This window comes from Capricornis sumatraensis, chromosome 10 (genome assembly GCF_032405125.1).
Source record: "Capricornis sumatraensis isolate serow.1 chromosome 10, serow.2, whole genome shotgun sequence".
NCBI classification, from domain to species: domain Eukaryota; kingdom Metazoa; phylum Chordata; class Mammalia; order Artiodactyla; family Bovidae; genus Capricornis; species Capricornis sumatraensis.
Window position 1 is genome coordinate 104,597,758 of NC_091078.1, and position 70,099 is coordinate 104,667,856.

A 70,099-nucleotide genomic window follows, 5' to 3' on the forward strand; every position below is an offset into this window, starting at 1 on the left:
CTGGGAGCTGCTCTGTGTAGTCGGTCTTTCATCCCCTTAAACAGCTTTTCCAGAGAAAAAGCTTTGCATTCTGATGGAGTCCAATTTATTGATTTTTTCCTTATACAGAATCTGCTTTCGGAGCCACGTTTAAGAGTTCTTCACCAAGCCTTAGCTCTTGAGTATCTTTCCTGTGTTTTTCCCAAGTGTCCCAGTCGTACAGTTTCAGAGCTTTACAGGCTGTGATCCATCTGGAGTTCTGTTTTGCATCCCGTGCAAGGTTTAGCTGGTTTTCCCCCAGGTGACGTGCTGTGAGCTTCGGGCCGTCTGACTCAGCGTTGCCCATGCTGTGAAACGATCACCACCCTTCGTCACGCGCGCTGACGTTTTTGTGACGAGAATGTTAAGGTCTGCTCTCCCGGTGGCTCCACACATGCAGGTTTCTGAACCAGGCACCGGGCTGTGCGTGACCTCCCCAGGACTGACTTCGTAAAGGCCTTCCTGGCTTTCCGGCCCTCCACCCACGCTGCTCGCCACACGTGCTGGCCCTGGTTCCCAGTGTGCTCTCCGCATCTGCGGACTTGGGTTTTCACTGTTTCTTCTCTAGATTCCACACATTCAGGTCATGGGCAAAATCAGGGCAAGTCAGGTGGAACGCACGCTCCCTCACAGGGTGAGAGATGGGTCAGGGTCAGGCTCAAGGCCAGTTTCAAGGTAAAGACCTGGTCTGAGGTTAAGGACGAAGTCAACCTAAAGTTAGGACAAGACGTGGGCACAGTGAGTGAGTGACAGTCATTTCAAGGCCGAGGGCGTCAGGGGCAGCATCGGCGCAACAGATCTTGGCTGTTTCTCAAAGGAACCGCCTCTTTGTTGGAACTGAGATGAACGTAGACACACCACTGTCAGGAGCCGCCTTAGGCATTACTGGCGAAATAGAGGCACGGCCCTAAACCCCCTCCCTTTGTTCCATAGGCATGGACCCAGAATGAAGGAGTTAGGCTTTGTGATTCTGACTTGTGTTTTCCTTTCCTCAGCTGAGTTGACTGAAGAGAATATTAAGGTGCTTATTGTTTTTGAGAGGAGCAGAAGGCATAAAGCCTTCTGCAGCTGTGCTCAAAGAATAATTCATAAAGTTAATCACTGACATCTGTTCAAGGACTTTTACAAAACAGTGTTCCAGGGTGAGCACGCAGGCTGCAGCTTGAGGCCATGGGAGGGATTCTATCTGAAGCTTATTTGTGAGGAAAGTGTTTATGGGAAAGGAGTTTGCTGAATTTAGGGGTTAGGAATAATTAAAATAGTTAGAAACTAAAGATTTAAGGATTGCTGTAATGTTACAATATTCTACTATAGCTTATAGAAATTAGGGACTTTAGAGATATTATTAGCTAGAAGCCCTTTCTAAGAAATAGTGAGCTTAGGATACTAGGGGCAAACAGGACTTAGAAAGATAAGAAAGAAACTGAGGAATGTGGTACGCAGCCCAGACATTAGCATGAGTTACAGTGTATTCACAAGGACACATGAGAAAAAGTAGATAAGAGAATCTCTGAGGCAGAAACTCTTTTTGAGGGGCAACAATGATCTTTGGAGAAAAATAAATCGGGGTCAATGGGAACTAAAAATGTCAAACCTCTGACCTAATGCCTTTGTAAAAGTATAAAAGAGAATCCTATGCTTGAAATGAACAGGCAGTCCAAGAAGAATGAGAGGCTGCCTGAGTTTCTCGCCGACACTGCTCAGCCCGTCAGGTTGAATCCCCGGCTGCTGGAGCTGGACTCCGGCACACCCCCACACACGCGTCTCAGTTCACATTCTTCCTGGAAACAGAGCAAATTCAAAGGACCTAAGGAGGAGGACGGTAAGAATTTTCATCAGTGCAAACCCTGCAAACCCCATTCTCTTCAAAAGCACATCTTACTCCTTGTTGGAGCAAACTTGCGTGTCTAAAGAGCATGTGCAGTCTTGGTAGGAAGATGGGGAAGACACTGCGCCAGTGGAGTTCAGTCTCCACCCGCTTCTTACTGAGGAGAAACCAAGTCTAGGCAAGCGCAGCTGTGTGCACAGGACACAGGAAGACGATGCTGGGCGAACGTTGAGATGGATTAGCCCCAGGTTGGAGTTGTCACAGCGGGTAGGGGCTCAGTGTGATTTAAAGTCCGAATATAACAGGGTCAGGAGGAGAGCCAGATTCAAGGTCATCTCAAGGGGACCATGCTTAGATGACCTGTCAGTGAGGAGATGAAACTGAGATGCGAGTCAGGGTCAAAGTCAAATCTGACTGAAGATCGGCTGGCTGCGGTTGGGTTCAGGGCCACGAAGTTACGTCTGTGCTCATTCCAGAGTACGGCTGGCCTGTGTAGGAGCGTGCGGCGTGAGCCGTACTGTAAGCGCGGTCTACCACCAAACGTGATCTGAATAAAGAGACTTTCTCTATGGTTCTTCAAACTTATTTTCCAAAGATAATTTTAACAACTTCATTGAAGAGACTTTGCACCCAATACATTTTTGTTATTTAAAATAAGTTGGTAGGTTTATAGAGCTATGCCGTCACCATGGCCCAGTCTGACAATGCCTTCATCACTCCAGACATCTCCCCTGAGCCTGTCTGAAGCCAGGCCCCCGCCCCACCCCATGCAGCGCCAGGTCACGGCAGGTCTGACTTCTGTTTGGACGTTTCTGAACACTGCGCGTGCAGTCGCACGGCGTCACTCTGCGCCGGCCTCTGCTGCCCACCCGCCTCTTGGCTCTGTGGCCACTGCACGGGCTCACCAGACCCGTGTGTCCGTCTGCCAGCCGAGTTGCTCCCATCAGGTCAGTCGCTCAGTTGCGTCCAACTCTTTGCTTCCATGTTTCAGCTGTTATGAACGATGCTGCCAAGAGCGCTGACAGGAGGGTTTGGGCAGGTATGATTTTAGTTCTCTTGGATTCGCAGGAGTGAAGTTGTTGGGTCATATGCTAAGCTTATGTGTAGCTTCTTAAGAAACTGGCAGGTTTTTCCAGCCGGGATTGTACTATTTTCGTTCCCACCAGCACTGTGGGGAGGTTCCGTTTTCTTGAAGTCCTCGTAAGGCTTGGCATTGTCTTTTTTGCATTATAGTGACTGGTCCACAGGTAGTGAAATTCCTCTGTGTGTTTATAATTTATTGGGCTACATCGGGTCTGCTTGGTGGCGTGCGGGCTCAGCAGCCGCAGCACGTGGGTACTTCCCTGGATGCACTTAGGGTCTCAACTCCCAGAAGAGGCACTGAGCCCGAGTCCCCGATACTGGATGGCAGATTGCTCAACCAGGGAAGTCAGGTCCCCCCATCGTGGTTTCAATTGGCATTTTCCTAGTGACTAACAATTTTGAGAATGTTTCCTTCTAATTCTTAGAAGACAGTTTGAATGTCTCCTTTGATAAACTGTTTAATTCTAGTCTTTTGCCCATTTCGTTTGTTTTCTGATTCTAAGTTATTACTTTTCATGTTGTAGACGCAAGGTCTCCGAAAGATACATGATCTGCAAATAGCTTCTCCTACTTTTGGCTTACTTTTTCACTCTGTCTAAAGGTGACTTTAATACTTGCATGGTGATAGCACTATTAAATATTTAAAAAACAAGGTGGGTCACTGTAACGATAGTCACTGGTTTCAGGAAGTGGTTGAGGTCAGAGGTCCAAGTCCATGTCCCCACCTTGTTCACGGTCAGGACCAGAGGGCAACACCCTGGTCTGTGGATCACGCGCCACTTGGGGTCCACTAACCACCGCCCAGCACCAGGGGAGGCCGCCGGGCCCCCCACGCCCAGCCCACGAGGCAGGGCCGGAGCGCGGGGAGCCATGTGGCCCTGACGGGGGAGCTGTGGTGGTCCTGAGCGTCCAGGGGGTGAGCCCAGAGCGGCCGGAGGAAGCAACCCGCCGGAGACCTGAGGAGTGGGGCGTGTAGAGCCCCAGGCGCAGTCTGCCAGCCTCCACCCTCCCACCGGCCAACACGTGGCCATTTCCTAACACTGATCCTCACGGTGCCTGCCGTCCCAGCGTGGCTCATCCGTGCGGAACGCGGGCCATGCTGCCAAACCCTCCTGTCAAGAGTCAGAAACCCAGAACCACGCAAGGGCCACATGTCAGCGACCACGTGGGTTAAACCACCGCAAACCCAAAGGCCGCTCACGCTCGCTGCTCACAGCCCCGCCTCTGCAGGGACAGCGCTTTCCAGCCGGGGTCCCCTCCTCCCCCCTCAACTGTGATCAGAAACACAGACGGCATACACCAGGGGCCGGTGCTGAGCGGCTGGACGGAGGAGGCCCGTGGACAGTGCTTGCGGCTGCTGCTCGAGAGAAAGCGCTGTGAGGGCGACCAGCTACACAGCTGCCCCTGAGCCCAGGCCTGGAGGAAAAGATGGGGCGAAGACAGATGGTCTTTGTTCTTGGTACATTTTATTGGCATCACGTTCGTCTCTTTACAGAAGAACTTGGCCCACACCCGGGGACACGGGCCCTCAGAGGGGAGCTCTGTGAAGCAGGCTACAGTGTGTGGGGGGGCCGCCAGGAAGCGGGGGCTCTGGGGCTACACTGAGGAGTTGGGGCCGGGGAAGGTGTGCTCACTGAGGACGCCACACCCCAAGAGGAGCGCCGTCTAGAACAAAGGTACCGTCGCTAGCACAGGTCTGGGAGGGCCTCCTCTCCCTCTTGGACGTGGATGCGAATCTAACAGGGGAGTTTTAAAAGTGTGGAGCAGGAAAGAAAAAAAGGGAAAATGAGAGTTTTAACTTGTGAAACAGCTGTTTCTCCATTGCACACACCAAAGTATTACGCAAATCGCCTCTTGGAAAATTTAGATGCAGAGGGAACTGGACAGTCTCCCCCTGGAGAGATGCAAAGCTTTTTGGCTCTGAAGTCTTTGATGAAAGGCGCGCATGATTCTCGTGTCTACTGTGCAGAACACTGCCTCCTGCCGGGCTTCCCACCTCTTGAGACGCTGAACGCGCTGCGGTCCAGCCCGGGCCCAGCCGTCTGCCTCTAGGCCTGCATCACAGGACTTAAGCACATAACCCGAGAATTTCTTACGCTGATTTACACACTTTAATTGGTTGCATATATTAACATGTACTATAAGATTCTTTTCTACGAAGCATTACATAATAAATGGATACTGTAAAAAGATCTGATTAGTTAAAAGTAACAAGCATTAACAGATACATACAAAACTCAGCCTGATCAGACTGGGTGTGAGCCTGTGATGGAGCGCAGGGCACCAGCCTTCCCCCGTGGTGGCCTTCACAGGAGGGGGTGGGTAAAAAGACCACAAGACGGTTAAAAAAATCAGAACTAATTAGACACAGATTAACTGTAAACAGTTCTCTCTCCAGTGGACAAAAGGAAGAAGCTTCCAGCGCAGACTCCACCCAGGCGGGTGTGCGCCTCCGGCCTTGCTGCTGCCGTGGAGCCCACGGGGCGGGCGGTGGGTCTGTGGGGCGTGTGCGGGGGTCGGCGGTGTGCTGGGCTCTCTGGGCAGCTGGGCGAGAGATGACTGTCTGTGGGAGGAGGGGCTCGTGGAAGAAGGCCTGCACGTGTGTTCTCGGTCGCGGAGGACTGTGTGCTCTGCTCTCTGCCTCTTCAGCAGCTGCAGGTCTCGGCCGAGGCCTTGGGGCGGTCGTTCTTGTCCAGTTTGATGGGCTCAGGGAACTCGTTGTACAGCTCCACTTCCGTTTCCTGGGCAGGGAGAGAGGTGGTGACGGCGGGCCCGGGGTGGCTGCACGTCCTGCGGTGTAGGGGGGCGGGCCCCACAGCGGAGGGGCCAGGCGGGCAACGAGGGACGCTGCGGGGCAGGGGCAGGAGGGATAGGCCGGCGCCCTCCACCCGCACGTGCCCGCTCTGGGAGCTTCTGCCAGTGCCTGACAAAGACAGGGCCTGGGGCCCCAGCCCTCACAGACCCCGCGAGCTCGCCCTGCGCGCCCCTCTCTGGACCCAGGTCTGTTGTCTCTTCCAGGCCTTCAGGAGAGCTTGCCCCCAAGGCTGCACATGCCGGGCCTGCCCAGGACAACTCCCTCAGTGTGAGGCCCACAGGACAGGGCCTGGGGTCACTTCATGGGGACTTGGGCTGAATTAGCGGGTTTCCAGCGAGGGGCAGCTCCCTGCTTCCCAGGGAAGAGAATTCACCTGTGCCTTAGACGCGGAGCACCCGCGGGTCGAGGCCCTCTGGGGAAACCACTCCGGTCGCAAGAGCTATGCAAGCAGCCACGCCCAGGACTACCTGTAGTTTAAGGTGGTCTCGCTCCCTGAGGGCTGAGCATGTGCCCCCGTGGCCTGGTCTGCTCACAGGCCCGAGCCATCAGGCCCTTCCCGGCCCCGGAGGCAAGCCGGCTCCAGCAGCAACGGCCTGTCCCACCCGCTGCTCCAAGCCCTGACCAGCGCTCATCTGCTTTCTGTCTTAATGGAGGCCTCAGCGAGGTCGGACCTGTGGCCCCGAAACCGACAGGAAATAAGTGTGTCCTTGAACCACGCGGCCTGTGGGCGCTGTCCGGGGCCCGGTGCTGGCTGACACAGAATCTCAGGAAGGTTTATTTTTTGGGGGGGTAGGTGGTGGGGAGAGGACGGAGGAGGAAAAAGTTGCACCTGGAGTGAAAGTTGTAGTTCAAATGGATAATGAACCAAACAGCCAAGAAGAAAGCCACGACTAGCGAGGGGAGAGGCCGTGAGGTCGGGACGGCCGCGCAGGGGGCACGCAGGCTGCAGGCAGGGCCCGGCGCAGGGAGTGCGCGACGCGGGCGAGCGGGCTCCAGAGGGAACACACGCCCACCGGCAGCTTCTTCACTGTGGCCAGAGGGGCTGAGAAGGCGGCCCACCACACACAGCTCACCCCCACCTCTGCGCACGGCCGAGGCCCGGGCGAGGGCTGCGAGGGCCCCTCTGCAGAGCATGGGCGCTGCGGCAGCGACGCCACCACGGTGCCGGGACTGAGGGTCACCACTGTCCCCAGGGACAGCCAGGGGCCCCCTTACCAGTTGGACAGTCTTCCTCCCGCGACTCGAGCTCTAGGATCAGGAGTGTTCAGGGAGGAAAGCACTGCCCTGCCACTGTGGGGTCAGAGGAGCCCTCCCCCGGCACCGGCCAACAGGATGCCGCTGGTATGTGGTGGGGAGGGGGAGCATCTGAATAACCACCACAGAGAAAACGCAGGAGAACCTTACCCAAGGAAGACGACTCCTAGAGCCTTTTGGGTTAACCTCTATGAGGATCGTTTAGGATAATTCCAAAAGTTGGTGCACCTCACTGAATCGTCACAAACGCCCTGAAAGTGGGCAATCTCATTGTACAGCTCAGATAGGATTTAAAAACCAGACCAGATCCCAAGACGGGCAGCAGAGCTGGGCCTCAAACTTAAGGGTATCTTCCAACAGGAGGAGCACGCCGAGCAGGGCGGCCCCACACGAGGCGGCCTTGGTGTGTGCCCTCATGGAGCTGGCTTACAGACGGCCGGACAGGGCCGCTCTCAAAGGCCCACCACCACCTCTGGCTGCACAGAAAGCCCGCGGGGAGAGAAGGTGCGGGCCGAGGTGGCCAGGCCAGGGCTCCATCCCCGGAGGTGCCGATGGCGGCGGACACCCACCTGCTTGAGCGCATTCCGGGCGATCGTCTGGAAGGCCTGCTCCACGTTGATGGCCTCCTTGGCGCTGGTCTCGAAGTAGGGGATGTTGTTTTTGCTGTAGCACCAGGCCTGAGCCCGCTTGGTGGCCACCTGAAGGGGAGGCAGGGCGCAGGTGCCAGGAAGAGCAGGCATCCCAGCGGAAGAACCCCCGGGACCCCAGCCGGCCACCACCCACCAGCCCCGCGCCAGCTAAGCTCAGTACAGTGGGGGTTTCCCCTCTCAGCCCCCGACCCCGAGCTGCACCTGGAGGCAGCTTGTGAAGGGAGGCGGCAGCCAGCGCGGGAGGAAGTGCCTGCCCCCCCCCCCGGCTCAGGACAGGTCTCCAGCCCCTCCTGTGACCGCTCAGCGCACCTGCCTGGGCCCCTGGCCTGATCACACACCCAGGCCCCAGAGCCCCCAACCCAGCCACGTCCTGTTTCCTGACTCCCCACCCGAGCCTGTTTTCAGGAACAAGAGAAGAACCAATTCACTTAGGAAAGAGCTGACTGGTCAAAAATAAACTCAGCTATGAGTGAGTGAGTGAAGTCGGTCAGTCGTGTCCGACTCTGCAATCCCATAGACTGTAGCCTACCAGGCTCCTCCGTCCATCGGATTTTCCAAGCAAGAGTACTGGAGTGGGGTGCCATTTCCTTCTCCAGAGGACCTGCCCGACCCAGGGATTGAACCGGGGTCTCCCGCATTGTAAGCAGACGCTTTACCGTCTGAGCCACCAGGAAAACTCGGCTATACTGAACAATATCTCTGTCTACACTCCCCAGAGAGATGCTACTGGAAAGGAAGCCAGAGCAGTTTTACTCAAAGCCCAAAGCACCTTCTGACCCGCGGGATCTGGGGGGGCCCCACCGCGGAAGGACGACAGCTGACGGCAACCGGACCCTCCCCCAGGGTCAGAGGCGCCCACAAGCCCGATGTGGGGGGGTCTCAGAGGGCCTCCTGGGCCCTAGTCCCCAGGGGCAGCCGGCCTGAAGATGGCGCCCCTGTGCACCCCCAGAGCCACGAGGCGCTCAGCACAGACCCTCCATGTGCACAGGGTACCTCAGAACAGGCGGCCCAGGCGAGAGAGCAGGGCGCTAGGCAGGCCCTCTGGGGCCCCACGGCCAGGAGACAGAGGTCCCACGGGGCCCAGAGGTCAATCCCGGACTGGAGCCAGGAGGGCTGGCAGGGGGCCACTCCACGGGGCGCTCCGACCCCGCACACCCAGCCTGCTCTGCTCCCAGGGAGCCGGGCCCCACCCGAGGGCGGCCAGGCGCCCCCTTGTTAGTTGTACCCTTCCCTTGAAGGGGTCACAGGCAGACAGAAAGATGGGGTGATCCTCGGGGCACACGGTTCTTTACCAGTCAAAACTGAACACTGGCACTGCCCCCTTTGAAAGGCAGCCCCCCACCAAGGACCCCGCCATTGCCAGCACACACCTGTCTGTTTTCGAGGTCAATCTTGTTTCCCAGCACGACGAAGGGGAAGTTCTCGGGGTCCCGGGGACTGGCCTGGATGAGAAACTCGTCTCTCCAGCTGTCAAGGGTCTTGAACGTGTTGGGGGCGGTCACGTCGAACACCAGGACACAGCAGTCGGCGCCTCTGTAGAAGGCCACGCCCAGGGACTGGAACCGCTCCTGTCCCGCCGTGTCCCAGATCTGCCCAAGACACACCATCACTCCTGGGGGCGCAGCCCAGGACGGGGGGTGCGGGGGACGCCAGGGCCACCCCGAGACGAGCACCTCAGGACTCGGGGAGTGCGCGGAGCACGCTGACCGACAGCAGCTGGGTGCACACACCCGAAGCCCGGAGACGCTGAAAACTGTGGGTCCTGATCCAGAGGGAGGCCACACAGGGAGGTGTGTACGGAAAAGCTGCTTCGTGAACCTAGGCTCCGCGCTCGGGGGCTCCCCGCAGCAGGCGTCTGCTCAGGGCACGCTTACTTTTATTTGGCCACACCGTGAGGCTGGCAGGATTGGAGTTCCCCAGCCAGGGACCGAACCTGGGCCCTCAGCAGTGAGAGCACAGATCCTAACTGCCAGGCCAGCCCGGAGCTCCCAAACTGTACGTTTGTTTACGTGTATGTATCTTACTGTATATAACGTTTACTTTAAAAAAAAAAAACCTTTTTATCACATCTCAAGAGACAAAGAAAGCACTGTGTGAGGAGGGGAAGGGGAGGGCGAGAAATGAAGGGAAAAGCTGAGGAACTCAGCACGGAGGGCAGGTGCTGACCAACAACGCACAGCGGCACTCAGCTCTCAGAGCTTCCCATCATGCTCTGCCCCGCCGGGCAGGGACGCAGAGTGCACCTCCTGGATGCCCCAGACCCCGGCAGGGCCCGGGTCGCCGGGAGGGACAGCCAGTGTTCCCAGGATAGGCCCCAGGGCCGGCGCAGAAGGCACGCGGTTACCTCCAGCTGACAGCAGTCGCCACCTGCTGGACCCTCTGTCTGTCCGTCTGTCTGTCTGCAGGAAAGCACTCAGCCTCAGGAAGCATGAGACGCTGAACCATCCTCACAACCCAAGTAAATGCTACATCCACAGCACCGGCCGGGACTCCAGGGCTGGGCTTTAGATCAACATGGAGTGTAGGCTGAGCCACCCATCTCCTCTAATGAACCAGCCTCTGCAGGAAGCGGCCCAGACTCCATACAGCCGGCCTGGCCTCCTGAGACCCACAGCGCTTGCGGAGCACGCCAACCTACCGGGGCCACACGGACGCCCGGTAAGGGAGGACGGCCTCCTGCACAAACTGGACGAATGTCGGTTGGCCCGGAGGGAGTGAGCCCACACGGGGACAGCCCAGTGGCACAGGGCTGCGCCGAGGGGCTCCCGTTTCTGTCACTCCAGCGAGCTGCAACTGCATCGTGGACCTTTGCCACTGCCTACATGCGCCTCTGAGGGGCTCTGCACCGAGTCGAGGGAGGCGCGCCCTCCTCCTCACAGCCGGGCGCCTCGGGGGCAGAGCAGGCCGCCCGGAGAACAAGCTGCAGCCGCCAGGCCCGCTGCAGCCTCGAGCAGCCTCGCCGCCGCGCTTCCCGGCCGTTCTTGTTCCTCTCCCTGGTTCCAAGTTTATCTCGAAAAGGGTTTTCTTTCAAGATGGTTTTTCCAGTCTTCTTAATTTACCTCTCTTGGAATGTGGGCTTCCCTGAATCCGTGGATTGGTACCACATCTACCGTGAAAACTTCCTAGCAAATACGCACCTTGACCTTCCTGCTCTTCTGAGACGATGAAAAGCCTGAGCTGCTCACCGAGGCCTGCTTCCGACTTTCCCATCACTCCGCTTCCTTTCAGCCCGCATCTGCTGTATCCCACCTGCTAAACACTCTCTAACTTGTCATTCTGGGTTACCGTGTTCCATTTTCAGCAGCCCTACTGACCCACGCCACCTGCTTAGCTTCTCCACAGACAGACGAGATGGCTTGATGTCTTTCAATACAAAAACCACTCTGAACTGCCAGGGAGGTTTCCACTGGTCTTCACCGTGTTGCCTCCTGGGAATCATCTCTTTTTTTGGCATGCTGCTGAAGGCCCATAAAGATAGGGAAGGATTCCTCAAGACCTGGAATGAGGATGCCTTTGTCCGGAGATGGTGTTTCCATTTACTTCCGTCTTTTCAGCTGGCTGCAGGAGCCTGAGCACCAGCCTTCTGTTCCAGCCCGAGGACCACACACTTTCTCTCGCACAGTTTCCAGACTCTGCTCGGTGCCCTGGGTTCTCGGCGGGTGCACTGACTTCAGGAAACTCTTAAGATCTGAGCTTGTGGGGCTTCATCAGACTGGCACCCAGCCTGCAAGGGCTGGGCCTCCCTTCTGCAAGCCCTTGTGGTTATGAGAACCACCGCTGTCCGTCTGCTCCTGCTCCGGGACGCGGGGGTCTTCAGGCAGCATCTGAGCCCAGGACCTGGATGCAGCGCTCGGCCACAAGGCCGAGAGCTCACCTGTCCACCTGCTGTTCCTGCCCCCGCCTCCTCTCGCCAAGTGCTCTGCGGATCCTGGTCTCTGCGTTCCGGTTTTCTCTGAGGTGATCTGCTCAGCTCATCCTGAAGCTCACTGCTCCCTCTGCTGAGCTTAACCTGGGCTTTGCCTGTGCGACCCGTCTCCATTTTCTCGGCTTCCCACACCCCGCCTCCCAGGGGCCCTCTTCGCCACAGTCTCCACCCCTCGTGCAGAAGCCTCCAGTCTCTGTGAGCACTTTCTGTGGCTGCTTCCTCCAGGGCTCATCTTCTGTCCGCAAGTTGTGCGTCTCCTGACAGGTCTCATCTTTGTCCTCGCCGGGAGTGGCAGAGCGTTATGTCAGAGCAGACGGAGCTCTCCGTGCCAGGCGCAGCAGAGAGGCGCACAGTGGGACGGGGTGTCCCCCACGGGGGCAGGGAAGCAGAGCCCCAGCCTGCACTCCACGGGCCAGCTGCGCGCCTTCCAGGCACTGAGGCCTGGGGTCCCGTTCCCACAACCTCCAAGGCCCCAGGAGCCCTGTGTGTCTGTGCGCCCAACGGGGTCGGTTTTGGAGCCCACCCTGTGCAGGCCGCCTCTAGTGCTGATGGCGGGCGAGACGCCAGGCCCTGCTGTGCGTCCCCACACCGCCGCGGCAGGGCCCGAGCTCCCGCCAGCTCCTGCCAGCTCCCGCTCCTCCCCGCTGCCGTCCGAGGTCTTTCCTCTCCAGCGGGGCTCATTCAAGCTCTAGTTGTGCGCGGCCTGAGGCCTGCAGCGCCGCGTCTCTTTCGGCTGTGCCGCCTGCAATTTTATATGTTTGCACCCCCCGAGCTCAGCCACCAGCCAGTGCTTACAATTCTGTCACCTGGAGAGCACCCCACACCCCACCACCTGTTTACCATACAACTGGAGGTCTGCACCGTGGAACCTGCCCCCCCCCGCCCGCCGCTGTGTCTGACGCAGTGGGGTGGGAGCCACGTCGGCCTCACCTGGATGAGTGCATGGCCCCAGGAGCACGGGACACGCCCCCACCACAGCCCGAAACGCCCAGAAGTCTCAGCAAGCTGGGTGTCGGCCAGGACCACACAGCGTGGTCTCCCCAAGACAGCACTCAGGGCAGAGAACAAGGCTCAACTGCTGTGGAGGCAGGGCTTCCGAACACAACGCCTGGGCTGAAAGCTGGTGCTGCAGGATGCCAGAAGCTGGGGCGGAGGGCCTGGCCAGCAGGGCCCCGAGTGAGCGCACGCGAGGCTGGTGGGAGCTCAGCTCCTCCCCAGCGATCAAGCCCAGGCCCCCGCAGTGGATGTGTGGTCGGAACCATTGGACCTCCAGGGAAGCCCCAGAACGTGAAGCCTCTTAAGGAGCCAAGTGAAGGAACCATGTTTTTCCCAAGTGTTGAAAGGGAAGCCCCTGAAATCAGATTAAGCTGCTACATGAAGAAGCCAGACTGGCTGAACAGAAGCACAACTTACAGGGCCGTGAAGCGCACAAGACTAGAAGCCAAGAAGACACTAGAGTGGCTGCCGCGAGAGCCCAGGAGAGAGGCAAGGAGTCTTCAGCCTCAGCACAGGCAAGGGTGCTGGGAGAGGGGCGACTTGGACGTTTTGGAGACACAAGACAGGAACCGGAAGCTGCCAACTTTATAGCAAAAAACTGAACCACAGCAGCAAAACCCAGGGAGGCCAGTTAAATTCGAACTTTGGGAAAAAAAGGGAAACTGCTGGTGTGCCTCGCGGTGCTGAGGATGCCCCCCGGTGTCCCGTGCTGCGTCTGGCAGGCCGCTGGAGGCGAGCTGCCCGTGAGCATGGCCGTGAGGTCTGATAGGGAGGGCGGCGCCAGGACAGGGGCGGGGTGGCGCTCACCTGCATGGTCACGAGCCTGTCGTCCACCATCACCTCCTTCGTCAGGAAGTCCGCGCCTATCGTGGCTTTGTACTGGTTACTGAACTTCTTGTTCACGTACTGGTTCATGAGCGAGGTCTTCCCGACTCTGAAATGGGAGAAAACCACCAGTCAGGCCGGTCGGCACCGCACGCCGACTCTGACGCGAGCCGTCTGGAAGGACTGACCGTCTCGCAGAACAAGGCCCGCCCCTCCCAGTGCGGGGGAAGCCTCCAGTTCACCCAGTGGCGACGCGCGCCCACCAGGGACGGGCGTGGGCTACCGGCGGGGGTCAGGTCGGGAGAAGCACTCCTGAGCGCTGGTACCGCTGGTAGAGCCTAGCGTCTCCATTTCTCTCCTTCCTAAAGGGGGCTGGCAAATGCTCTCCTTCTAAAGGAAGCCCCAGCAGTAAGATCCCTGCACTTGTCCCGAAGCGTCTCTGCCGGCTTGGGTCTCTCCGTCTACTGGTGGTTACTCGGTCTGAGAGAGTAGTGGCCAGAGGCACCCACTGGCTCCCGGCAGACATTCACACCAGCCAGCCTGCGGCTGCTTTAGTCGCTAAGTTGTGCCCGACTCTTGCAACCCCGTGGACTGCAGCCCGACAAGCTCCTCTGTCCGTGGCATTTTCCAGGCAAGAATTACTAGAGTGGATAGCCATTTCCTTCTGCAGGGGATCTTCCCGACCCAGGAACTGAACCCAGGTCTCCTGCATTGCGGGCAGATTCTTTACCGACTGAGCTGAGTTTAAAATCTGAAGCAGAAAAAGCACCAATATTCCGCCAAATCGGAATCCACCAAAGCAGGCTCCCCAGAGGGGTGTTTCATTAAGAGAACTCAGCAAGAGACCGGGGTGACTCTTCGGGTGACGAGGCAGCAGGACAGGCCGGTAACCCCTTCCTTTCCACAAAGGCAAACACTCGCTTCACCCACAGAGGACCTGGGAGGACAGCCCAGGGCAGTGCTCCCCACTCGGCCATCTGCGCCCGAATCTCCAGCGGAAGACGACAGCAAGTCTGTCTCCAGGCAAGTCCAGGAAACGGGCCGAAAAGCAGCACTTTCAATCCTGACAGTGGAGCAGAGGAACCGAGAGGGTGAGCGCGGGAGGCGGGCCAGGGAGAGCAGAGATGGACGGAGCGTGTGTGTGATGTGCGGATGCGGCCAGCGCGGGCCCGAGGCTTGGGGTGGACGCGCGCTTTTAAAAGGCTTCTCAGCGGATTACGGAAGCCAGCCAGGGTAGGAAAACCACTGCCTTTTAAAAAACCTTTGGACAGGAGGCACACTTGCATTATTACATGATTTTGAAAAGCACGTCGCCTCTGGTCTGAGCTTTCAAGGGTCACTTCAGATGCCAAGTCTGAAAACCTCACCTGCACCCCCTGAGTCTTCCCAGTGACCACAGAGCTAGTCAGTTACCTGGTCATGGGAGACCCAGGCCCAGCCGGAGGCGGGTGCAGGCGCGCCTCCCTTGCAGGCGCTCCGCAGACTGCCTTCCGCTTCGTTTTCTCTCTTTGCAGACCGCACGTCTGTGGCGGCCCCGTGTCAAGCTAGTCACGGGCACCACTTTTCCAACGACGTCTGCTCCCTTCACATCTGTGTCACATTCTGATAAATCTTGCAGTAGTTACAACTCTCCCGTCATCACTCTGCTATGGTCTGTGACCAGTGATCTCTGATGTCACTACTGCAAAAACAAAGACTCACCGAAGGGTCAGTGGACGGGTAGCATTTTCCGGCAGTAAACTGTCTTTAAATTGCAGTATGTACGATGCTCTTTAGACAAACAGTCACTGCACACCAAGCGGCGACGGTACGGTGCGAACATGACTGTTCTGTGCCCACGGAAACCAGAAAGCTCCCGCGGCTCACCTCACTGCGATGCTGACGCCGTGGAGGTGGTCTGTAAGCGCCTGCAGTGTCTCGGAGCTCTGCCTGTGCCACCAAGTGTGCCCCAAACCTCCAGCGTGGGCACGGCATGCTGCCCACAGCAGCAAACCTCCATGAAAACTCTCCTCCCTCCTCTCACCAGGGAGGAAAGACGAGCCGAATGAAATTATCACTGAGTTCAAACAGCCACCATTTTCTCCAAACTGGGGACAAAGGGCCCCACGCCAGGGAGACCCAGCCCCACAGCAGGAGAGCTGGCCCCACGGAGCGCAGCGCTAGAGTGCCACCAGGGTGTCCGCTCACGTGCGGGGACACTTACCCAGAGTCTCCCAGGATGATCACCTTCAGCAGCACTTTCTTCCTCGAGGTCATCCTTCAACCTGGAAGGAAGGAGAAGGCACATGAGCGGCACGGAACTGCCGAGGGGAACCCCTCTCTCGGCACACGCACAGACGCGGCCCGGGAGCTCCACGCCCCAGCCTTCCGGCCGGCTCCCCGCTGCACCCAGGGCCTGGACGGAGCGCAGGCTCAGCACGGGACCCGGGCCAGGAGCACGCCAGGGGGCACCAGAGGAGCCTGCAGGAGGCGCAGCCGCCAGGACAGCATGGGTGAGCCTGAGCGCTGCTCACGCAGGCCTCCTCGGCGCAAGCCCTTTGTCCGGCGTGGAGCAGCCCGCCTCTCCCCACCACTGTCTACCCCTGATGCCGCCTGTCCGTCTTCAGAGCACGGACCCTGCATGCAGCTGGAGACGGCGGACAACCTCACAGCTGGCCCTCGGCACCCGCGCTCCTGCCTCTGCGGCTCAACCACGCAGGCTGTGCAGTCTGCGTTCTTCAAAAAACCCTCACAGGCGTCCCTGGTGGGCCAGGGATTAGGAATCCGCCGGCCAATGGTGGGGGCACAGTTTCCATCCCTGGCCCAGGAAGATTCCACGTGCGGTGGAGTAACTGAGCCCTGAGCCACAACCCGGGAGTCGCGACCACCGCGCCCAGAGCCGAGCTCCGCCCTGGGGAAGAGACTTGCGGCAACAGTGTTTGACTTTGCAGCTCGAGACCGTCTTTCCCCAGAAAGCCCTTCAGGAAGTCTTCTGCAGCCTGGACCAGACAGCATGAAGAGGCCCTGCTGGTGCTCAACCCCCTGCCTCAGCCTGACCCCGGATCACTTTCCTATGGGCACAGCCCTTGTGGTCCTCAGGAGTGCCTCAGAGGCCTTCAGGGGGAGAGTGGTGGCAGGAGGGCGGCAGTCCTGAGCCTGGGCCGGTGTCAGCACCGCACGTGAGGACCGCGAGGAGCACCCCTCGGCGCTGACCCCACGGGAGGGCTGGGGCTGCTGCCGCCTCCAGAGGCAGCAGCGTCCTCAGCAAGGACCCCACGCCTTCCGGGGACCCCCAGCCCTGGCCCCTCCTCAGGAGGCCGGGTGGAGACGACCAGGAACCAGCAGGGGTGGCGTCCGCCTCCCATAGTCAGCAGAGCGGGGACCTCGGGGCTTACACGGGACTGAGCGGGGAGGGCGTGGGCTCAGGAGAGCCTGGTGTTCTTCCAGTCTGGGCTGAAAGATGCTCCAGGTGGGGCCTGAGAAAAGCTGCCTCGAGTCTCTTCTCCACCTGCCTGGCTTCCTGAAGGCTGAGGCTGATGGCACTGCCGGCCACAGGGCCGTGACTCAAGAAGGGGATTCCTGGCCCACACTCCCCAGCGCTGTGACCTCGGATGCGCCGGCCAAGCCCTCTGCTGGGAGAAGGAGAACAGCTTTTAGGTCGGAGGAAGGGTGTCAGGCCTGGATGAGAAAAACACTCAGGACAGTGAAGAGAGCCCAGGCAGTGGTCAGTGAATGCCGGTGTGCTGGTTCCAAAGTGCGCCGAGTGCAGAGCCGAGCACACAGTGGAGTTTAGAAGGCAGCGCGCGCAGCGGAACTCAGAGCTGGCCACCGTGCACCGTTTCCAGATGCTGGCTGCCAGCTGTGCTCCACGAAAGGCAACGCCAAGGGCTAGAGCGGCTACTGCGCAGGGCAGGGTCAGAGGGAGGGCCCGTGCCCCTGAAAGCGGGGCTCTCCGAAGCTCTGCTCAGCGTGGGGATGGGAGGCAAACCAGAGGCGGTAAGCAGGCCCCACGGCCGAGCCCGGGGCAGGCTGGCTCAGCCCCCGGTGCCTTCTACGCAGCGCCCACTCGCACTAGTCAGGAGTGGGCCCAGACAAGCCGCGCCAGGCCTGCCTCCTGCAGCGTTTCTCCATCACGTCCGGGGCTGGCGTCGGCTTTTCCTCCCTGCAGTGAGAGGTTCAGCCCCAGCATCTCCAAGCACCCATGAGACCGCCAGCCCCACCGGCCTCCCGAGGGACTGCCTTAACCAAAGTCGAAGCGTCTCACCTCGAGGTCTCGGGCTGAATAGGGGCCGAGATCAGAGTGCGATGGCTGGGACACGCTTCAAATGCAAAGGGCAGGTTAAGAGAAGGGGTGAAAAGAAGATGCCTTTGCAAAGAAATACACCGATTCTCAGAGTTCAGTAAGTTTCACTTTGCACCGACCGCCCTTTCCTAACATCAGAAAGAAGACGTAAGAAGCACGCCCCACCCTCGCTGCCCCACGACAGCTTACGCCCACCTCCTCTGGGTGATGCTCAGAGGTGGCAGGCGGCCCCCGAGTGCCTTCCTCCCTGCACACCCCATCACAGGCCTGGGGACCCACCGGAGGCGTGTCCGGGAGGCCCCTCCGAGCTCGTGCGGCCCTGCACCCAGGCCGGAACCGTCTCCCCCGTGGCGCCAGTCAGCCACTGTCTCAGCGTCTGATATTTCTCTGGCTGCACTAAGCATTTAAACAGCCGCTCACCTTCCGCCTGACATATCGAAACTCTAGGGAAAACAGTGCCCGAGAGGACACCTCTGAGCTTCCACGCGTGGGGTCCTTTTCTGGGACACTGGAATGCTCGCTGGGTGGAGGTCTTGTAGGCGCTCAGACTCCTGATACCCGTGCCAGCCACATGGAGCTGAGGACCACTGGCCAGTCCACACAGCGGGCAGCCCAGGCACGGGGAGGCGGCCTGGCCGCAACACCCCGACTCTGAGAGCCCTCACTCCTGGGGGCTCCCCACAAGAGATACGCCCAGCACAGGAGCCGCTGTGCTCCCTGAAGCCCAAGGCTGGGGGCCCATCGGGTGCACCCAGCCCCTCCCCACCCATCAGATGCCATCACGAAGCCGGACACGTGACCGCAAGCAAGCTTCCCACAACAGAGGCGCCTGCACGTGCCTGCAACAGGGTTCCCAGGCAAAGGGGCAGAAGTCAGTGAGAGGTCAAATTCTCACTCAGGGGAAAGGTTTCTGTCCATCTTAACCCAAGATGTTTACGAACGGGATTACTGAGATTAAGAATGGGATTAACTGTTTAAGAATGGGATTATTGAGTCAAAAATATAAAAGCGCTTTTATGACTTTTGCTAATTCACTTTCCTGAAGGATTTCCCAAATATAACTGCAGCCACCGTTGCAACAGTTAACAGATACAGGATCTAAATGAGAAAATTTTTACTGAGACAAAGAAAATCAGGATAAATGAAGAGACATCTCCTGCAGGAAGCCTTAAAGTAAAGATAAAAGTTCTTCCCTGTTTAAATAATTGCAAGGATTTGGGGGGAATGGGATGAAGCCATTCTATCTTTCTTAGTAATAAATGAACAAGAATCCCTCGCAATCCTTTCAAAAGAGTAGTGACAGGGAACTGGCCTGACCGTCTTGGAAAGTATGCCACAGAAACAGTATCAGTACAGGCTGGAATTCCAGCGTTACAGAGCTCAGCAGCACAAGGCTGACCCCCCACTCAGTGGTGAGAGCCAGGTTAACACGCCTACAGCTCGCCTTCCCAAACAGACTCCCCAGCAGAGCGGAGGTGCAAACTCAAGGAAGAGACAAACCAGGCCTCTCCTGGAGGGCAGGTCACAGATGCCTCTCTTTTCTTCATGTTCACTTACTGTCATCTTTCCAGGGGCAAACGACCTTCAAACTCAAAGGCTATTTCTATTTTGGAGGCAAACGTTCACTGTTGACTTTCCGGTCAGTTCCCCTTGCAAGAGCATTCCTGTCCTGCAGGACACGTGCCCCCGCGCAGCGCCTGTCAACAGGCGAGGCGGGGTCGCGGCCAGGGCCGGCCCAGAGGGCGCCACCGGCTTCACACTGGCAACCGCTAAGAGCTATGCGTTTGTACGTCATGTTCTCTGGGATCGGAGCGTGGGACACTTGTTTCTAGAAAAGAGCGAAGGAAAAAAATAAAACCAAAGCAACCCTGGAGCACAGCTCTGCCGCAAGGAGCAGCGCCTCCAGAACCCTCACCGCGGCACTTGCTTTCTCTGACCCTCTCCCAGCACCGTCTCCACGGACTTCTGCAGACACAAACTGCTCTGAAAATCCCTACAGGGTCAAATGTCCCCAGGGCCTGGGACCGGGCGCTGAGGGAACACCCACCAGCCCAGGAGTCCCTCCCAGAGCCTTTCTAGAAGGGGTATTCGCAGCACATCCCCTTCCTTCTGTCCTCAAACCCAGCCTGCTCAGCGCACATCACCGTTCCCCATGCCTCGTGCACTCCTTCCCCCAGGGACACTGCTTCTCAGGTGGGAAATCAAAAGCCAGACGCCCCCCCACACACCTGGAGTCACTGCTCTCCTCATCTCTGAAGCTGAGCAGCCAACTGGCCGTAAAAGCTGAGGCAATAAGGAAGCCGCAAGCAGGCACAACCATCAGGAAAGCATCGTGGCCCAGCCCAGACTGTGGGCTGGGCAGGGCCAGTGAGGACAGCAACGGACTGCTGGAGAAGGTGGGCGGGGGCGTGGGGACACGGGGCCAGGGAGGGGAGGAGCAGGAAGCCGGGCCACCCCCACCTCTGCCGCCAGCCCGAGGGCGGCCCCTCAACCAAGGCACTGCCCCCGTGCCGGCCACGCAGGGGCGCAGCCTGCGCTGAGTCCTCGGGGTTTACGCAACCTGAAACCCGGGAGGGTCCACTGATCATGCAGCCTGCGTGCTCCACGCAAGCCTTCGGCTGTGATGGTGTCAGCCAACAGGCTGCTGCTCTGTGTCCCATTTACAGCACCCCAGGGGAAGCGCAGCAGGCAAGAGCCCCAGGACTTCGAGAGGATACTGGGAGGCCCGAGAAGACGCAGGAGACACACCAGCGAAACAAGCACATGCCGAGCTGCGTGGCACCCCAAGGGCGGTGGCCTCAGCTGCGGAGCGAGACAAGCTCTGCTTCGGGAAATGGCTGAGCAGGACTGGAGGAGGTAAAGGGCACCGGATGTCCCAGGCAGGACAGCCCGCTGACCCGTCAAGGGCAGTGGCCTCAGCTGCGGAGCGAGACAAGCTCTGCTCCGGGAGATGGCTGAGCAGGACTGGAAGGAGGCAAAGGGCGCCGGATGTCCCAGGCAGGACGGCCTGCTAACCCGCCAACACTGCCCCCAGCACGCCCTGTCCCTCCCAGTGCCCCTTCAAAGGGGTGCCTGCCACTCCACACTGCCCCCCAGGTGCCTTGCGCACGTGAGGACGGGAGACAGTCCCAGAGACGGACCTGGGAGTGCAGGTCCAGGGACGGCCCCAGCGCCTCCTCCTAGGCTTGGCCCGCAGCGACGTGCCAAGCTCCCCACACAGGCAAGGTCAGCACTCTCTGAGATGAGGACTTCTAAACCCCCGCCTACCGCTCACCAGGAAAGGCCTGGCTGGCATTCTCACCAGGGCACACACCCTGGAGCTGCCACAGCATCGACTTACATCATGGGGGAGCTATCGTTGTCAGGCGGGGCCTGTCTGGTGTGGGGCGGGGCCTGCCTGGTGTGGGCGGGGCCTTCTGGTGTGGGGCGGAGCCTCTAGCTGTGGTGCACAGACTCTCTAGCAGTGGTGTAGGCTGAGTTTTTGCACCACGTGGGATCTCAGTTGCCCAAGCAGAAGCTGAAGCTGCACCTGCTGCCCTGAAGGACTGATTCTTAGCCACTGGACCACTGGGGAAGTCCCTCTGAGGGCATTTCCAACAGTGTGAAACACGTACCTAGTCAACCAGCATTCCTAGTATTATCACTTCACCTTCCCAATCTCATCACCCCAGCCTCTCACACTAGCTCGCTGACTCACACAAGTGTGTCCAAGGTCCTAGTCAAACATCTAAGACAAATCACAGCTTCATTTACGTGCATCCTGAAGTCACACTGTACAAACCAGGACTGCGTCGACACCAGCAAACGCTGCGGGGGAGGTGTGTCACTGGAGGAAGGCGCCTGCTCAGCGCCAGGGAAGGGTAAGCACAGCTGGCGCGTGGGCGCTTGGTGACCGCCCACTCCGGCTTTCGCCTCCGTCTACTGTTCTGCGGCAACAGTTTAGGCCCATGAGTGCGAGAAGCATGGCTCCCCGCTCTTGAGATCCTAACCCAGGCTGATCAGATGACCTCAGACTAAGGCACCCTATGTCCTGACACCCTCCTCCATGCCTCATACTTAACCACGTCCACCCACGAGTCCCTGTCTCTCTCAGGAACACTGGTCACTAGCCGCGACCTAGGGCAGAAGCACACCCACTTTGGCTCAGACACCTACGGAGGGTCAAGTACAGTGGCAGTTGCTGGGCTGGACGTCGGGGCTGACCTACTCCCTGGTGGTCCAGCGGTTAAGACTTCATGCTTTCAGCGCAGGGGGGCCAGGCTCCATCTCTGGTCAGGGAACCAGATCCCACATGCTGCCACTAACGCCTGCCTGCACAGCCAAAGAAACAAGAAGGCCACCGTGATTGTCTACGCTGAACAAAGCACTCTGTTTTGTAGCTTCCGAGTGGTCACCTGGAAGCCCCAGTGGCCAGATGCAGCTGGCTACTTCACACCTCCTCGCTGGACAAGGGGCTTGGCGTGATCCTATACACGGAGAGGCCACGTGCAGAATGAGCCCAAGCACCTGACACCCATAATGGGCCCTTAGGAGTCACTTCACCCCATCCTGTGCTGGGAGAGGCACCCCGGGGGCACCCACAGCCCGCCCGGCTCCCGCCTGCACCCCCAGAGACCATGAACTACCTCCTGCGCAGGGAACTGCTCTCAGGCTGCAGCAAGCCCGGACACGCCCACCCCCTCCAGCACCGGTCAACACCTCCACTCAACTCCTGCCCACGCAGGCTGCCTTCTGGAGCCTCAGCTTCCCGGCTGCCGCCCTCTGCCTGGCTCAGACTCACTGCGCCTCTTACACCACCTGCCTCGTACACGCATCGTCCGTTAGTGAAATACGGTGATGCCCTAAGAACGCGGAGAATTTTACAAATGTGTAAGAGCTCCCTCAGCACGGAAGTCCTTAACTGCACAGGACGGTACCACCAGCCTCAGCAGTCATCCCAAATATCCAGGAAGTATACTGCCGCTGGGCTAAGCTTCACGACCATGCCAACCCTCTGCTGGTCCAGGCCACGCATTCCCCGTGCGGGCGTTACTAACCATGGTCTGCGGCCCTCCAGAAGCTGAGCGTAAGGACACAGTACATCCACAGTATTAAAACTTCACTGAGGCGGGGGACACAGTTGGGGAGGCGAGGCTGGATCTGCAAAGGCCTGGGGGGCAGAAGGGAGATGTGATAATGGGAAGTGGCGGGGGAGGCGGGTCTACACCGGGCGGCCCTCTACAGCACCCAGCTGCTCAGCCACACCGGCCACAGGCCCGCACCTGCCCCACTGGCCTGTGCAGGCAGAGAATGCTTGCGTCTCCACAGCCGGTGAGGTCTGCGGTGTGCGGCCGGTCTCAACAACCCTGGAGGATCTAACCAGCACTGGCCGGTGGTCCTCACACACCTCCAGTCTCAGTGGGTGGCCATTCATTGCTATCTAGCCCATCGTCTTTCCCTCTTGAAAACACAGTAAACACTAGCTCTTCAACAGCAACTTTAGGCACCAGCGCACACGTGGGCTCTTCATCAGACTGTCACAGGAGCATGCTGGCTGCACCCTAACCACTTCAAAATACTTGCAGCCACTGGTCCTGGCTGGCCAGGAGTGTCCACACAGCACCCCAGGTCCTCTGTACCCCCGAGCTGCCTGTCTGAAAGCCAACAGCACTGTGGACGACACCAGCAGCACGAAGGAGCCGACAGACCACACTGGCCCGGAGCAGGCGGCCTGTGGAAGGTCAGACTAGGGAGCGTGGCCCAGATCTCAGAGCCTCGCGGGACCAGGGGTGGACGTCCGCTCCTGACAGAGCCGCGTGTCCCAGCAGACCCTCTGCCTGCGCGTGCCTGTGTGAGGCGGTCACAGGCACTTTTTCCTCAAGGGCTCTTGCAGGAACCACGGTGACTGAGGTGTGCCCCAAGGCTAGACCGACTCCTAAGCGGTCCTTCCCGACCACTTCCAAGTCAAGACGCCAACATTTAAGAAAAAGTCCAGTCAGCTAAGTGACAGTCTGTCTCCACACTTGCTGATTTTTTAAGGGTCCACAGCACCCAGAGCACAGAACGCAGAACATCACACGCGTGGTCAGGTTACATGCTGACAAGCTGCCACTACCGGCCACAGGTCTACGACCCAGAGCTCAGACAGGGAGGCCCAGGGCACGCGGTGCACCACCACCACCAGGACAGCAGCCAGAGAGGAAAGGCACGGTCCACCGGCCAAGAGGAAGAGTGGGGACCGGGGCAGACAGACCCCGCCAGCACCCTCGGGGGCGCCGAGCCGGCGGAGAGCGCCCCTCCTCAGGGGAGGGCTCTCGGCGGCTGCTGGGACCCTGGAAGGCTCCGAGGGCCCCTCCGTTCTGAAGCGGCTCCAGCTCAGGACTGGCCTGTCTCTCCCACACCGTCAACTTCAGTTCCCCGTGCCCACTGTCACACCACCGGGACCCCGCCACCGCTTCAGGGAGCAAGATCACAGGACTACACGCCTGCGGGCACACGGGATTTGCCGCTTTGGCGTGAAGTGGGCCACTACCTCCTGGGAAAAACAGGTTAGGGCAGCAACTCTCGCCCAACGTCTGGGGTCACAGGCTCCGAACCTCGAGCACTGCCTGCTTCCAAGTCAGATACCAGGGATGCGCGAGTCCCAGGAGCCCCACGCTTGGTCCCAGGGCCACTGTCCTCAGAAAAGACCTCTGGGGCAAAGACCACGTTTCATATCAAGTCATCAAAGTACATTAAACCAAATACGTAACCACTGGGGCTTTAATTCACAAAGCCTCCTCACCAAAACAGTTTTAAACAAGTGTTCAAAAATTTCAGTATTAAACGAAAAAGTAGCCCGATTTAGCATTATGAACTCATATCCTGTAAGGAGACTTACAGCTAAAACGGCGTGGGATGCCTCCTGTGCGGAACAGTGCCCAGATCCCGGAGCACCCTGGGGCTCGCACTCCAGGCCGTCACTGTCGCTGACCAGCTGAACGTGCAGCAACGACGGCAGAACAAATGACTCTCAGACACACAAATGGGTTCTAGCAGGACGAGCCCCTCGCGTGGAAAAGCCAGCTTTGTGACCGGCTGCAGGGCCCTTACAGCACTGGACCTCCGTGTGTACCTGCTCTGTTCACTTCATAGGACAGTCATGATACTACCTTTCCTTGAAACTGTCTTTAACTATGCCCATCACCTAGGGACTTCCCTAGTGGTCCAGTGGATAAGACTCCAAGCTTCCACTGCAAGGGGCACAGGTTCAATCCCTGGTCAGAGAACTAAGACCTCCCACAAGCCACACGACCAAAAACAACAAAAACCCCCCCAATGTCCACCCCAAACAAGGCTACTCTGATGCCTGTCTCTGAAGAGTAATTCTATTAAAGTACTGACCACAGTTGTCCTCTGGTTGCTAAGCCATATCTCACTCTCTGTGAGCCCACGGACTGCAGCACGCCACGCCTCCCTGCCCTTCACCATCTCCCGAAGTTTGCTCAGACTCATGTCCATCGAGTCGGTGATGCCATCCAACCATCTCATCCTCTGTTGTCCCCTTCTCCTCCCGCCTCCAACCTTTCCCAGCATCAGGGTCTTTTCCAATGAGTTGGCTCTTTGTATCAGGTGGCCAAAGTACTGGAGCTTCAGCTTCAGCATCAGTCCTTCTAAAGAATATTCAGGGTTGATTTCCTTTGGGATTGACTGGTTTGATCTCCTTGCTGTCCAAGGGACTCTCAAGAGTCTTCTCCAGCACAATTCAAACACATCAATTCTTCAGCACTCAGCCTTCTTCATGGTCCAACTCTCACATCCATACATGACTGCTGGAAAAACCATAGTTCTGACTAGACGGACCTTTGTTGGCAAAGTGATGTCTTGGCTTTTTAATATGCTCTCTGGCTTTGTCATGTCTTTCCTTCCAAGGAGTCAGCATCTTTCAGTTTCACGACTGTGTCTCCGTCTGCAGCGATACTGGAGCCCAAAAGGAAAATCTCTCGCTCCTTCCACCTTCTTGCCTTCTATTTGCCATGAAGTGATAGGACTCGATGCCATGGTCTTAGCACTTTGAATGCTGAGTTTCAAGCCAGCCTTTCGCTTTCATCAAGAGGCTCTTTAGTTCCTCTTCACTTTCTGCTATTAGAATGGTGTCCCCTGCATATCTGAGGTTGAGATTTCTCCTGGCAGTCTTGATTCCACCACGTGAAATATCCAGCCTGGCCTTTCACATGAGTACTCTGCAAAGGTGACAATATACAGTCTTGACATATTTCTTTTTCAATTTGGAACCAGACCGTTGTTTCATGTCCGGTTCTAACAGTTGCTTCTTGACCCACATACAGGAGTCTCAGGAGACAGGTGAGGTGATCCAGTATTCCTCTCTCTCTAAGAATTTTCCACAGTTTGTTGTGATCGGCACAGTCAAAGGCGTTACCGTAGGCTTTCTCTATGATCCAACGAATGTTTGCAATTTGATCTCTGGTTCCTCTGCCTTTTCTAAATCCTGCTTGTACATCTGGAAGTTCCTGGTTCCCCTACTGCTGAAGGCTAGCTTGAAGGATCTTGAGCATTACCACGCTAGCATGTGAAATTAGTGCAACTGTACAATAGTTTGAACGTTCTTCGGCACTGTCATTCTTTGGGATTGAAATGAAAACTGACGTTTTGCAGTTCCATGGCCACTGCTGAGTTTTCCAAATTTGTAACATTTTTATGTTGAGTGCAACACTTTAACAGCATCATCTGTAAGGATTTTAAACAGTTCAGCTGGAATTCCATCACCTCCACTAGCTTTGTTGGTAGTGACACTTCCTAAAGCTCACCTGACTTGACCCTCCAGGATGTCTGGCTCAAGGTGAGGGGCCACACCACGGCAGTTATCCTGCAGAGGCTTGTGTGTGTTCCTGCCGCCTCTTCCTTACCTCTCCTGCTTCTGCCAGGCCCACACCGCCTCGGCCCTTTACTGTGCTTCTTCTTCCATGGAACGCTCCCTCGCTGGCTCCAGTCTCCCTGAAGAGGCGTCCAGCCTCCCTTGTCTGCTGTTATCCTCTCCTTCTCCACACTGCTCACTGAAGAAGGCTCTCCTTGCTATTCTCTGGACTCTGCACTCAGTTACGTATGCCCCAGTTAGGACTCTCCAGAGAAACAGAACCACGGATCCAAGGATAAAGGAACAGAGCCTACCGCTTCTGCTGGCGCCGTGTAAGAGCCTGCGTTTTCCCAGTTAAAGTGAGATTTCAAAAGTGTTGTTAAAAATAAACTTCACATACATGAGATTCACGTTTCTATAAGGATGTATAAGATCACGGAATGCACACGTGTGAGATGTAGCATTTAGACTAGTGAGGAAGTTCTCACAAGATCACGGAGGCCGAGATGCCCTGCGATCGGCAGTCTGAAGGCCTGGGAACCAGGCAAGCTGGTGTCAGATCTCAGCTGAGCAGGGGACTGGGAGTCCCCCTCGGCGTCCCCCAGGCCCGGACGAGAGCAGCCTGCCCTGCTCAGCCCTCACGCCCAGCTGTGCGCCCCACCCAGAGACACAGCACAGATGCCCTGGAAGCAAGCGTTAGCTAACCCTTGGGGGCCGCTGCCGGCCAGGCTGACACACAGCACTCACCAGCACACCAGGCAGGCGTGAAAGCCCCGCAGAGCTCAGGGCTCAGGCGAGAGTTCAGCTCCTCTGGCTGAGGAGGAAGTCCTCCATTACAAAGGTTACCATCCGAAGGTCATTACTCAAGCGCAGCTCTACAGGGATTCAGACGCAGTGCGTGCAAGACCTGGCAAAGCACAGCCCCACCTGCCTCACGAGATCCCTGACGGCCAGCTTGCTGCAGGCAGCATTCAGAAAAACCACTGCTAAACACTAACTCAGGGTGGAAACGTACCAGCGACCCACGAGAAAGGAGAAGAGCCGAACGTCCCGTCGCCAGGTCAGGTGTGGGCGCTTCTCCGCAGGTCCATGCAGCACTGCGTGGCACACGCCACGTGCAGACCACGGTTCTCCTCAGGCGGGAGCGCCGCTCCAGAGCAGAGCTCGCAGCTTCCCCAGCCGGCGCCGTGACCACCCGGGATGGAAACACGAAATCACATCTCGAGGTCAGAGGTCTGCCAGCCGAGATGCCATCTGGCTCTTATTTGGGAGGAAGAGCGTGTCTGGAGCGAGGACACCCGCCTCAGTGTGCGCACCTGTAAGAGCCTCACCCGCGGAGCGGCCACCGGGACTGTTTCCGGGACCTTTCCCCCAGGGCCGACAGGAACCCCGCGCGGATCACGCACGCAGCAGCCCCTGCTCGCCTGCCCTGGCCCTGGGCTCCGTCTTGGAACTGGCCTCCTGCAAACAGCGCTCGTGCACCAGGTCCTACAGAACCTGTCCTTTCCTGCCTGGCTTATCTCACTTGGCATGTTTTTAAGGCCCGTCCACCTCTCAGCCCACACTGGAACTTCATTCCTGTACATGGTGAATAATACACCCCCGTATCTACTCACCAATGGATGGGCACACAGGGTCTTTCTCCCCGTTGACTGCTGTGAGTAATTCTGCCATAACCCATAGTGTCTGACTATCTGCTGGAGATGCTGATTTCAAATCTGATGGGTAGACGCACCTCAGTGCCAGGACATACGGTAATTTTCTGTAATCTAAACACTGCTCTCCATACAAGTCCAGCATTTCACACTCCTACCAGCAATACACAAGGGTCCCAATTTCCGTAATTCTCACCAACACGTATTTTTTTTAAAATACAGAGCCAGGCTTCTGTGGTGGCTCAGTGGTGAAAATCCACCTGCCAATGCAAGAGCCACAGGCTTGATCCCTGGTCCAGAAGATCCCGCATGCTTTGCAGCAACTAAGCCCCCGCGCCACAACTGCAGAGCCTGTGCCTTAGAGCACGCAGACCGCAGCTGCTGCAGCTCGAGCGCCCCAAAGCCCAGCTCTGCAACCAGAGAGGCCACTGCAGCGAGCCCACACGCGGCAACCAGCGAGGCGCCCCCGCCCGCCACAGCGAGAGGAGCCCTTGCTCACCACAACTAGAGACAGCCTGAGCAGCAACGAAGACCCAGCACAGCCGTAGATAAACAGATAATAAGGTCACTTCGAGCGAGGGAAAGAAAGAGCCACCGTAATCCAAGTAGAGCATGTATCACCATTCTGAATTCCCCTAATAACTAGTGGTGCTGAGTATTTATTTTCTGTGTGGATCAGCCACTTCCACATCTTTTTTGGAGAAATGTCTACTCTGATTCTGAACCATCTATAATCAAATTGCTTGTTTGCTATTGAGTTGTTCAAACTTTAAATATGTATTCTGAATATCAGCCTTAGCAAATGTACAATTGGTTAGTATCTTCCCCATTCTGCAGGCTGTCTTTTTGCTCCCCTGACACTACGCTTGGAAACACAAAAGGTCTAGTTTGGATGAAGCCGAGTCTACCTGTTTCCTCTGCTGCTGCAGGCACTCTTGGTATCACAGCCGTGGCATTGCTGGGTCCAGCACCAGGGGCCTCGCCCTGTTTGCTTCTCAGTCCCACAGCTCTAAGTCTCTCTCTTTTTTGCAGCACTGAGCAGCATGTGGGGTCTTGGTTCCCTGAGCGGGGATCAAATCCTCATCTCCCGCAGTGAAAGCGTGGAGTCTTACACCCCTGGACCACCAGGAAAGACCCTCACTTTTTTCCTTTAACCTCTTAAGATTGAGGTCTTTGAGACTGCAATACAGGACACACCACCATAAAACTCCCAGGAGAGAATGCAGACAAAACATTCTCTGACATCAGTCATTCCAGTGCTTTCTTATCTCAGGCCAGTCTCCCACAGCAGCAGAAGTAACAACTGAAATAAGCAAACGGGAACTAAGCAAACGTACAAGCTTTTGCACAGAAAAGGAAAACATAAACAAAGGGGGGAAAGCTACAGAATGGGAGAAAATATTTGCAAATGGTATGACTGACAAGGGTCTAACTTCCAAAATATACAAGCAGCTCACACGTCTCAGTAGCAACAACACAACACAACACACAAACGGCCGCAGAGCAGCCAAGCCCACATGCCGTACTGAGCGCGCCTCGCAACGAAAAGGCCCGGCGCGACGAAAGCAACATCCCACGCCACAAGTAAGGTCTGACACAGCCAAATAAAGTTTAAAAAAAAAAAACAAAACACGGGCAAAACCTAAATAGACATTTCTCCAAAGAAATACAGGTAGCCAACAAGCACATAAAAATATGCTCAATATCGCTAATTTTTCAAGAAACGCAACTCAAAACTACAATGAGGTACCACCTCACACTGGTCAGAATGGCCATCATTAACAAGTCTGCAAATAATAAATGTTGGAGAGGGTGTGGAGAAAAGGGAGCCCTCCACATGCTTGGTAGGAGTTTATCAACAAGCCGCTGCAGCCACTAGGAAAGTTCCTCAGAAGTTGTCACATGATCCAGCAGTCCCACTCCTGGGCGGATATCCGGACAGACTCTAATTCAGAAAGACACGCAGCCCAGGGCCCACGGCGGCGGGGCACCGCCCCGGCAGGCAGCCGCGGGAAACACTCACGTCCCGCGCGGGCGGGGGCCCGGAGCAGCGCGGCGCACATGCGCACTGGAGCACGACAGCGGCGCGGGAAACAGCGCCACCGCGCGGCCACGCGGGCGACACCGAGCGAACCGCCGCGAGACGCCCCAGCTGCCACTCACACGGGGAACCCGAAACAGGACACCCGCAAACCTGGGTAGCAGCGAGACTCACGGACAGAGGACACAGAGGCGCGTCTGCGGCTGCCGAGAGGAAGGGAGGTGGGGGGTGGACTGGGAGGTTAGGGTGAGCAGAGGCAAACCGGTGCCCAAGAGATGGGCGACAAGGCCCGACTGCGCATACAGCGAGCGTCCATTCAACGCCCCACGGCGAACCGCCCCGGAAAGAGCAGGAAAAAGGAGGCAACGTGCAGGGGAGTCACCTGCTCCACAGAAGTCAGAACAACACGGTGAATCAACGATTCGTCAATGAAAGAAGCGTCAGGTCTCCCATTTAATCTTGCGTATGACGACAGGTCCAGGTCCAAATCCGTCTGCAGGCAGGCCTTTCCCAGCACCGCCATCAGTCACGGAAGGCACGGCTTTCACCGCGGAACGCGCTCGGCACCTTTGCCAAAGGTCAGTTCACCTTGCATGTGAAGGTTAATGTCTGGGCTTTCCAGCCTGTTCCGCTGGTTCACCCGTGTTTCCTATTCTAGTATCACACTGTTCTGATTTCCACAGAGCTTTGCAGTTTGAAAATCTCAAAGTGGGAGACCTCCAACTTATGAGCTTTCAAAATTACTTTGACTATTGAGGGTCCCATGGCTTTCAGGACAGGTTTTTCTATTTCTGCAAAAAAAAAAAAAAAAAGTAATTGGGAAGTTTGACAAGGATTGCATTGAATCTGTAGATGGTTTCCCAACAATATTAATTTTTCTAATTCATAAATGAGCTGTCTTTCCACTTACTTACATCTTTAACCTTTCTCAGCAACGTTTATAGTCTTTCGTTTAGAAGGCATTTTCATTTACCAACTTAGATTCCTAGGTATTTTATTCCTTTTGGTGCTACTGTGCATGGAACTGTTTCCTAAATTTCTTTTTCAGATGGTATCCTGAAATTTGTTGACTTAGTTTATTAGCTTTAATAGATTTTAGTCTTTTAATTTCGGGGTATGAACTCTGTAAGGTACTCCACGTATAAGATCACGTATCTCTTTCCTGTCCAGTTTGGATGTCTTTTCTTTTTCTTGCTGAACTGCTCTGGCTGGAACTTCCAAGACTGTTGAAGAGAAGTGGTAAAGTGGGCACCCCTGCCTTGTTCCTGATCCTAAAAGACAAAGCGTGTCCTTCGCCTCTGTAAAGGACATTCTCTGTGCGCGTGCCATATGCGACCCTCGTTATGTGGAAACAATTTCCTCCTATTCCCAGGATTTCTAGTGTTTTCATCCTGAAAGGCTGCTGTCTTCTGCATCAGTTGAGATGATGTTTTCCCCTCTCATTCTGTTAACGTGGTCTATTAACGATCGCTATTTGGTTGTGGAACCAACCTAACATTCCAAGGAATAAATCCAACCAAGGAACAAATCCCACTTGGGGCATGGTACATAAATCCTTTTAATAGACTGCCGAATTAAACTTTTACAGGTATTTTGTTAAGGACTTTTGCACCACTGTTCGTAAGAGATACTGACCGATACTTTCCTTTCTCTTTGTAGTGTTTGTCTGACTTTAGTATGAGAGCCATGCTGGCCTCCTTGGTGGCTCAGAAGGTAAAGAATCTGCCTGCAATGCAGGAGACCCGGATTCAATTTCTGGGTCAGGAAGATCCCCTGGAGAAGACGAGAGCTACCACTCCAGTATCCTCGCCTAGAGAATCCCATGGGCACAGGAGTCTGAAGGGCAACAGTCCACGGGGTCGCAAAGAGCTGGCCACGACCGAGCCCCTAACACTCTCACTTCACTGTCAGTCCTGGCCTCATGGAATGGGCTCAGCACTGTTTTCCCCTCGAGACTACAGATTCGGGATGGACATGTGCACAGGGCTAGATTCACAACGGACAGCCGGCAGGATCTACAGCAGAACACAGGGGGCCTGCGCAGTGCCACGCGGCAGCCCGGCCGGGGGCGTTTGAAGGGATGCGTGAATCCGTGTGGCTGAGGCCCTTCGCCGTTCACCTGGAACCATCTCAACACTGTTCACAGGCCGTACCCCAGTACAAAATGAAAAGTTGGGAGAAAAAGCAGCAACGTCCTCCCCTCTTCAGTATCTGGGAAGAATTTGCGAACTGGTGTCAGTCCTTTACCCGTCAGAACTCACCAGTGAAGCCGTTAGATCCCGGGCTCCTCTCTGTCTGGAAGCTTTCGGTAACCAACTCCATCGCCTAGCTTGACGACAGTACAACCCCTATTCTCTATTTCGTTTGGCAGTTTGTGTATTTCTAGGAATCTGTTTCACCCAGGCTATGCAATTCATTCCTGTACAAGTGTTCCTAGTTAGAATCCTTTTTATTCATAAAAATGGTTAGTTATATCTCCACTTTCTTTTCTGACTTTAGTGATAAGAACCTTTAAAAAATTCTCAGTTAATCTAAAGGGTTTTCTGCTCTGACCTGGACTATTTCCTTCCCTTTTAAGCTTTGGGTTTAAACTGTTCTTTTTCTAGTTCCTCAGGAAGTGAAGTTAGGTTGTTGGTCTGAGATCTTTTTACTGTCAGCACTCATGGCTGTACTTTGCCCCTCAGGACTTCTGTGCCGAGTCCCGTGCGCTCTACTATGTTGTGCTTGCAGGGTCACTGTTCCCAGACCAGGGACTGAACCTAGGCTTCCAGCAGCGAACGCACTGAGTCCTAACCACTGCCAGAGCCCCATCCCTACACAGTTTAAGATTTCTCTTGTGACTGCTCCTTTGGCCCGGCAGTTCTGTACGAATGTGCTGTTTGCCATCTATGGTGTCTGTGGCTTGTCTAGTTTTCCGCTTGTTACTCACTTCTGACTCTCTCTCATTGTGGTCCGAGAGGTACTTTGGGGACTTCCCTGGCGATCGGTGGCTAAGATGTTGCTTTCCAGCACAGGGGGTGCACGTTCCACCCCTGGTTGGGGAGCAAATATCCCACATGCCTCAAGGCCAAGAAATCAAACATAAAACAGAAACAATAACTGTAACAAATTCAATAAAGACTTCAAAAGTGGTCGACATCACAAGAAGAAAGAAAGGTACTTCGTATGACAACCTACTTTTTAAAACCTTCTGAGACTTACTACGGCTCCACATGCATTCTATCGTGGAGAACGAGCGTGCCCACTTGAGCAGAACGTGTGTGCGGGTGGCGGGGGGCAGAGACCCGTGCCTGCTGGACGCGGCCCGTTTACTGAGTCACTCGCGTCCTCCTCGCTCACGGATCTGCTGTCGGGGTCCATCCACCGTCGGCGTCAGCGTCAAAGTCCTCTCCCCTCAGCTCCGTTCACTTGCGCCTCAAGGATCCTGGCGGCTGTGGAGCGGCGTGCAAGCGCCCGTCACCGCTCGGCCTTCTTGCTGCGCCGCGTCTTCTCAGATGCTCTGTCTTGTCAAGCTTTTGCCTTCAAGGTTACTTCCTCTCAGAGGAGTGCAGCTGCCGTCTCTTTTGGTTACGACCTGCGTGAGTCCTCTGCACACCGTTTCACACCGAACTTCTCTCTCTCTTTGGCTCCAAAGTCAGTCTCTTGTGGAGGGCAAGTAAAGGGCTCATGTGTTTCTATCCGAACCGCCACCTGCCGTGTGCCTGGCGAGTCTGGTGCACGCACAGGTGGAGAACCACTAGCAGGGAGGCACTCGCCTCAGTCCTCCCCCCGCTTGCTCTTCACATGCCTCGCCGCTGCTTTGTCCCACGTTTCCTGCACAGCCATCTCTCTTGTTATGGATTGACTCTTAGAGCGAAACACTTTTAATTCCCTTCTCATTTCCTTTCGAGTATATCTCATGGCTAGCTTCTTGTAGCCACGGAATTATAGTTAGCACCCTACAGCGGCAGCAGCTTACCGGGCCGACTCACACCAGCTCAACTTCAGTAACACACAAAACTGTTCCCGTGCAACTCGGAGCCCACGCCCTCTCACTCACGGACGTCACCAAATCACATCTCTGTGCACCGCGTCCTCCCAGAAGATGGACAGCTGGCTTAGTCCCTGAAATCGAGTGGAGACAATAAGGTGAGTTACAGCAGCGCCAGCTTTTCTGACCGTCTGTGTCTCCTTTACCAGATCTTTACTTCTTCACAGGGAGGGCTCTGGGTCACTGTCCAGCGCCGTCCAATCTGAAGGAACTGCCTCACTACAGGCAGGTCTGTGGTAAAGAGCTTGCTCGGCTCTGGCTGCTCTGGAAGCGCTCAGCTTCTCTCTCAGTTCTGAAGGACAGTGGTCCCCATGACAGGTTTCCTGGTTGACAGCTTTCCCCTCTAGATTCTGAACACAGCAACACAGCCTTCAAGGTTTCTGACGAGAAATTCACCAATCATCTTTGATTTTCAGCTCACTGTTTTTCTCAAGATACTGTTCACTTCATCACCATCGAACAGCTAGCTTTGGTAACGGGTCATCCTGTCGGTGTAGCAGCTGGCACAAGCAGAGCACCGGCAGACGCTGCAGGGCTGGCTCCGACCAGCGCCAGACAGCGAGGCTGCATGAGACCGAGCCACACGGACTTCCCGGTGCACCTCAGTTACGCGTGCACCACCCTCTCATCTATTCAGTGTGCAACAGTGTTATGGCTAAGAAAATGTACGTGCCTTTATTTCAAAATACTTCATCACTAAAATCACCAAGCACCCCGGAGCCTCCAGGGAGTTGTGATCTTTCCGCAACAGTAACATCAAACATCACTGACCACAGATCACCATAACACATACAACTAAGTTCGAAATATTTTGAGAATTACCAAAATGTGACAGACATCTGACCTGAGCCAACGCTGTGGAAAAAACGGTGCTGACAGACTCGCTCGACACGGGGTTGCCACAAACCTCCAATCTGTAAAAACGCACTACTTGCCAGGTGCAATGAAGCAAAGTGTGTTAAAACGAGGTAGGCAGGCAGCACTGTCAGCGCAGTTACTAACGGTCAGCACAGCCAGCAGGCGCCCACGGCACAGGGCCGCGCTGAGGCCTCCCTGCTGACGAGGAGGCGCCCGTGGACTACGCCGAGCTCCTCAAGATCGTGGGCGCACGCAGCTTCACCAGGGCGGTGCTGGCCCGGCTGGCCGTCCAGGACATTAAGGAACAGCAGCAGAGCTCCTCCACCTCCAAGGCGCTTTTCCATCAAGGCCATGCCATGAAGGTTTGGGGGATTTAAAAATCACTATACTTATTTTGGCACATGGGTTTAGTTGCTCTGTGGCCTGTGGGATTTCCCCGGATCAGGGATCGAACCCAAGTCTCCTGCGTCGGCAGGCAGACTCTTCACCGCCGAGCCACAGGGAAGCTCTACTTTCATTTCAGGTAAAGTGCAGGTGGCTCTCCATGCTGCCCGTCTCGGCCGCGCAGCGCAGCAGTTCAGCCGCACACACGCAGGTTCCTTCTCGTGCTCTTCTCCACGACGGCCCGTCACAGGATGCTGAAGACAGTTCTCCGTGCGGTACAGAGGACGCCGTTCCCTCACCCGCCCTCTGGACGACAGCCTGAGTCTGCTCCCCGCAAAGCCCACAGCTCCTGCGCTCCGGCGACCACAAATCTGCGAGTCTGTTTCTCTTTCGCAGTTTCTTCTGCTCTGCTCTGACGACACCGTCTCCTCCGTCCTGGGAGCCTCAGGCCTGGGCTGGATCGCGGCTGCCTCGGGTCACCCTCGTCAGCCCAAGCTGGGCCGGGAGGGTTTAGCCCACTTACACTCAGGCTGTGCTCACCCCTCATCAGGCTCTCCTGCCCTCACAGGGAGTCGCTCCGGCTTGCTGGCTCGCTCTCCTGCCGGCTCACGCGGCTCCTAACCCTCCGTAAGCTCCCCTTTCGGCTCCTGTACCCTTCTGTCTCAGAACTGTCTGCTTCTCTAGAATTCCTTTTTCTTGATGCCCTCGTTTGGTTCAGGCACCTATCCCCAATTCCCGCCGCTTCTTTGCCGCGCCCTCCGCTGGCTCCTCGAGCACAGCGACACACTTAGGCCGGCGTCCTCACGCCGCCGCCTCCTCTGGGAGGGCCACACACTGCCGCTTCTCAGTCAGTTCAGCTCAGCCGCTCAGTCGTGTTCGACTTTTTGCGACCCCATGGACTGCAGCACGCCAGGCCTCCCTGTCCATCACCAACTCCCGGAGCTTATTCAAACTCAAGTCCATCGAGTCGGTGATGCCATCCAACCGTCTTATCCTCTGTCGTCCCCTCCTCCTCCCGCCTTCGATCTTTCCCTGCATCAGGGTCTTTTCCAAGGAGTCAGGTCTTCACATCAGGTGGCCAAAGTATTGGAGTTTCAGCTTCAGCGTCAGTCCTTCCAGTGAACGTTCAGGGCTGATTTCCTTTGGGATGGCCTGGCTGGACCGCCTTGCATTTCTTCCTGGGCTTCTCTGTATGGTCTGTAATTTTCTGTTGATGAGAGTCTCGCTGTGGTGTTCTGGAGATCTGTCTCCCTCCCTCCGGGGCTGCTGCCAGCTGGGAGCCAGAAGCGTTCACCCTGAGCACACCACTCGCCAAACCAGCTGCTGTCTCCTCGCAAGGCCTCATCCAGCTGCCAATTCCAGCCATTCTTTCGCTCTGCTGGCCTGGTTGAGGGGCTGCGCCCAGGTTTCCCGTCCCGTCACTTTGCACAGCGTCACTGTGGTCTGCGGTCTTTAAATATCAGTGATTCTGTCCCATTTCTAGACCTTGATCAAACTCATCCAAGCCCCTGAATCACTGCTAACTCTCAGCAGAAAATGCCAGGTACACACGTGCCCTTCCAGCCATAAGGTACGGCGAGGTTTCTAGTGCTGGGGAACCATCAGGATGGCCGTCCTTCTTCAGTGTAGCTCCTTCAGCAGAACTGTCATGACCACAGGGAAGGACGAAGGCAGAGACGCATCACGATCGTGGCTCCAGGCCTCACGCACTGCTCAGAACACTGGAGGCGGACCTAGTGTGAAGAGGGGCGTGGCACAGAGTCCACCTCTCCAGTCCCGTTTCTAGGACAGCTTTCTAGGGCCCGAGGCTGCAGCTGAAATCAGTACTTCCAACTCTGCATCCTAGTCCTAACCACTTAGGAACCTGAGTATTTGCTACAATATTCTGCTTCTTTTGTCCTAAACATCTTTCTGGAAATACACATAAGAAAACAGAACAGTCTCTACAGGGTAAGTATTTAGCTCTCCTATCAGCAACCTTCTTTCTCTAAAGCACGCTTTTTCTGCAGCAGTTACTTTGTATCAATGAGTAACCCACAGGCTACAATGATCGAGAAACTGATGTGGTAACAGCCAGCAAATCCCATCCAACAAGTCCTTCCTCCAGTAACAACAGCCAAATGGCATCAACAACTAACCATCTGTCACCCTGAGTGTGCCGTGAGCACCGCCAAGCAGCGGGGGAAGTGGGAGCTCCTCTGTCACCAGAGGCGGGGACGGCCAGGCCCGAGGCGCGCCAGCACAGCCGCTTCCTCCTCGGCTCCGCAGCAGTGAGCCCGCTTCCTCTCAGGACTGCTGTCAGGCCCTGCCCCCCACCCACCCCCCACCTCCCAAGCAAGTCAAACAGGGTTCACTGCTTTCAGAGCTTCGACCTGACCAGGCTGGGTCGCATCACACCCCCGCTGTTCCAGCTGCAGAGCCTTTCGGCCACAGGGACTGCCGCGATCTCAACATGCAGACGTGGATCGGCTGTGGCGACTGTGGTTAGGGCGAACAGGAGGCCACCACCAAACTGCTCTCAGCCCCATCACGGCACTTCTACCTGGGCTCTCGAATAACCACGCAGCTGAAAAGCGCAGCCCCCCAAGCCCGCCCCACGCTGCCTGCGCGCTGCACTCAGCCCCAGCTCGCCAGACCACCCTCTTCCAGGCCGACCACCACCTCACACTCAGTGAGGTTCAGAACCCAGGCAGCCTGCTTCCAGACTCGACCACAACAACACGCACGGAGGGTCTCAGGTTCCCTTCTCTCCTCCCCTCCAAGACACACGCTCAAAACACATAAATATGCCAGGCAGGGTCACATGGACTATTAATGAACATTCTAAAATGTAGTTAGGTTTTTTTTAAGGGTACAAATTCGGCTTTCACGCTGTTGAGCTGATGCCTACAAACTGTCCTTTTGGTAGTGAAAACAAGCCATCAGAGGGTCCACCATGGTCTCCAGGTGGACAGACTGAGGGACACAGACTTGTTTCCAGAGCTTCCTTCTGGGCCGATACAGGACACCCCTCTGGGACTCCTGGGCACCGCCCCAGCATGGCCACACCTTTTCCAGACCTGACCGCACCCCACCCCAGAAGACCCCTCACCAGGCCTCTCCACTGGGCTAACGTGGGCCACCAGGCTTCCCCCTCCGCTCCCCAGAGACTGCGGGCACCTGTGAGTCTGGAGAGCAGACAGGAGTTCACGTGCACAGACTTGTCAACAAGCAAGAGAAAGAGGGAAGAACTGGTTGACTAGTGCACTTTTTCCTGTCAAAAAGGAAACTTTACCAACTCAGACTTAAAAATCACGAAAATAAAGACTGGCCCAATGGTCTACTCTTTCTCTGTGAAAAATAATTCATAAGAAAAAGCATGTTTTTTTAATGCACTAAAACCCTATATGCCACCCCTGGACAAACAATGAATGAAAAAAGCATTCTAGAAACCCACACGGAGTGCAGATCATGAGATAACTGTGTCTGCTCAGATGCTGCAGGAGACCAGAGGCGGCAGAGTGCAAGGAACACCACGAACACACGGGAGCCCAGCTGCCTGCCTTCCAGGCCATCTCGCAGGTGACTGGGACGCACACTGGGATGCAGCCTCGTGCACGGGGGCTCAGAAGCCACGGGCTCTCCTGTCTGCACAGCAGGCACGCGACACGGGGGTTGGGCCTTCCCTCCCTCCACCAGGCCATCTCGGCAAAGGGCATCCCCTCAACCCGAGGAAAGACTGTCAGACAAACCGACCAAGGACAAGACAAGCGGCAGGAGAAGCACCGATTAGATCAGAAGCAGACGCGCCTCTGGGCACAGCTTCAGCAGAGCTCTACGAAGACAGGCCACTCCGGGCTTATCAAAAGGCATCACGAAGCAGCGAAGCCAGCAGGACAGTGGCCAGGCCCTGGAGACAAAGGCTGGGACTGGGCGTCTAGAGAGACGCGGGGGGGGGGCCGGGGGGGCCAGTGTGCGCGATGAGAAGCTGCTAGCTGGGGAAGAAAGGAAGACAGCGCAGTGAGATGCTGGGTAAGCATGCGCGAAGAAAGAGCTGTCTGACATCACGTTGCACAGAACTCTCAAACATGCTAAGCACCAGGGGAAAAACCAGCACGAAAGGAGAAGGCCAAAGTATAACACAGAATCCAGAACACGAAACAAATCAACAGGCCTGACTACCTAAACCTTCTCCAACCAGACCATCCTAAAGGAGATCAGCCCCGGGTGTTCACTGGAAGGACTGATGCTGAACCTGAAACTCCAGTACTTTGGCCACCTCATGTGAAGAGCTGACTCACTGGAAAAGACTCTGATGCTGGGAGGGATTGGGGGCAGGAGGAGAAGGGGACGACAGAGGACGAGATGGCTGGATGGCAACACCAACTCGATGGACGTGAGTCTGAGTGAACTCTGGGAGTTGGTGACGGACAGGGAGGCCTGGTGTGCTGTGGTTCATGGGGTCACAGAGAGTCGGACACGACTGAGCGACTGAACTGAACACTACAAAAACACAGCGTCAACCAAACCAAGCTAAGTGAAACAAGCCTGGAACACTGCAGCGTGAGAAACGGGCACCTTCTTCCTGTAAGCCAAATAACAAAATAGCTAATCCCCCTTTTACAAAATTTAATCCATTAACCAATGAAATGTAAATGTTAAACAACAAGGCACCTTTAAAACTTTCCCCAGTAGTTACACTGGCAACCACTAAGAAAAGTGACACCTATATAAATAGAATCTTCCAACTACAAACAGCTGACTCCACAACCTTCCTGGGGGCAGGGTAACAACAAGCACCGGATCTAAGGATGCACCATCACAGGATCTTCGGGACACGATCACAGAAGCGGACAGAGACCGAACGACTCTGTTGCGGAGAAGAGGCGGAAGGAACCGCGACGTCCAGAGGACGGCTACACTTTGGTGTGGGCGGTGTGACATGGTCGGCAGAGTGCACGCACCAGGGAAGGTGCCGCGTGCGCAGGGGGCGGTTTCCGCAAGCAGCTGCGGAGCGTGTGTGCTGGCGAGCCCTTCTGGAGGAGAGGCATACGTCTGGAAGCGCAGGCGCCCAGTGATCCAGAAGGGGGACAGAGAACCCTCCCCGAGGCTCCTATGCCACGTCTGTGGTTTAGAAACAAGCCATTTGGGAAGACCTCCCCACCCAGCAGGACGGGAACGAGCAGGGCTCCACAGGGGGCCCGGGTTTTCAAATGGCTGGAAGGGTCTTTTGCACTTCAGCGACGTCATCTTGCAAAAGCCACCACAGGTGAGCAGGAGCCCGAGAGGCAAACCGCGAAGGAGCCTGTGCACAGTCGGGACCCTGTCCGTGGGAGACACGCTCCGAGACTCCAGTGGATGCCTGACATCACGGAGGAGCCGGACCCCTCGCCCAGAGGCCCTTCCTGTGTCTCTAGTCTGATCACGTCTACGTTGGGCACAGGATGCTACCAACAGATTGTACTGAGCGCACGTGAGTGAGGCCTCGCTCAGGACATCTGGCTGCACTGTGCCCTCCGCCCCCCTGTGTGAGGGCAGAGGCCAGCTGCCTGCCTGATGTGGGGAAGGGAGGTGGGCGGCACGGGCCGTGCCCCGACCCACGCTCGGACCCTACGGCAGGACCACCGCGAAGTGAGCTGGGCAGGGGGCCACTGCAGGGTCCAGGCCTGGGGTCTGAGACCTCAGGTGAGGCGGGGCTGGACGGCGTGAGGCTCCATCACAGCGCTCCCGGCAGCAAGCCTTGTCAAATGACCAACGGTTTACTTCTGGAAGCGTCCGTCTAGTATTCTTGGACCGTGGCTGACCGAAGGTAACTGAAACAGCAAAAAGTGACACGGGGAATAAAGGGGGGACGCGGAGCTCTCATTTTGCAGCTGTGGAGACCGAAGCTCAGCAACGCTCTTCAGAGCCGCCCTGCGGCCCTGCTTAAGGAGCCTCTACAACGCCCCTGGCTCCGGTCCACTGATTCCAAGCAAGCTGAGGGATTCACAGGCATGCGCTGCTTTTCAGCCAGGGAGCAGCAGGCGGGGCGGGGGCGGGGGTGGGGTGGGGGGGCGTGGGGGTGAGGATAGGGCCGGGGTGGGCGTGTGCATCAAAAGCCACTTGGGGAATGTGTTTTAGCTGTTTCTTTCGTGGGGCTACCTCCTGGGGGAAACCACAGATTAGTCTAGGATCTGGAGCTCCTGGGAGCCTAGTGTTAGTCCAGGGGTTCCCTGCTGGGGCCCGCAGTCAATCCCTGCTCAGGGAACGCGGGCCTGGCAAGCTGCACGGCGCTCCCCTCCCGAAAGGCTCACTGGTTTAAACAAGCAGTCTAGGGTCTCCGAGAGCAGGTGCAGCACCCACAAGGCCTGTGAGAGACACACACCTAACAGCCACTCGAGGGTCAGCGAGAAGTGAGACTAGCCAGGAAAGCTGAGGAAGCGAGGCTGCGGGAGCCGAGCGAGGCCGCTGGGAGCCGGGCGAGGTAGGAGGCGCAGACGAGCATGGACGAGGGACGTGGCGGGGCCTGGACCGAAGGCAGCAAGAGCGAAGCCCACTCACGGCAGGCAGGTCCGGCAGGCGGGACGCGGTCAGCACCAGGACACAGCCGGGAAGCCGCTGGAGACCGCCGTGCGGGGCCAGGACCACAGGGCACGCGACAAGGACGGGGTGGGCCCACCACTCCCTGCCCCCCAACGCTGTGCTCAGCGCACTGCCAGGCACCCGCGCGGGTTCAGCCCTCCTGCCCGAGGGGACGGAGGGACTCCAAGCGAGGGTGCCAGGTGCCCAACGGCCAGTGGGCCGGGACGGGAAACCACACACCAGGCACCTCGCCGAAGCCAGCGGGTCGACCTCCCCCGCGGCCGAGCACCCTCCGGCCGGGACCCCCGGCAGCGCCCCCCACCGCAGCGGGAGGCTGACGCAGACCCCCGGGAGAGCCGCAGCGAGCACCCTCGCCCGCAGAAAGCGAATGCGAGGCAGTCGCAGTCGCTGGGAGACGGCGGGTCACCCCCGAGTAAGAGCAGCCAGTTCAGTCAGAGCTGCATGAAATCCACTACCCAGAAATTTACACTTCAGAAGAAGCAGATCTGTCAAAGCATCCCTCTTTCCAAAACACTTTTAAATAAACACCAAGGCCAAGTGACCAAATGAAGTCCCTCAGTCATGTCCGACTCTTTGCGACCCCATGGACTGTAGCCTACTAGGCTCCTCCATCCATGGGATTTTCCAGCCGAGAGGACTTGAGTGGATTGCCATTTCCTTCTCCAGAGGACCTTCCCAACCCGGGGATCGAACCCAGGTCTCCTGCATTGTAGGCAGACGCTTTACTGTCTGAGCCACAAGGGAAGTCCTTAAATAAACACACCATATCACTAAAATTCACCGAGGCTGTGCTTCCGTAGGCGGTGTTCTCGTCTCAGCACTGTTGGGGTTAAAGACACGTGTGCCTACCTACAACACACAGCGCTGGCCTGTGATACTGAGCGTGATCTTTCAGGCGGGTCTCTCCTCTGGAAACAGACGCTGACAACTCAGATGTTGCTGCAAGGTGAATGCTAAACTCTCCAAAATGTAAAGAGATTGTGTATATATAGATACATACACATACTTTTTTCCAAGGTGTCATATTCACGTGGAGTCATTTTTCACAGAGTCAAGCTCCCTGGAAAGCAATTCTTGTCACAAGGATTTTGCAGCCCAGATCAACAGACTCTTTAAGGGATGCGCCTGCTGTTCTCAAGGCAGGTGCCAAACTGAGAGCTAAGAGTCCTTATTAAGAGACCAGAATGACAGTGCCCCCTTTTTTTTCTTTTTGGTAAGGCAGACTGGAAAACAGAGAAAGCTACACACACTATTTTTCAATACTTTGAACATCTGACATCAGCTTTAGAGTATCTCAGGCATCCATCTGATAAAACGGCACCCATTAACCATTCAGAAGAGCCCACACGGTGGGCTGGCTGAAGAGGACCAAACCACCTGCTCTGTGTCTTCAGTCAGCACCCCCACACCAGCCCCCGATTTTAATCTGTGCTGCAGGCGCTTCTGACGAAATGTGTCCCTGAAGGCTGAAGCATGCCCTCTGCATTTCAGTCCTAGCCCCACTCATCTCTTAGTGTGTCTTTAGGTAAACACGGAGAAGGCAATGGCACCCCACTCCAGTACTCTTGCCTGGAAAATCCCATGGACGGAGGAGCCTGGTGGGCTGCCATCTATGGGGTCACACGGTTGGACATGACTGAAGCGACTTAGCAGCAGTACCATCAAAGGCACTCCTCGTGGATGACTGAGACACCATCCTCCCTACCCACCAGGGCTGTGCAGGTCAGGGGAAAGAACTATGGCCGAGCCTAGCACTTCAACACAACCCTTCACCGTGTGTGGGGCTCGTCCGCTCCCCACCCGGCTCTGCCCCACCCGGATGGCCACTCCCGAGTCCCAGTGCCACAGCCCCTCACCTGCCCCACCCCCCCCCCCCCCCCCCCCCCCCGCTCCCTCTAGTGCCCTCCAGGGGCTCTCCCAGCTCCCCCTGCGAGGCACTCTCCTGGACGTCTCCGCAGCACCCTCTGACCCAGCCACCAGCCTCTTCTAACGTTTCTGGGACTGGCATCTGTCTCGTTTCTACAACGACTCGGAAGCCTCCAGCGCTTTTCATTTGATCGTCCCCACAGCTGCCAGCCGCGCTTTGTTGTAGCAGACAATAAAACCGCGTTGAGTGAACACAGGACGCGCGACTTATCATTCAGGGAGGCTATCCGTATTCATCACTGGCCCAGAAGCAAAACTTACATGCTACAAATAGCAACCCAGTGTGCAAAGTTAGAACCGGAGCTATTACCAAGCTACTGAGCAGTATTTCAAGGCTCATCTTGGAGCCGTGACTCACCCCTGCCCTCAAGGTGGGTGTGGGGGAGGGGAGGGGCAGCACTGCCCCAGCGACCCCAGGTCCACAGCCAGCACTTGGCCCGAAAGCTGCGGGCCCAACACCAGGACCGTCTAAACGCTCAGTCAGAACACGCCATGCGGGCCAATTCCGCGCATACACACGCGGGAACCCAGTGTTTTAAGGACACGCATGTCAGGCCAACGAAGAGCCCTCCTATGGCCACCTCCACACGCAGGGGTGCGCTCTGAGGCAGCTCCACCCCCAGGAGCGAGTCAGGGGATAACTGCAGAAGCGCCCACGGGCCAGTACGGAGGGCTGCCTGCTCCCCTGCTGAAGCCACTCTCCTCTTCTCTCCCCTGTGGATTCAAGAAGCATTCACAAGAGGCACTCTCAAATTCTGACGCAATTGGTTTCAAAAACAACCTCCCCACCCGCTCAAGGACAGCCCATGCCTAGTACTGGACAGGGGTGCAATGCCAGGACCCCAGGGGCAAAACGAAGGAAGTCAGCAAAGACGCGGAGCATCTGGCGCCCTGACACACGGCTGGTGGGCGCGGAAGCGGTGGGACTGTGGGAACCCAGCGACTCCACCACAGCGCCGCACGCACGGGAACAGCTGAGCCGGGCCCCCCACGCTCCAGCCCTAACCCCGCCGCCTCAAAACGTCCAACCGCGGCCGCAGCGGGGCACGGAGCCCTTACGGGGGAGGGCAGTTAGGCAGAGGGCAGCCCCAACGGACCTAACCGGGGTCCTGAGAAGAGGGGTTAGGACGCAGACCCCTACAGAGGAAAGACAGGGTGAGCGAACAGGGACAAGACGACCCCCACAAGCCAAGGGAAGGGCCTCCGCCAGCACCTCGCACTTGGACTTTCAGGCTCCGAAGTTAAGAGACAACAAATGGTACAGTGGCCCAGCAACCTCCAGACACGCAGGCTAGAGCCCAGGCTTTCCGCTCCTCAGCACTGACGGAACGGAAACGTGCACACACGTCCACCAGCAGACAGACCCAGGACTGCTCACGCGGAGGTCTTCTTGGCCACTCCTCGCGCCATGCGGGGCCTCACCCCCTGGCCAGGGGTGGAGCCCGGGCCGCCTGCAGCGGCAGTGTGGGGTCTTAACCGCGGGAGCGCCAGGGGGCTCCCAGGACAGCACTGCTTCTAACAGCCACACACTACAGGCTACCCAGACGCTCATCAGGAAGGCAACAAACACATCAGGGTGTGTGCGGGAAGAAGCAGTCGCGGGCAATGGAAACGGAGTCGGGACTGCCCCCAGCAGAAAGCCCGCCGGCAACACGGACTCAGACAGAGACAGCAGGGCACCCGGTGCGGGACTGACGCAGACCCGGCCGGAGCCGGACCACAGCGCCCAGACAGGAAGAGAGAGCCGGCGGGCGCGGGCGCAGTCCACGGGAACCCTCCCAGCTTCTCTCTCATCTGCACGCGCTTCATTCGTCCCGCTGCAAACCCGGAGTTCAGTAAAATACAGAAATGGCAGCTGTTAACACCTTACTGGCACACTGGCACCACAGCAAGCCAACCTCACCAGCCAACCGGACTCATAGGGCCTGCCCTTGCTGCCATTCCACAGTCAGAGTGCACAGCTTGTCTCCTGACCCCAGCTCCCCTCCCACCTGTCAGAGGGGCCAACCAACACCATATTACTTTCTCACACCATCTCTTTAAAACTCAATCTCATTAAAGGAAGGCATTAAAATATGCGTTCATGAAAATAAAATTACCAATTAACACTCTGGTCTTCCTCTGGATAGTGAATTACATCTTTCTCCTTTTTTACTTCTGTATTTTCCTAGCTTTCTTTCTTTTTTTTGTTTTAAGAAGTAACTAGTTTAATAATCAGCAAAAGAGAGATGTCACTTTAAATAAAAAGTAGAGCTCCCCTGGTGGCTCAGACGGTACAAGAATCTGCCCGCAATGCCGGAGACCCGGGTTTGATCCCTGGGTCCTGAAGATTCCCTGGAAAAGGGCATGGCAACCCACTCCAGTATTCTTGCCTGAAAATCCCATGGACAGAGGAGGCTGGCAGACTACAGTCCACATGGTTGCCAAGAGTCAAGACACGACTGAGCAACAAGCACTTTTCACTGGAGGAAGGATAACGTTTTTATAAGGAGTCGAAAGCTGAGGGCTTCAGAGCAATCGTGAATAATCCAAAAGCCAGGCTGAGGTGTCAGAGCCTCAGTGTGTTCCGAGAGAGCCCGGCCAGCAATCAAGTGGCCGGGCCTCCTGAGCCCGCAGGACAGCTTCGAGCACCAGCTGAAAGCCTGTGGAACCGTAAACACTCCCCAGACACTAAGGAAATAACACTGCAAGACGAGAATCGTGTAGCAAAGTTTCTACAAAAATGCTCCTCAGCAAGCATCCACAGCAAGGCACAGGTCAGGGGATTTCAGCAAGTCTCCTAACCTGCAGGCTGCCCGGGCAACCCTGAGTGATTTCCGGGGCCCCCGGCCGGGTAAGTGCCCAGAGAACTGTCAGCAGCCTGACTAAAAACCGCATGTAAAGGGCACCGACTTTCCCGAAGTTCTGTGCTGTTATGATCAGGCTTCTAAAAGGTTAATTCATAGTAGCTTTGTTGTGTACTCGCAAACAACTCAAATGGAAATCAATTTAAAAAAATTAAAATTGCAGACAAGAATGGGAAACCAATGGTGTCCGCAGGGTAATGTTCCAATGACTCCCTAGCAGAGCTGGGTCGGGCCAGGAAGGCCAGTAGCAAGCAGAAAGCCGCTCACACCTGACAGGGTGGGGAGACCGAGGAAGGCGGCTCTTGGCACCCAGCGGCAGGTCCACACGCCAGCCTCGCCAGGCCCCCAGCCCCTCACAGGCCTCCTCGGAGCTGCTCTGCCGGACAGCGAGCAGTCCAGCGCAGCCAGGAAACGGACGAGGGACTCAGACTGCTCTCCTCGGCAGCGATGACATCACCAAAACAGAGCAGCCGGGCGAGGCCTGCGATCCCTGCATCAAATGCTGCATCTCCAGGCAGGGCTCGGCCAGGACTGCGTGTCACCCCTGGAACCAACTGCCGAGCTCGCTTCCTCCCCCACAGAGGCATTCTGCAAGTAGCTATTCTTAAATTTGTTTTTGAAATCACAGCCTGGAGTACTGAGATTGAAACTAGTGGGAGGCGGCGCTCAAGAGCCTGCTCTGATTTCCCCACTGCACGGCTCTCACCTTTGACTCACAAGCCACACTGACCACAGCCACCATTAAGAAGCTTTAAAACATGAATGCGAACTATTTTTGTATTTAATGCCGTACATGGGAAGGAAAAAACAGAAAACAGAGGGAAGAGACGAGAGCCAATAACTGAAGACATCAGCACACTGCAGCAAACTGCAGACAGCAGCCCCAAGTTCCGAGGCGGCATCCCCGGGTGTGCCTGATCACACGCAGGAGTGGACGCTGGCATGCAACGGTGACCCTACACGGGAGACGCAAGGCAAAGTTCCGAGGCGGCATCCCCGGTGTGCCTCATCACACGCAGGAGTGGATGCTGGCAGGCAACGGCGACCCTGCACGGGAGACGCAAGCCAACAGAAAGCCAGGAGCTGCCAAGTGGGGTGGGGAGCAGGGAGCTGACTTCCAGACGCCATCAGCGCCGGGGGGACCCCCACCTGGGCCTGGCTCAGGGCTCCTCCTGACTGCCCCAGGAACACGCTGCCTGTACAGCTCCCAGTCCAGCGACTGGTCCAGTTCTCCTCAGTCCCATGTGAACTACTAGGTGGAACGAGACGACTCCAGACAGGAGTCATGACAAATATTTAGGTCCCATTTCGGAGAACAGTTCGTGAAACGATAGTCCCGCGCATGGGATCTGGGTTCGCCACACCCTCACACAGAAACACCGACGCCAAGTCAAAGGGCAAGTATATACCTCGTGCAGGTCCCTTTGGAAACTTATTAACAGCTGATCAAATAACCAAACCCCCTTTTGTTTTTTCTTTCTTTGGTGGTAGGGTAAGGAATTGGATCCAAAGCCACACTTTACTATAAAGCAATGGTCTTTGATTATGGGGTTTGTTGGGGGGGGGGGGGTGGCTTAGACTTGTTTGGCACCAAAAAATATTTTTGCCTCAGGAGACTGCTTACAATTACCTGGAAAAATGTACCGATAAAGCTATTTTTAGAGTGTCCACTACATCCCACTCCCCCTTCTGCGCGTTCACTCCTTTAACCCTACAGCAAACGCAGATGCCCCTGTGAGCCAAGCGGAGACAGAGGGCTGGTGGAGACGCGGCGGCGGGAGTCACCCGGGGCGGCCCTGGCGCATTAAACCCGTGCTGGCAGCCGGAGCAGCTGCCTCGGCCCCACAAGAGTATCTCTGCTCAGAGCCCCCAGCAGCTAAGGCCTGTCCTGGAAGGTTCTCGCGACACAAACTCCACGTGGAGTGAACGACAAATGCCCCAGGGCAAAGAAGAGCAAGTTTAGAGCCGAACGTTACTCTCCAAACACATGACCAGCTAGAAGCTGCGACATCAGCTTCTACACATCCTCTTCAAAACCAAACCAAACCAGGTGCTGCTGTGCAAAGTAACAAAGCCTTCAAGTCAGGGCAGGACCCCATGCTGTCCAGATTGCCACAGATGCCCTTGCTGAGATGAAAAATAACTCTCCCTTATGAAATATCTCAACGTCCACAGTACCGCCATGCCGTGCCACGAGAGAATTCCTGGCCATGATCACTCACCAGTTTTAAAGTCCTTGAGGACAGCAACCAGACCTCTCTCCCTGAGTCAATACTCAGCCATGCCTGACACTCGGTAGATACTGAAAACATCTGATGAATGGATGAAAAGCCACTCGTCACCACCACTCTGCTCCAAACACAAACAATAGTTATGGCTACCACGCAGATTACTCATTTCAATATATCAGACCGGGTAACAAAAAAAAAAATCAGACTACAACAAGGTAGGAGGCACCAACTTCTAGCCTGGACAGGACCTTCAGGGGAAGTACTCAGGACTCACTTTCCAGCTCTTAAGACTCAAAACTGAACAAACTCTCCTAAGTCTGAAGAGAGAAGTGCACTAACAGGAGACTTTATTAATCCATGGATGAGAAGTCATGCGGGGAATCAGCTGCTTCAGTCACAAGGAAGAGACAAGAGCCTGTTCTTTTGGAATCTAAAGAGAAGATACAGTTTTTCCAACAGTAAAGAACCAACTGGCCCGACACCCATGCACTAAGGCTTCAGGAAAGGTCCACACACAAGATTGCCAGCCCAACTCACCTGACTAGAGACCAAGGTGACAAAAATTTTCAAACCTCAACAACTCTACTAGAATTTTAGAGGTCCCAACTGACTGGCGCGACACTACAAAAAAAAAAAAAAAAAAGGGCATTATAACTCACAACTGAAAACGGAATATGTTGTGGTTTTAAGGGAGAACTAATGCTACCAGAGAAAGTTTCCAGCGTCACATCCCCAGAAAGAAAAGACGCCGAGAGAGGCAGATACGGGGGGCAAGAGACAGATGACAAGCTTCAGGGACCCGCTCTCCGGTCCGCGACCTTGGGCCAGTGCCTTAACCTCGCCCATCTTCGATTTCGCTATCTACCAGTGGATACGGCGATGTACTTGAGAAGGCTGTGCTAAGAATCAAATACAACAATCGGTGGAGAGATCTTGCCACGCCGCCCGACAGACAGTAAGCACCCCAGTGTCCGCTGTCTTTATTCTCAATCGCCCAGTTTCGCGAACCATTTCTCGCCGGGAAGCTCGGGCTCAACGTACAGGCGGGCCCCGCCGCGGTCCAGACCTAACACGGCGCAGCACCCGGCAGCGGTTCGCCCCCAGCAACTTTGCAAACTTCTTCCAGGCTTCCCCGCGACGCGTGTAAGAGAAAAAGCTCCGCGTCCCGGGAGCCCGCGGCCCCCGGGGGAGCTGGGGGCACGTGACCTGCTCTCCGCCGGCTCCCGGCGTCGGGGATTCTCGGCCGGCCTGCCGCTAGGCGCACGGGACTGGGGGCACGCGGCTCGGCCTGGCGTCGGGGCGGGGTGGGCGGCGCCCCCGCGGCCGGCCGGCCGGCCGGCCACCGCCCGGGCGCGCAGACCGGGCCGCTCCGGCCGGCCGGCCCGCGAGGAAGGCGTGCGCGGCGCCGACCCGAGTCGCGGCCGGCCGCGGTCACACCCGGCCACCCCTCGGCTGGCCTGCCGCCGGGCCCGAGGGCGCGGGGCCCCCGCGGGGCCGGGCCGGGCCTGCCCGAGACGAGGACGGCTCGCGCAGGCGACCGAGGCCCGGGAGGGGGATGGGGCCGGGCCGCCGCTTACCGCGGCCGCTCCGCTGGGCTCCGGGCCGGGCGCGTCGCGAGGGCTCCGCCGAGGAGGAGACGGGGGGGTGACCGGCGCGCGGGGAGGTCCAAGCTGCGGCTCCTGCGGGCTCCCGGGCCTGTCCAAGCCTCCAACGCCGCCGCCGCCGCCGCCTCGGGCTTTATGGCCAAGACTCCGGCTCCGCTCCCACTTCCGCCACCGCCGCCGCCCCGAACGGAAGTACCTGTCACGAGACGCTCGACGTCAGGGCTGTGGGGGCGGAGCCCCACCTCAGCCGTGCGTCACGTTCCGCCGGCCCCGGCCCCGGCCCGAGTCACGTGGTACAAACATGTCTGCCCCCAGTGGCTGCGGCCATCTTGGAGGCCCCGCCGGGAGCAGGGCGGCGCCATGCTGGACCCACGCACCGAAGCCCCAGCCCCTAAGCAGCTCCTCATCAAAAAGAGCGAGGAAAGGGAACCCCGAGAGCTTCGCGGAGGGTGGGGCGCCCCACCCCGCTCTAGCTCCACGTGCACACCGTAGGAGCTGCTCAGAACTCCGGCTCCGTCTTCAACAACATGCTCCTATCAGAGCCTTGTCCTGCGTTGGTTTCTGCAAACTTCGTTCTTTCGGTTGCTGGGTACAATAACTATGGAATCATTCTTGATTACTGGAGTGGGCTGAGTAGTGACGCCCCAAAAGGTATGTCCACATCGTGGAAGCTGTGGGTGTGATCTGGTTTGGAAAAAAGTGTATTTGAAGGTGTAATGAAGGATCTGGAGATGAGGCCTTCCTGGATTACCTTCTTTTAAGAGATAAACCAAGAGGAAAAGGCCACGTGGAGATGGAGTGGCCACAGTCCAAAGGATGCCAGCAGCAAGGGGTGGGGGCTGGTGCTGAGTATCACTTTTGTATTTCAGAGAATCTATTTCGGTTCTAAGCCACCAGCAGTTCCAGGACACTAAAGCTGTCTCTCGGACCCCTCATCCACAGCCTTTGAAAGATACCCGGAATGGGACCCCTTACACTCTCTGCCACCACCACCTGCTCTGAACCACCATCCTTTCTCACCTGGATTACGGCAACAACTTGGCTTCCTGCTCCCACCCCATTCCCGATCAAGCATCAACACAGCGGTCAGAATAACCTGTCATTCTCCTGCTCAAACTATTCCCATAGGTCAGAATAGAAGCTAAAGGCTTTACAACCAGAAGGTCCTATCCTGGGCCTTCTCTGGGGGCCCAGTGGTTGGGACTCCCCACTCGCGATGCAGGGGCCTAGGTTCGCTCCTTGGTGACAAAACTAAGAATCCCACATGCCAGAGCTAAGGCTTTGTGGGCAACCAAAGATTCTGCAATAACGATCAAAGATCCTGCATGCTGTAATTTGGGCCTGGCACAGCCAAATAAGTAACTTTTTTTCTTTAAGTGTGACGAGGAGAAACACAGCAATGGCAGTGGGTAGGGAGTGGCCCCAGCCTCCCTGTCTCCCAAAATCAGGCCGCTTCCTTGTCTGCCTGGTTTGATGCTGAGATTCCAATGCCTGGCACAGTGCCTGAGTCGTGACAGGTACTCTGAGTATTCACTGAGCGACTGATAACTCCGTTCCTCTGCCGTCTCCCTAATTCTCTCCTTTCACACTAGGAGCTCCCACCACTCCCTTGAGACTAGTCCAGCAAGATTATATTAGTAAACATGCAGTCATGGTGCTGTATTTCAGAAGGTAACCCTACCTGCTTTAACAGTAGGCCTCCAAGGAGTCAGATTTCAAACAAGACATAAGTAGGTGGCTCTCCTGCACATGCAGACGTGGGCGACCCCGTAGCCACACTGTTCACAAGGGGCTTGTCACTGTGTAGAGAGCTGGGAGCAGGGGAGGAGCTCCATGGAGATGGCACACCTGCTTCTTGAACACCTGGGCGCAGGAGTGACACACACCACCTCTGCTCACATTCCTCTGGTGAGAGCTAGTTGTGCTGCACACCTGGATACAAGGGGACCTGCAAAATGGGGCGACAGGCGAGGCGCCAGCTGTGCGCTCCGGAAGAGGGAGGCGCTCCTGGCCACGAGCTGTCTCCCCTGCCGCAGACACAGCGTGGAGAACACTGGACGCCAAGGACTGCGGGTGGTGCAGGAGAAACTCATGAGGTTGTCCAGGAGATGGAGTAGCCAAGGAGGGCTTCCCAGAGGAGGTGGTACCGGGGTGACTCAGGAGGGATGAATAAGAACCTGCTGGGCCAAGAGGAAGGTGACTACCCTGGAGGGACGGCTGTGTGCAAAGGCTCAGAGAAAAGAGAGCATGTCATAACTCGTTCCAGAAATTGCTGACCGGTTGGTGTTCCTGGAGAACAGAGTTGGAGGGAAGGAAGCAGGAGCCGAGAGGAAACTCATGCGCAAAGGCCGGCTGGTGGTGTGTCCCGAGTGCCTTTGATCCCGAGGTTGATGGAGCCTTTTCCTGTTTTCCTGCTATTGACAGTCCAGATCCACAATTGAGGGTGAAGAGTGTGGAGGAGCTGACATTTAGGAGGACTGGGACACCGGCTAAGACGGGTGAGACCCGGCCCTGTGTCGGCGCAGGCGGAAGCGGCAGGACTGGCCCCGCCACCCGGCTCACCTCCTCCCCCACGGCACCGCAGAGAGGGGAGAGAGAGTTCACGGGGCCACAGGGCCGCTGGGCATCACTGCGCTGCCCCCCACCCCGGTTACCCAAGTGAGGGGGCTCTGTGAGACTTATAGCTGGGGTGAGGGGAACAGGACCCAGGGGACTCTCCTTTCCTGGGGAATCTCCGAGTGGGTCCTGCCCTCCACCCCCTGGCAGGGGCAGGAGAGTACTCTGAGAGGAGAGGGGGCTACAGGCTGGCTGCTTGCACACCCGCCTGGCCTGGGCGAGGCCGCCCTGTAGGCTTTTCCTGGAGTCAAGAGGTCGGTCCAAAGGGGAGCAGCTTAAGCCACTGTATCAGCGCGTCACTGCAAAACAAAACACCCCCAAGCCTAAGTGCCAACAACCTGCACTCATCTCTTATCTCCTGCCTCCCATGGACCAGGAGGTCAGACAGTGGGTCGTGAGCGTGACCCCTGGATCCTCCATGCTGCCGGGGCCACGGCAGAGGGACTTGGCTGAGGGACGAGCGGAGGGTTCGCCTGGGGCTGGCTCACACAACGGTGACCGGTGCTGACACGCGCTTCTCTCCACTCGGCCTTTCCACAGAGCTGCTCACATCCGCACAACGTGGCAGCTGGCTTCCGCCTGAGCAAACCACCCAAAAGGCCAAGGTGATGCTGCAGTCTCTGACACGTCCCCCGTCATCTCCTCCACAGAGCTCGGGCTCACGCGGGGTAGCTCTGACTCACTGCGCGAGGACCACGGAAGGCCGCGCACCCCTGGCGGGAGAATCGTGGGCTGTCATGGAGGCTGTGGACCGCGGCTCTCTTGCTGGCCCTGCGGCTGGGAGGGCTGGCCGGGGACGGGCACCCGAGGAGGAGGAGCTGGAGGGGCTGAAGAGCTCTGGCCTGGCCAGCCCTACCCTCCCGTGGACCCAAGCGAGGGGAAGGCCCTCGGGGCTCTGTGGGCAGCTCGCCCGTGGCCCGTGTGCAGCGCGGGCCCCGCAGGTGACGGGGCTCCCAGGGAACGACCTGAAGGATCGGTTCAAACGACGCCCTTCCCCCACGGCCCTCAGCTGTCACCTTTGCCAGAAGTCAGATGACTGGAGATTCATGGGTCTGTTTCTAGACTGTCCTGTTCCACGGATTTGTCTGCCCGACTTTATGCTAACACCACACTGGATTAATTACTGTACTTACATGGGAGGTCCTGAGATCTGGCGGGTAGGTTCTCCAACTTTCTCCTCCTCCCGTTCTGGAAGGCCTTTGCGATCGTTGGCCCTTTGCATTTCTATATAAATTTTAGACTCAGCTTGTCAATTTCCACATAAAAATTCTGCTATAGACTGGAATCATGGCATTTATGATCCACTTGGGGAGAATTTTATTGAGTTGTACACTTATGTATTATTTGAATGCTTTTTCATATATGTGTTACACTTCCAAATATTTGATGCCATTAGGAAATCTGCTACCCATGGCACATGTGTGTGAAGTTGCTCAGACGTGTCCAACGCTTTGCAACCCTATGGATCATACTCCGCCAGACTTCTCTGCCCATGGGATTCTCCAGGCAAGAGTACTGGAGTGGGTCGCCATGCCCTCCTCCAGGGGATCTTCCTAACCCAGGGATCTAACTCATGGCGTATTTTGTATTTATGTTACAAGACACTGAGATTCTTCAATCGATTAACATTAAACTTCTTTCAAAACTTCACTTTTTTCCCGAGGGATCTGTGTTCCCTCAAATTCTATCATTTGCACACCATCTTCATGATTTTTTTGATATATCCCATGCCATCAATACTGCTAGTTATGGAAAGGGAGTTGATTTTTAAAAATTTAAACTTTTTATAAATAAACCTCTGTATCAGCATCATAAGGGGATGAGTCTCCCTTGCCAAACGGAGAAGATAACTGGCAAGGCGAGCATCACAAAAATAAGATTGTTGACTTATAAGTGGCTGTGGTCTGCTGAAAGTCTTGAGCAGGAAGCCTGCTGCAAAGTCACTGCAGTCATGTCCGACTGTGCGACCCCATAGACGGCAGCCCACCAGGCTTCCCTGTCCCTGGGATTCTCCAGGCCAGAACACTGCAGTGGGTTGCCATTTAAGGACGCCTACACTTTCTCTATCCAAAATGCATATCTGCTAGTTCTAGAGAAATGCGACATGCGCATTGCCAGCATCCCGAGAATTTCCCCCTGGGGTGATCAGGAAGACTGGGAAACTACTGGAGAAGGAGAGATTCGGTCGCTTTGGGTTTTCTGGAGCTGACTGTAGACCCACATGCGGGTGTGAGAAACAGTCCAGAGAGGCGGCCTACACACTACTCGGCATGCCCCAAGGCCGCCCCCGCGGGGACGCTGACGCTGTGGCGTTTGCGCTCCTCAGTCTTAGCGGCACTCCCTCTGCGTGTGTGTGCACGTGTGTGCACGCTGCGTGCTATGGAAGTGCATCCGTGCAGGTCTGTGTATCCACCATCACCCAGCTGCGTTTTAACGCCATTCTAACTCGGGAATCCGAGCCGATGGTGCCAGCCCCCACCCCTGCAAGCCACCTGCCTGCTGTGTCTCAGCTGTGGTGTGGCCCACTCCTGCACTGCCCCCCGGAGACCTCACCCACTCGTGACCCGTGGTGCCTCCCTGCACTGCCCCCTCCCCACCCCGGGTCACAGCAACCTCCACGAGGCAGGGAAGCAGGACCTTACCCGTCCCTGAAAGGAGAGGACTCAGCGCTAATGAACAGCGCCGACCGTTAATGCCCATCATCTCACGGTTAGACGTTCCTCCCCCTCTGAATGCACTGGTGAGCACCCTAAAAGGCCAGGTGTCTAATCTATTCCTGGAAGAAACAAGGCAAATAGGACACAGGCAGTTATGGAAAACTTTCAAAATGACCCGACGCAGGCATTCCCCACTTTTTAAACGGTCGCTTTATGCCACTCCAATTTTAAGAAAGCCCTACATTAGTACCTGTTTTTACTAACCGAAAGAAATCCAAAGAGGATTTTCACTTTTATAAGAAAAAGGCAGAAAGTGGAAGTAGCATTTCCCGTGAGTTCTGCTGCAAGCTGTTAGAGGCAGCGCAAGCTCTGAGCAGCAGGAGCGGCAAGCCGCACCCCCCCGCAGGTCCTTCCCAGGAAGCGCACTCAGCATCTCCGAGTCGGCCGCCCGAGCTGTGAGCTGTGTCTGCAAGCGTCTGATCCTGACTTGTCTGTGCGTCGGAGAGCAAGACGTCTCCTAAGGTGACTGCTTTTCCCCTTTACGCAGCTTGGCTCATGAAAGGTCTCTTAGGAACACTTTACTCTCAACCAGTGGGGGAAGCTGTATCAATACCGCATTTTCCTCTTCTGTGTTCTCAAGTGTGAGGCAGTTATCTGGACCATCTCTCTCTCTCCCCGTGTGAAGCCAGGCACCAGGACCCATCTGTCCCCTCCTAGTCCTCTCCTGGGTTCATCCTTCGGTCCGTTCCAAACCCCAACCTTCGCGCTCCCTATGGCATCCCCATTCCCCTGCCGCTTGGGGCTGGGGTCCACCCTGTCTCCCTCCAGTGTCTGCCAGAGGGACCTTTCTTTACTTTCCGTGTTATGGCCAATGCAACTCGATAATTAGACATCGCAATTAACACTGCACTTGCTATTTAAGATAGAGATTCCGAAAGAACTAAATGTTTTGACTTTTCCTGTCCAGGCCTCATTCAAATGCAGATGGAATTTTTATGCGGTGATAACAAAATACAGACCCGCACCGTGCAGCTTGTGAGCTTTTAGTTGCCCAGCCAGGGGTGGAACCCGAGCCCTTGCCAGTGAGCGCGGAGTCCTAACCACCGGCCACGAGGAGTTCCGTGCACGCCACTTTTATATTCTGCCCATTTTACCAGACGTTGCGCCAGATGCGTCTATGTGACCACGCAGTCCCCAAGTCTCCTGAAATCAGCCGTCACTTTCACCTTCTCCCTGACTCTGTAAGCAGCATAGGTCCGTTATTGAACATTTTAGGAAAATCGGGCATCTGTGGATAGGAAAATGAGGCACCAACCATCCTTCTACCTAGAGATAACTGGTAAAATAATAAGTGGTCTTCGTCATCCATGTCTTCTGTCTATGTCTGACACAACATACCACAGTACTTAACTTCAGAAAATACAAAAATCACCTTAAAACTCAGCAGCTATGAAAGATGAGCACTCAGCTCTCACGGTTTCGACAAGTCACCCGGCTGCAGCTGCCGCGTTGGCTGAAGCTGTGATCACCTCGGGGCTTGGCTGGGCAAGGACCCCTGGGTGCTGACCCACGTGGCTGCTGGCCGGCGGTGGGGCTGAGCTGGCCTGTCTGAGGCAGCGGCCCCCCTAATGTGGGAGCCGCACAGAGGACTCAGGGCGTGGGTCTGCCCCCCAGGGGCAGGGATATGCGTAGAGGAAGGGCAGCGGAGAAGCTGCATCTTTTTTCAGCTCGACACCGCAGGCGGCCTTCCACCACGTCTGCCGTGTTGTGTGTTATTAACACAAGTGAGTCTGGCCCGCACCGAAGCGCGAGTGACACACAAGGGGAAGAAAACCATTCGGGGTCACTTTGCAGGCTACCTACCGACCACTTACAGGCAAGACTGTCTTGTAGCCTACTTGTGTTTTGTTAATTGGAGATGGTTCTTATTCCACAAAACCAGTTTTAAAGCGTGCAACTCGGTGGCTTCTAGTATGTTCACAGGGCTGTGGGGAGACCACCACTTACTCCCCGACATTTTCAGGTCAGTTCAGTTCAGTCGCTCAGTCGTGTCCGACTCTTTGCAACCCCATGAACTGCAGCACGCCAGGCCTCTCTGTCTATCACCAACTCTCGGCATTTTCAAGACCCTATAGAACACTGTGCCGTGAGCAGCCACTCCCCGTTCCCCCTTTCCCAGCCCAGAGACCACTGGTCCACGCTGTCTGCAAGCACTGTCTGTTCCGAATATCGCACATAAATGCACACATCAGGACGCTACACGTCTGCGTGCGAGGAGCTGCATGGATCCTGTGGCCTTGTAGTCAAGGTTCATCCGTGTGATAGTATGTCATTTCTTTTCATGACCGAGAAAAGCCCCACTATATGGAAGGACAAATTTTGTTCATTCAGTCATTAGTCCACGGACATCTGTTATACTTTCCGACTATCAGGAATCATGCCGCTATTAATAATATTCAAGTGCACGTTTGTGAACGTGTGTTTTCAACTCTCTTGGGTTTACACCTGGCTGGTCATGTGGTAACGCTGTGTTAATTTTTTGAGGAACTGCCGAGCTCTTTTCCGAGGCTGCTGCGCCATTCTACACACTCGCCAGCAATGAGTGAGAGCTCTGATTGCTTGGTAGCCTGGACAACGCCTGGTACTGCCCACTTTTCTTTCCCTTTACTCGTCGCAGTGGGTGTGAAATGGTTTCTCATTGTGATTTTGGTTTGCGTTTTCCTAGCGATGAATGAAGTTGGGTGTATTTTTCACGTGCTTACTGAACTTCTATATACCTTCTTTGGAGAAATGTCCCGTCAAATCCTATGCCCATTTCTCAACTGGGTTGTCTTATTACTGAGTTGTGACTGTTCTTTATACGTTCCGGGTATTATACCCTTTGCATAGATATGATTTGCAAATATCTTCTTCCATCCTGTGGATTTTTTAAACTTTCTTGACAGAGTTCTTTGACATATGAAACCTTTAAAATTTGATGAAGTCCCAATAAGTTTATCCTTGGCTGCTTGTGGTGTAGATGTCATACCTAAGAAACCACTGTGTACTCTAAAGGCGAAAATGTTTCCATCTGTTTTCTTCCTTTTTGTTTTTTTGCCCACACCATGCAGCTCACAGGATCCCAGCTCCCCATCCAGGGACTGACCCTGGAGCCTTGGGAGTGAAAGCACAGAGCCCCAGCCACTGGGCCGCCAGGGAATTCTCATGTTTTCTTCTAAAAGTTTGCAGTGTCAGTGGCTACACTCGGGCCTTTGATCAATTTGAATTCATGTTTGTACACAGGATGGTTAGGGAGCCAACTTCATTCTCTCTCCGTGGCCCCAGCACCATCTATTGACAAGCGTGTTCTGATCCCAGTAAATGGCCTGGCACCGTCCTTGAAAGCAGCTGCCTACAGGTGAATGGGTTTACTCCTGGACTCCCCCGCTTGCTCCATTAATCCACATGTCTGCCCCGATGCCAGCACCACACTGCCTGGGTTACAGGTACTTCTCAAACTGGGAAGAATGAAGTCTTCCAACTTTGTCCTTATTTTTCAAGACTGTCTTGACTATGATGGGCCCCTTGCATTTCCATATTAATATTAGGATCAGCCTGTCAATGACTGAAAAAAAAAAGGCAGCTGGATTTTGATACAAATTGCACTGAATCTGTAGATCAATTTGGATTTTCGTATGTTGAGCCAGCTTTGCATCCTGAGATGAATCCCAGTTGGCCATGGTGCATAATCGTCTTTATATGTTTTTGGATTCAGTTTGTGAGAAATGGCAACCCACTCCAGTGTTCTTGCCTGGAGAATCCCACGGACAGAGGAGCCTGGCTGGCTACAGTCCATGGGGCCACAAAGAGTCAGACATGACTTAGCAACTAAACCACCACAGCAAAATATACAACAATCACAAGAGATACTGGCCTGTAGTTTTCTTGTGGTGTCTGGTTTCAGTGACAGAGTGATTCTGCCTTCAGAGAATGAGCTGGGAAGAGTTCTTGTTTTGTTGTTGCTGAAAACTGAATATTTTAAACGACTGAATGAACAGCCTTAGAAATAAGATCTCCATGCCCAAGGTCCGCCGTCATCACCGCTTGTCTGGTTGCTTGTCGAGCGACTGTGCTGAACTGATGCCACGGTGTCTGCGTCCTTTGCCACATAAGGCCACTACCGTCTCTCGTCAGTTAGGCTAGTGGTCGGCTCACGGGACAGCGTCTTCTTCAAAGGCCTGAACAAATAGCTCTCCCAGTCTCTGCCGCGGGGCTCGGAGTGCGTGTTAGGACAGGCTTTCAGGCTACAGGCAGGCAGATCATGGCTCCACCTTAGGCTTCGTTGCCTTGTGTGTGCAAGGCTCTGAGGTCAACCGGAGGTGAGCGCTTAGGGCCTTCTGAGCTCTGTCCTGAGCAAGCGCACATCCCCGGGCACACAGACCCACAGGTGAGCACAGCCGCCCACGCGCCCGAGTACGCCAGCGCCTCCAAAGCCTTTAGGGGCTCTGTTCCCTAACCTGCTCTTTGAAGCCTTTTCTTTCTTTAGGTCTGGTGTTTGACCGGACTCTTATCGGCTGCCTCTGACAGTCGCGGAGTTAAGGCACTTGTCTGTAATCGCTCATTTACAAGGATTTCTCTTCTTTCTCTGTGGCTGTGCCAGGCCCTCGTTCTGCGGGGTTTTCTCTGGGTGCGGCGCACGCGCTCCTCTCGCGGCGGCTCCTGTCGCGGTGGAGCTCGGGCTGCAGGGCACACAGGCTTCGGGAGTTGTGGCCTCGGGGCTCCAGGGCGCAGGCTCCACAGTTGTGGCCCACAGGCTTAGCTGCCCCGCGGCACGGGGGACCCTCCTGGACTGGGGACGGAACCTGGGTCTCCTGCGCTGGCAGGCGGGTTCTCTACCACTGAGCCAGCAGGGAAGCCGCGTGACGGCGTCTCCGAAACGTCCTCTGTGGAGAGAAGCCTTCCACACCGAGTGAGTTCCCAGGCAGCCTGGCCCGAGGGCTTCCGGGGAGCCCCGGACCGTCACACGAGGGCCCCCCGGAGCGCGTGTCCTGGAGCGGCCTCCAGCGCCTCTTGTCCCTCTGGCAGCTGGCGGGCAGCGCCGGAAACGCAAGCTGTTGTTTCTGAGCTGACTGTGGACCTGGAGAACACGGACGAGTCCAGGGCAAAGGCAAATGTCAGCAGGCGCTCTGTTCAACCTTATCCTTGAATAAATGCTCTCCAGGCTGCTTCAACTGAAAAAGGGGACGCTTTTTGCCCATTTTCCGGTTGACTTTATGGAGGAGGCAGTGTCTGGAGCCCTTACGCTGACATTCTCACCGATCTTGCGCACACTTGCTGGTGTTTTAGAGTTGCAACTAACCCTGAATGTTTCTCAACTTTGACTGATTATTTCAAAAAATCATCTGCTCATGACTGGTTAGCATCCCATCCTACGAATACATGACTATTCACTTAAACCCCCTCCCAGCTGGTCCACATGAAGAGGCGGAGGGCTCCGGGGACAGGAGGAGCCAGCTGGTGTTGGCTCTCAACAGCCACTTGTGTGCACGTCTCCCCAGTTCCCCGTTCAGTGAGGCTCCACCGGCAGCTTGAAATCAGCCATGGGGGAAGTGTTTACACCACAGAAACTGACAAAAGTTACAAACCATTTCTCCCTGCTCCAGACCGGCAGCTGGTCATGCGTTTAACTGCATAGCAGTGCCTGCAGGTCCCGTATTAGAGAGCCGTAGCAGGACCATGAGGTTTTCTTTTTTTTTTTTTTTTCCGGCTGCCGTGGCATGTGGGATCTTAGTTCTCTCACCAGGGATCGAACCTCTGCCCCCTGAAGTGGAAGCACAGAATCTTAACCACTGGACCACTGTGGAAGCCCAAGACCATGTTTTATTAATCGGTGTCTCTCTAAGACTCAACAGTCTCATTTTATAAGCTTTCTGGATTTAGCATAACTTCGAAGCATAGTATTCATTGACACATAATTGTCATTATTTTAGTGGATGAAATTTTCCTTTGACTTAATGAATTTCTTTAATCTCTCCCATGTTGACTTATTATTAGATCATTTCTCATATTTCACGATGATGAACATTGTCATGTAACGAGCTTTCTGCACCTTGGTGAAACTCCTTTAAAGCTGGGAACGGGACCTGCCTGGTGGTCCAGCGGTTAGGAGCCCGCCTGCCAGTGCAGGGGACACATTCCATCCCTGGTCCGGGAAGATCGTGCATGCCGTGGAGCAGGTAAGCCTGCGTGGAGCAGGTAAGCCTGCGTGCCACAGCTACTGAGCCTGCTCTCTAGGGCCCGGGAGCTGTAACTACTGAAGCCACTGCGAGGCAAAGCCTTCACATTGCAACCAGACAGTAGCCCCCGTTTGCTGCAACTAGAGAAAGCCCACAAATAGCAACAAAGACTCCGTACAACCAAAAATAAAGAAGTGAAAAATGGTTTAAATTTTCAAAAAGGCATTAAAAAAGACAACCCTCCCCAAAAGAGGCTGGGAACAGGCTACCTTGTTACAAGGAAGCCTGAGACAATGGAACACACACACGACCTCCTAGACGGTCACCTTTTGCAGAGTGGGTGTCTTTTCTGGGTCCGCCTCCCTGCTACAGGGGCGCTGGAAGAACAGCCGGCACCGCGCCGCCCAGGCAGGCGCTGCCTGTCGGGTTTCCGTGCTGTCTCCAGGAGAAGTCGCGCCTACAAGGCAGCAGTGCCCGTGGCGCTGACCCAGGAGTAGTCAGGGTGCTCCTGCAGCTGCTCTCAGAACCAGGACGCGGGCACGCGACACAAGACCCCTTCCCCTCTACCAGCGGCCCAGCTGCGCAGGGAACCCGGCTCCCAGCGCCCTGCTGCTCAAGCCCCGGCCCCCGCCCTGCCCCCACCCCCAGAGCCGGCAGTGACTCCGGGAGCATCTAACGCCCTGGGTTAAATCCCTTTCCGATTAGAATGGCGGGGATGGCTTCTGTTTCCTTAACTGGACCCTGACTGATGCAGAGGCCTGCAGTCAGAGCTGGCCATTCAGCCGTATTCCACCTAAAAGGTGGCTCAAGTTCAGGCTCTGCCTGCTTCTGGAGAGCCTCCTGCTGTTACGCTGAAGAAGCAACGTGGACACCCCCCCGTCAAACAGCTCCCTTGGCCTGGCCGGCCCCAGTGGCACGCAGGCCGCCTCTGAGGGGGCTCAGGGCGAGCGGACACAGCCTGCGCTGCGGAAATCCTGATGCTGCCGGGTTGCCTCTGTCCACACAGAGGGCAAGGACCGTACCGTCCCGGCCCGACGCCATACGACTCGGTCCCGATGAGTGTCTGCAGCAACGCATGGAGTGAGTTGAAACGCCTTTCATCCTAGAGACTGGGGGCCTCCTTCTATTCCCTACAAACAAAGCCAACGGAGGTTCAATCAGCCTCTGGGGGATTTTGGGGAGGACTGCTGGTGTGCGGCGCACAGAGGAGGGGCCCCCACGCTGCACCCGGGACCCCACTGGGGACCACAGTGGATGTTTTTCAATTCAATCGTTATCCACTTATTTTAAGGTGGAGTAGGAAAATATGACATGTGAAACAAACTGAGCTTCATGGTCAGTATTTCCTTAGAACATGTTAGAAAGGAAAACCAACTGCAGAGAATTATTAGGGAAATAATAGCAGAAGTGGCATGAAGAGACGGCCAGAATCACGCAGGTGGCATGCCGGCTCCTAGGATCTAGAAGCCCCACCGCGAGATGGCGTCTGGCCCTGGCGACAACTGCAGGAGCTGCTTAGCTCTGCCCCCACGTTGGGTGGAGAGGGAGGCTCAGGTGGCTGAGGTGGCCTGTTAGTGTCACATGGCCGCCAGCGGTCGGTGACGCAGTTGGACTCTCCCCTGGCCGCTGCAGTCTTTGCCCCCTCCCACCCCCACCGTATTTGTCATAGGCAGACCCTGAATCACACCAGGGAGAGGGACTTTGGAGAAGTGAGAAGCTCTTGCAGGCCACTTCCTCCTACTGGCTTGTCGCATCCCCAGGTCCTGGTTCCCCTTGGAGGGGCTGGTGTGTTGCAGAGAGCACCCAGGGAGGTGCCAGGTCTGGGGGCTGGATGTCCATGCTGGCCGCTTCCTCCAGGGCGCAGGCCAAAAGAAAGAGGGTGCCTTCAGGTTCAGCGGCAGAGAGGAGGCAGGGGCCTGTCCGAGCTTATTGGCCTCCTCTCGGGGCTGCAGTCAATTTCCCAGGGAAACAGGAGAGAAAGTGCAGCTGGGATGGTGCGGGGGTTGGGAGGCTGTCTGAGCACAGGCTGAGTCCCTTCTCAAAAGCCAGGGACCCATGTGGCCCAGGACTCGGGCTCAGAGCTGTCCAGGCCAGCCTCCTGAGGAGCCAGTGCCGTGGGTGCGCCCCCCACGCCGGGGGTTTCAGCGCTGACCCAGGGAACCGGCTGGGCACCCACAGGCGGGCCTGCGGGGGAGAGGATGTCTGCTGGGCTCGGCTGCAGCTCACTGCTCTCCAACCCAAAGGACTTCTGTTTCCTCTGTCTTAGATTCTCATAACAGCTGGAGGAACACCGCCTTCGCCTCGCCGAGGCCTCAGGCCTGAAGAACTGTGTGCAGGGCTTCCTTCCGACCTTGCCTCTGCAGCACCCAGGGCAGAGATGGACGGGATGTGAGCGGTGACCCAGGACCTGGGGAGCGGGGGAGCAGGGGGAATGGTAGGTTCTGGATGCTGGCCGTGACCAAACCGTCTTCTTAGGTGCTTCCTTGTCATTCTCGCCTGGCTTAAAAGAAGACACGCTGGCCGAATGCCTGGGCAGCTCCGTCGGCAGAGCATCAGTGCTTTACTCTGAGGGTCCAGGGTTCAGGTCACTGTCCAGGCACCCAAAGTAAAGAAACAAGTACGCAAAACTGCAAAACAACCTACACGCCCAACAACGGAGGGATGGACACAGAAGACGCCCCGTGCACACACGGAGGAGGAGCACCACTCAGTCAGTCGGAATCATCAGCAGAGGAGCGCCGTCTGCAGCAGCGCGGAGGCGCCGGAGAGGACCAAGCCAGTCGGAAAGAGAAAGACAAACACCACGTGCTACCACTTAGACGTGGAGTCTAAACCAAGACACAGTGAACCTGTCTGTGAAACGGAAACAGCTTCACAGGTGTGCGCCTGCCGAGGAGAGAGAGCAGGAGATGGGGTGAGTGCGCATATAAGCTTTGGTCTGCAGACTGGATGAACCCCAAGTCCTACTGGGTATGAGTATCCTGGGACAAGCCATAATGGGAAAGAGCATGAACAGTATATGTATGTATAACTCAATCACTTTGCTGAAGAGCAGAAATTCACACGCTGTAAATAAAGTGACGTGGACGACTTAGCCCCCACTGACTCACTCACCACCGGACAGTAACTTTATAGTGGAGAGGGCTGCCAGACTTCCGGCGTGACCAACTGACCCCACCTAACATCAGCAATGCCGGGACACAGTGGCACCAGGACCTCGTGACGAGGTGACCTGAGGCAGACCCAGTATTATATACAGTGTTCCTGCTGAAAACGCAAAGGCCGCGTGTAACAAGAAGGAGACGTCAGGCAGACCCAGGAGGGACTGTCTAAAGAGCAACTGGCCTGTGCTCTTTACAAATATCAAGGTCAGAAAGACAAGGGCTAAGAAACTGCTCCCGATCAAGAGACTTAAAGGACACGAAAATGAAATGCAACGCGTGGTCCTCGAATGGATCTTGGACGTGAAAGTCACTCAGTCGTGTCAACTCTCTGCGGCCGGGGAATTCTCCAGGCCAGAATACTGGCGTGTGTAGCTGTTTCCTTCTCCTGGGAATCTTCCCAACCCAGAGATCAAGCCCAGGTCTCCCACACTGCAGGGAGCTTCTTTACCAGCTGAGACGCAAGGGAAGCCCAAGAATCCTGGTGTGCGCAGCCTATCCCTTCTCCAGCGGATCTCCCTGACCCCGGAATGGAACCGGGTCTCCTGCATTGCAGGTGGATTCTTTACCAACTGAGCTAGCAGGGAAGCCCTGTGGATCTTGGCCAGAAAGGACATTATTGTGACTTGGGAGAACCTGGCCATGGGCTGCACGTTAGATAACAGGATTGTATCAATGTCCAGTTTCTAGATTTTGGTAACAGTACTCTGGTTTAGTATCAGAACTCTGCAGTGGCCACAGGACTGGGAAAACTCAGCTTTCATTCCAATCCCAAAGAAGGGCCATGCCAAAGAATGCTCAAACTACCGCACAATTGTGCACATGCTAGCAAGGTTATGCTCAAAATCCTTCAAGCTTAGCTTTAGCAGTATGTGGACTGAGAACTTCCAGATGTACAAGCTGGGCCTCAGAGGTACAGAGGAACCAGAGACCGAATTATCAACATTTGCTGGATCATGGAGAAAGCAAGGGAGATCAAGAAAAACATCTACTTCTGCTTCACTGACTACGCTAAAGCCTTTGACTGTGTGGATCACAACAAACTGTGTGAAATTCTTAAAGAGACAGGAATACCAGACCACCTTCCCTGTCTCCTAAAAAACCTTTATGTAGGTCAAGAAGCAAGAGTTAGAACCAGACATGGAAAAACTGACTGGTTCAAAATTGAGAAAGAGTACGACAAGGCTACATATTGTCACCCGGCTTATTTGACTTCTATGCAGAGTACATAATGCAAAATGCTGGGCCGGAAGACTCACAAGCTGGAATCAAGACTGCTGGGAGAAATATCAACAGCCTCAAATATGCAGATGACACCACTCTGATGGCAGAATCAAAGAGGAACTGCAGAGCCTCTTGATGAAGGTAAAAGAGGCAAGTGAGAAAGCTGGCTTGAAACTCAGCGTGAAATAAACGAAGATCATGGCATCCAGGGCCGTGAGTTCATGGCAAATAGACGGGGAAAAGGTGGACGCAGTGACAGACTTCACTTTCTTGGGCTCAGAAGCCACTGCAGATGCTGACTGCAGCCATGAAATTAAAAAGATGCTTGCTCCTTGGAAGGAAAGCTGTGACAGCACATTGAAAAGCAGAGACATCACTTTGCTGCCAAAGGTCTGTATAGTCAAGCTGATGGTTTTCCCAGTGGTCACGTACAGCTGTGAGACTTGGACCATCCAAAAGGCTGAGCGCCGAAGAATTGATGCTTTTGAACTATGGTGTTGGAGAAGACTCTTGAGAGTCCCGTGGACTGCCAGGCGATCCAACCAGTCCATCCTAAAGGAGATCAACTCTGAATATTCATTGGAAGAACTGAGGCTGAAGCTGAAGCTGCAATACTTTGGCTACCTGATGCGCAGAGCCGACTCCTTGGAAAAGAGGAGTCCAGCCATCTCATCCTGGGTCGTCCCCTTCTCCTCCTGCCGCCAATCTCTCCCAGCATCAGAGTCTTTTCCAATGAGTCAACTCTTCGCATGAGGTGTCCAAAGTACTGGAGCTTCAGCTTTAGCATCATTCCCTCCAAAGAAATCCCAGGGTTGATCTCCTTCAGAAGGGACTGGTTGGATCTCCTTGCAGTCCAAGGGATTCTCAAGAGTCTTCTCCAACACCACAGTTCAAACGCATTAATTCTTCGGCGCTCAGCCTTTTTCACAGTCCAACTCTCACATCCATACATGACCACAGGAAAAACCATAGCCTTGACTAGACGGACCTTAGTTGGCAAAGTAATGTCTCTGCTTTTGAATATGCTATCTAGGTTGGTCATAACTTTTCTTCCAAGGAGTAAGCGTCTTTTAATTTCATGGCTGCAGTCACCATCTGCAGTGATTTTGGAGGCCCCCCCAAAAAAAGTCTGACACTGTTTCCACTCTTTCCCCATCTATTTCCCATGAAGTGATGGGACCAGATGCCATGATCTTCGTTTTCTGAATGTTGAGCTTTAAGCCAACTTTTTCGCTCTCCTCTTTCACTTTCATCAAGAGGCTTTTTAGTTCCTCTTCACTTTCTGCCATAAGGGTGGTGTCAGCTGCATATCTGAGGTTATTGATATTTCTCCCGGCAATCTTGATTCCAGCTTGTGTTTCTTCCAGCCCAGTGTTTCTCATGATGTACTCTGCGTATAAGTTAAATAAGCAGGGTGACAATATACAGCCTTGACGTACTCCTTTTCCTATTTGGAACCAGTCTGTTGTTCCATGTCCAGTTCTAACTGTTGCTTCCTGACCTGCATACAGGTTTCTCAAGAGGCAGGTTAGGTGGTCTGGTATTCCCATCTCTTTCAGACTTTTCCACAGTTTATTGTGATCCACACAGTCAAAGGCTTTGGCATAGTCAATGAAGCAGAAATAGATGTTTTTCTGGAACTCTCTTGCTTTTTCCATGATCCAGCGGATGTTGGCAATTTGATCTCTGGTTCCTCTGCCTTTTCTAAAACTAGCTTGAACATCAGGTGGTTCACGTATTGCTGAAGTCTGGCTTGGAGAATTTTGAGCATTACTTTACTAGCATATGAGATGAGTGCAATTGTGCGGTAGTTTGAGCATTCTTTTGCATTGCCTTTCTTTGGAATTGGAATGAAAACTGACCTTTTCCAGTCCTGTGGCCACTGCTGAGTTTTCCAAATGTGCTGGCATATTGAGTGCAGCACTTTCACAGCATCATCTTTCAGGATCTGAAACAGCTCAACTGGAATTCCATCACCTCCACTAGCTTTGTTCGTAGTGATGCTTTCTAAGGCCCACTTGACTTCACATTCCAAGATGTCTGGCTCTAGATGAGTGATCACATCATCATGATTATCTGGGTCGTGAAGATCTTTTTTGTACAGTTCTTCTGTGTATTCTTGCCACCTCTTCTTAATATCTTCTGCTTCTGTTAGGTCCAGACCATTTCTATCCTTTATCGAGCCCATCTTTGCATGAAATGTTCCCTTGGTATCTCTAATTTTCTTGAAGAGATCTCTAGTCTTTCCCATTCTGTTGTTTTCCTCTATTTCTTTGCATTGATCACTGAAGATGGCTTTCTTGTCTCTTCTTGCTATTCTTTGGAACTCTGCATTCAGATGCTTATATCTTTCCTTTCATCCTTTGCTTTTCACCTCTCTTCTTTTCACAGCTATTTGTAAGGCCTCCCCAGACAGCCATTTTGCTTTTTTGCATTTCTTTTCCATGGGGATGATCTTGATCCCTGTCTCCTGTACAATGTCACGAACTGGTCAACAAAAGAGTCCAAAATGCAGTACTTGGATGCAGTCTCAAAAATGACAGAATGATCTCTGTTCGTCTCCAAGGCAAACCATTCAATATCACAGTTATCCAAGTCTATGCCCCAACTAGTAAAGCTGAAGAAACTGAAGTTGAACGGTTTTATGAAGACCTACAAGATCTTTTAGAACTAACACCCAAGAAAGATGTCCTTTTCATTGTAGGGAACTGGAATGCAAAAGTAGGAAGTCAAGAAACACCTGGAGTAACAGACAAATTTGGCCTTGGAATGCAGAATGAAGCAGGGCAAAGACTAATACAGTTTTGCCAAGAGAATGCACTGGTCATAGCAAACACCCTCTTCCAACAACACAGGAGAAGACTCTACATATGGACGTCACCAGATGGTCAACACCGAAATCAGATTGATTATATTCTTTGCAGCCAAAGATGGAGAAGCTCTATACAGTCAACAAAAACAAGACCGGGAGCTGACTGTGGCTCAGATCATGAACTCCTTATTGCCAAATTCAGACTCAAATTGAAGAAAGTAGGGAAAACCGCTAGACCATTCAGGTATGACCTAAATCAAATCCCTTATGATTATACAGTGGAAGTGAGAAATAGATCTAAGGGCCTAGATCTGATGGATAGAGCGCCTGATGAACTATGGAATGAGGTTCGAGTGGTTTAGAGAGAAGGAATGATAAAGACAGAAAGTTCGCCCAGCCAGTCCGCGGTCACGCCAGACAGCACAGCACGGAGGACAGGCGAGGGCCTCTCCCGCCCTCCGCTGCTGCTCCCGGATGCCAGCGCCCGCTCTCACGACTCCCGGTGCTCAGATGATCTGTACACAGACGGACGGTCTGTTGGGGTTTGGGCTCCTTTTAAAAATGGGGTCAGAGATGACAGGTCACTGTGCAGTGTGATCTTTTGCATGGTTTACGGATGTGTATGGTTAGAAAATAGTAGTACTAAAGGCCTTTAGCAAAGCCAGCCACCCCAGCCCTTCCTGACCCCAAGGCTGCTCCTCAGAGCAGGCGCTCTTCACTGCTTTCTTTGTGCTTATGCCATGTGTCCATGTCCGATCGCTCGGTTGTG

At 55.5% G+C, this 70,099-nt stretch overlaps 1 protein-coding gene across 2 annotated transcripts; it reads right to left on the minus strand.

The window, feature by feature from the left end:
• Positions 1 to 4,398: 4,398 nt before the first annotated feature.
• Positions 4,399 to 50,805, minus strand: RAB7A (RAB7A, member RAS oncogene family). Of its 2 annotated transcripts, none has more exons than XM_068981630.1 (6): positions 50,619 to 50,805; positions 15,598 to 15,658; positions 13,377 to 13,503; positions 9,019 to 9,237; positions 7,568 to 7,696; positions 4,399 to 5,670 (listed from the first exon to the last, which is right to left on the minus strand). In XM_068981630.1, the coding sequence occupies exons 2-6, from the start codon at positions 15,648 to 15,650 to the stop codon at positions 5,575 to 5,577; spliced, it is 624 nt and encodes a 207-aa protein (XP_068837731.1). In that variant the 5' UTR covers positions 15,651 to 15,658; positions 50,619 to 50,805; the 3' UTR covers positions 4,399 to 5,574. The 2 variants fall into 2 exon arrangements, with proteins under 2 accessions (XP_068837731.1, XP_068837732.1); XM_068981631.1 differs by lacking the exon at positions 50,619 to 50,805 and adding an exon at positions 20,817 to 20,832.
• Between the last annotated feature and the right edge of the window lie 19,294 nt (positions 50,806 to 70,099).

Coding starts and splice junctions, on each gene's coding strand:
- RAB7A (XM_068981630.1), bottom strand. CDS start 15,650: ATGACCTCGAGGAAGAAAGTGCTGCTGAAGGTGATCATCCTGGGAGAC. Junction 13,504..15,597: donor ATCATCCTGGGAGACTCTGG/GTAAGTGTCCCC, acceptor CTCCCATTTCAG/AGTCGGGAAGACCTCGCTCA. Junction 9,238..13,376: donor ACAGGCTCGTGACCATGCAG/GTGAGCGCCACC, acceptor TGTCTTGGGCAG/ATCTGGGACACGGCGGGACA.